A 72089-nucleotide genomic window follows, 5' to 3' on the forward strand; every position below is an offset into this window, starting at 1 on the left:
AGTGAAACTCAAATTCTATCTATCCCTTTATCCACCGTATCCATTTTTATGCATGGTAGAGAGGGGACGACCCTTCTTCTTGTCTAGGCAAGAGGGGGAATTCCGCGATCCTCCAGTGTTTCTAACACCATAGGGAGTCTACTCTTGACAAAAGCATTTAACGATTGAGGACAAAGGTACCCTAGCTTGACACATTTTGGAGGTGATTTATTGGTATCCTTCTAGGCTTAGTAGTTTAAACAAGAGAAAATTGTTGATTACAGCCTTTTATAAACCTCATTTTGAAAATTACAGCCTTATATAATTTTTTTTGAAAATTACATCCAAAATATTACTTTTCTTCTAAAATTGCACCAACTTGAGGTTTTTGATGATTTTTGATGATGTTTTTTATGATGTACCCTTTATTATTTGAGAGCCTACTTACCCAAATTTCTTACCTCTCCTTAACACAAACCAATTAATCACCCCAAACATCATAAAAACATCATAAAAATTCACCGGAAAACTCAAGTTGGTGCAATTTTAGAAGAAAAGTAATATTTTGGATGTAATTTTCAAAAAAAATTATATAAGGCTGTAATTTTCAAAATGAGGTTTATAAAAGGCTGTAATCAACAATTTTCTCTTTAAACAAATTGCATCTATGAAGGAGTATGTACCCTTGAATTGCTTCCCTTGTAGATAATTTCCGCCACTTAGATGAGGAAAGTGGCTATTTCTTTTTGTAGATGCATCCATTATGTGATTTTGTGTGCTTTAATGTTTGGATGTATCGCCATTTTGGCAAGCCCCACCTTGCCTTGCAAGAAGGCATCCTACCTCATGGTTGTCTTGTTGTGAGTTGAAGGGGCGGAGTGAGACCCACTAATTGTCTCATATCGGCTATGTTATTAGGTTAGTTTAAATAAAGGTCTAGTTTTAGTCACCTCTTTACTCGGGACGAGTAAAGGTTCGGTTTGGGGATATTTGATGTGACCATAATTAGCGCACATTTAGTCCCCTAATTGAGCCTATTTTGCATACTATTATAACATTCTATGACCATTTTATCCGTCAAAACCTTCCTATTTGCTTTTCTATCGCATTTCATGTGTTTTGTAGAAAAGGAGATAATAAGGCGGAAATTCCCGTCTTTCGTGCATATTTGGAAGCTTATTGATGACACTAGATGGACTAGTATGAAGAGGAAGCAAAGGCTAAAGACCAATCTCGCAAGAATAAAATGGAAATGAGCAAAAAGGGAAGAAAAGAAGAAGAACCACCTGTGAAGAACAATCCGAGCGGATTGTCTCAAATCCGCCCGTCTCCACTAAACAATCCGAGGCGTCCGCTCGAGAATCCGCTCGGATTCATCCACCCGAATCCGCCGGATTCTCTTGAATCCGCTCGGATTCCTTTGCGATTCCGTCCGTCCCGACCCCAATACGCACGGATTCCTTCACAGCATGATTTCGTCTTCTCCAAGCTTCAAAGAAAGACTCCCTTCCTTCAAGAAATACCGGAGTCTCCCTGCTCAAATCTAAAAAGTGTAATTACTAGTTTAGCCCTTAGTTAACCCTAATTGCATCCACCTAATTTGCACTATAAATACCCCATCTTTGTAAATAATGAGGGGTGTGTTCTTTTAGAGTAGAAAATCCTTCTTTAGATTAGATTAGGAGTAGATTAGAATAGATTACTCTTTAATCTTTCCACAAATTACACATTAATCTCTCCTTAATTATTGTTCAAGTTTATTATTCAAGTTTATTATTGGGTAATTGAAGATTATTGGGTTATTATTGGGAGATTGACAACCTTCCATCAATCAATCAAGTTTCTTCTATTATTCTTGCTTTATTATTTGGATCATCTTAAGTTGGTATAATTCCTTTACTCTTTTACTCTTTATTGTTTATTTCTTCATTCTATTATCATGTTTATACTTGTTGTGATGATTGACACCATTAATGACATGTTTCCCATGATAATGAGTGAGTAGTCTCTTTAGCTAGGATTAGTGGGTAATTAGGGGAAACCAACATGGGATTGATTCATGCTTAATCTAATATGTTCACATGATTAAATTGCTTGCTTGTTGTGATGTCAACTTTATGCACATGTTATGTTTGATGAAATGCCAAGCCTATGAATCCTTGCATTTACAACCATCTCTTATCTACTCAACTTGACTTGTAAGATATAAACCAACTCGAGTCTTGTTAGATCATGCATAGAAGTTGAATAGGAGGAAAGTAAGTCGACTTGTAGGTGTTGTACAATCTAATCGATTCGGCTCCGGGACCCAACCCTTCCTATGAACCGTAAGACATAAACCAACTCGGTTCCTCCACAACATTAATTGCTTGCAACCTTGTAAACATGTTTGTATGATCAACACCATGAATTTCCCATGACCCCATGATATCCTAGCACTTTTAATCAATTGTTTACATTTCTTAGTTCATTGTTTGCTCTACTTTGTTACTTTCATTAGTTTAGACACAACTACAAACCCAACCATATTGTGACACTAGCATAAATTGAGATAGATAGACTTAGAACCCAAAGCACACCGTCCCATGGATCGACCTCGACTTACCGCTAGCTAGTTGTATGTTGAGTATTATAAAATGTGTTTGATTGGATGAGTGACGACATCAACCGGATCAGTGGGTCGTACCATGGTGGCACCTCAAATCTGTCACTGGAGTGTCTTCTTTGGATCCCACTAGGTCCGTGCGCATTCCTGGATTGGAGTTTATGGTGTGCATCTTCCCGGAAAGACTGATGAGACAAGTTGGGCTGAAACAGACGATCCCGAGGCTTGACACCGTCCCGCAGACTGCTATGGCGCTTACTACAGAGAGCCGAAGAGAGTGGGCCATTAAATGGGCCCAAAGAAACATGTGGTTCTTGAATTTCTCTGCCAATGCCTTGTGGGTGTCGGATTCTTATCTGGGATGGAGAAAGGCTACTACTTCGGAAGAGCGCGAGAGACTGAGGAAACGCGAGCCTGTTGATTACAAGGTGCGCGAGGGAGAGAAAGAGAAAGAGAAGCACCTGACAGAGGGAGAAGAAGAAGCCGGGTTTCAAGTTGTTCATCCTTCAAAGAAACCAAAGACTACTCCTGTCGCGGAAATGGTGATTGGCAAGAATGGAAAGGCTAGGCCTCGGGAAAGACCGTTGGGGATTAGGTCTGAAGTGGCGCAAGAGCGTCCGGCTCGAGGTCGTGACAAGAAATATGATAGGAATGACAAGGGCAAGGGGAAGATGGAGGAATAGCCCGAGTCTTTATTTATTATTTGATTATTATTATTTATTGTTGTTGTAATAAAAAAGGTGGGGTTTTTAGAATCCTAGTCTATTCTATTTTTTTATTATGTAGCGTACTATTATTATCATAAAACGAATGAAATAAAAAGGTTAAATGGTTATGAAACCGTTGTGATTCTCTATTTATTATTCTTGTCGAATTTCAAATGCAATGCAAATGTCCTTCTATTTACATTTTAGATATAACGGGTTGAATCCTGTGAAGGATTGCCTACGTATTCACTTAAAAAAGTAAAATCAAACCCTTGTGCGTAGTTCGAGTAAATGTAAAAGAATAATTGTTCTAAGCAAGAGCTTGTAATGAACGTAGAAAATAAGCATGAGCTTTTGCTTACTCTGGAGGTGCGAATTTAGTTTATTTGATGATACGAGAATGACAAATTTGTCAAAATGCAAGAGCACAGTGACATTAGCTTATTTCATCTTGGCCAGGGGCCGTTATTTGGTGCCACAAGAGCGACACGTGGGGTTACGCGAGGCGCGTTTTCGCTCCTATTCTAGGCATAGTATCGTTTTAGTTGGTCAAGGTTTGTTGGGTTTGAAAACTCATTCCCGTCTAGGTCTGTGATTCTAACCGCACCCCCTGGGAGTATGGATTTGACTAGAAATGGTCCGGCCCAATTAGGTTTGAATTTTCCTCGTGGGTCAACAGGTAAAAGAGCTCTAACCGATTTGAGCACTAAGTCTCCCTCTTTGATGTTTCTTGGCCTAACCCTTTTGTTGAAAGCTCGTTTGATACGTGCTTGATATGTTTGGACATTATGTAAGGCGCGTAGCCTACGTTCATCCAGGAGGATGAGTTCTTCATATCTATCCTTCTTCCAATCGGCCTCCGGGATTTGACTTTCTAGTAAAATATGCAAGGATGGTATTTCTAGCTCGACTGGTTGTACAGCTTCCATGCCGTATGTCAAATAGAAAGGAGTGGCCCCAGTGGGCGTCCTAACAGATGTACGATACCCCCACAAAGCAAAGGGTATCTTGCTTGGCCACTCTCTATAGTTGTCAATCATTTTCTTGAGAATCGTGACAACATTCTTGTTTGCCGCCTCTACCGCGCCGTTAGTCTGTGGTCTATAGGGCGAAGAGTGGTGATGCTTAATCTTGTATTTGGCTAGCAATTGCTCGGTCTCAGCTTGGAAATGTGATCCGTTATCGCTAATGATTTCATGTGGGCAACCATATCGACAGATGATGTTGTTTTGTATGAACTTTGCCACATTTTTAGCTGTAAGACTAGTGTAGGAAGCCGCTTCTACCCATTTGGTGAAATAGTCAATTGCTACTAGAATGAAACAGTGACCTCCTGTTCCGGCTGGGGTTATCTTCCCGATTATGTCAATTCCCCATGCAGAAAATGGCCAAGGGGATGTCATCGTATAGAGTAGCGAAGGAGGGACATGTTGTACATTCCCGAAGATTTGGCAATTGTGGCAATGTCTTACGTATTTGACGCAATCGGATTCCATTGTGGTCCAATAATACCCCAGACGTGTGATTTTCTTTGCCATCATAGGCCCACTCATGTGAGGACCGCATTCTTCGTCGTGGACTTCTTCCATCACCTTTCGTGCCTGTGAATGATCAAGGCAACGTAGGACTACACCAAGAGGTGTTCTTTTGTACAATTCTCCTTGCATGAGAACGTATTGGGAAGCTAGTAGGCGTATAGCACGTTGTCCCCTCTTGTCCATATCCGGTGGATAGGTACCATTAAGCTTAAAATTCAGGATTGCTTGGAACCAGGGTTCCTGCGCGATTTCTTCTTCATCGGTGACTTGGTGGACATAAGCCGGCTCTGACCGTCGTTCGATGCACAAAGGCATTTCCATCATGTGAGCCGGCATATTAATCAGAGATGCGAGTTTTGCAAGAGCGTCTGCAAATTGATTTTCTTCCAGAGGTAGGTGTAGGTAGGTTACGTGATCAAAGAAATGAGCGACTTTGTCTATTCTAGCCTGATAAGGTGCGAGGCTTTCGCTTCAGATTTTCCAAGATCCTGTAACTTGGTTGATGATCAGTGATGAATCCCCATGTACTCGGAGGTTTTTAATGCCTAAGCTCACTGCCGCTTGTAGTCCAATGAGACAAGCTTCGTATTCTGCAGCATTGTTTGTCACCTCGAAGTCGAGTTTGTGGCAATTGGTGTATGCTCGCCTTCAGGAGAAATGAGCAACACTCCTATTCCGAATCCTCTTAAGTTCGATGCTCCATCAAAGTACAGGTCCCAGGAGTCTACATCAGTTTGGAGTATATCCTCGTCTGGAAATGACCAAGTGTCTATTGTTTGTGCGTCATTGATAGGATTTTCTGCGAAAAATTCGGCGACGGCGCGACCTTTTATAACTTTCAGTGGGACGTATTTGAGGTCGAATTCTGAGAGCATCAGGGTCCATCTTGCTAGACGTCCGTTGAGGACGGGTTTCTCGAAGAGGTATTTGACTGGATCCATTTTGGAGTATATTTTGACGGAGTAGCTAAGCATGTAATGGCGTAGCTTCTTCGTTGCCCACACAAGAGCGAGGCATGTCTTTTCGAGTTGTGAGTATTTGCACTCGTACTCCAAGAACTTCTTACTAAGATAGTAGATAGCTCTTTCTTCACTTCCTACATTTGAGCCGCATGGCACCCATCATTCGATTCTTGCCATCGTGAGATATAAACCAAGAGGTTGATCTCGTTGTGGTGGCATGAGCACTGGTGGTTTAGCCAATATCTCCTTGATTCGGTCGAATGCCTTTTGACGATTGATACGTGCATTTTATATAGTCTTTTTAGCCCAATTTATGCACGTATTTCTATGCTTTTATCGTGGTTTTATGCTACGAAATGCCCCGAATATGCTACTTTGGTGTATTTTGTCTTAATTGCAGGAATGGACCATAAAGTAGTAGATTCAAGCCTAAAACATGTCCCTACGCATGCATTTAGGAAATGAGTTGAGTCGAAGCTTGGAAAGTGCTATTTTGAGATGCGCATTGGAGTAAGGAAGTTAGGCGAGCCAAGAGAGTGCTTCAATTTTCTAGTTCCTGCTTGTAAGAGCCATATCTTGAGTTCTACAACAGTTATTAAGGTGATTCAAGTTGAAGGTGAAAGCTTATCCTCTTAGCTTTCCAACGCCACCAACCACGCCTTATTTGTCCAAGTAACGAAGGAATGGCAGCCGTTTGAAGTTCAGTGCGCGAAGCAGGAATTACGCGCTGAGAAGTGCTCGATCGAGAACTACTTCTATTCGATCGAGAGCCCATTTGCTCGATCGAGAGCCACTTATTCTCGATCGAGTGGTTTTAGGATGAATAAGTACTCGATCGACTATTTTTCCTTTCGATCGACCAGTTCCTTTTATGCTTTTGCTCGATCGAGTGATTTAGTTACTCGATCGAGTGGATTTTTGCTGACGGGCTGGGCTTTTTAGTTATTTTCCGTCATTAGGTTTAATTAAACTCCTAATTTCTTATAAATAGGAGTGAGGTCGTCAGTTTATGGAGGCTTTTTTTTTCCGGAGACACTCTGACTCTCTCTTTTCTCTTGGAACGATACACTGTTACTTTGCATTTTATTCCGGATCATTATATCAGTAATTTCTTCTCTCCTTTCTCTCTTTTTATTTAATGTTTATTATTCCCTCTCCCTCTTTATTTATTGTTCTTATTAATTCCATGTCTAGCTAATCCCCCGTAGTATGTTAGGATTAGGGAAGCCGTGGTAGCGATGTTTTAACTGACTTGAATAGGTTAGACTTGCGGTAAGAATTGTATTAGGCAATTTAATTGTTATCCGGTCGAATGAATGCATGCAGGAGACCATAAATTTAGTTAACCCCGACCTAGATCGAAAGATTGGAAGGGAAGGCTTGCTTAGTTACAATAGGGTATTGCAGTGAGGGCGAAAGTTAAGCTGTTTACGCTCTAGGGCGGTTTAAGGACCGAAAGGTGACGACCATAGCTCTTCTTATCAATAGTCTAATCGCCTAAGTTTTCCCGATAGTATAAGATCTGATAGCTGCCACGGTAGACCGACTCCTAGCATACTTCCTTTCTCTTACTGTTAATTCTCTTACTCATTTCCCTCGCCTTAATCTCTAGTTTAGTTAAATCAATCAAAACCCTCAATTGTGACATTTAGACAGATAAATAGACAAATAGATAGTACACCGCCTCCCTGTGGAGATCGACCTTACTTACCGCTGACTTCTGTTAGTTGTACTTAGGTATTTTATTTTTGGTACGAAACGACAGTACCAAATTTTGGCGCCGTTGCCGGGGAGGCAATCTATTTATTTATTTGTTTAATTTTATCTGTTTTTAGCCTCAGGGGATTTTCCCCTTGAGGCCGTTCTGATCTTTTTCCTTGAGTGCTGTTTTGATAGGCCTTACAGGTACTACCTAGACAGTTCTAGGTGAAAGACAGTCAAAGGGAAGGCTTGAGTACCTTTGACCCATCACCGATGTCCCATTATATGGAACAGCCGGTGATCTGCTGCGGGAGATGTGGTTCACGAGCACAATGCAAACGTAGTTGTGCCGCCACATCTACCTTATCAATGGCCGCCGCAACAAGATCCCCCTGATATACAAGAAGAAGACATTGCGGAGCTGAAATCCTTGATGGAGACTCTTGCATCCCAAGCACAAAAATATGCCTCGCGAGTTGATAAGCTCGAGTCTGTAGTTGCTCAGCTAGCAGCTGAGATGGAAGAAGAAGAGATCGCGGAGCTGACATATTCAATGGTAACGCTTGTATCACAAATGCAAGAGAGTAATAAAAATATGGACGCTCGATTCCACGAGCTTGAATCAGTAGTTGCTCGATAGCGGTGAGATGCAAGAAGAAGAAGTATACCTTCGAGAGCGGTTCTTCCCCGAGGATACCGTGTTACCCAATCCGAGGAAGACTTCTATGACTCGGATGACGAGTTTCTATCATATTTCACTGCCCCACACGAGGATTTCAGCACAGACAGAGGAATCACTCGATCGAGTGACAATTATTGGTCGATCGAGTGATTTTCCGGGGAAAGTGCTCGATCGAGTGAACATTCTACTCGATCGAGTGGAAATCGAGGAGGAGACCGCTCGATCGAATGAAGATTCTACTCGATCGAGTAGTTTGGCCATTGGGAGCTTTGGTTCGTCATTTGGGTTTGATTTTGATGACGATTTCGATGACGATAATGGATACGGTGAATCTTCCCTATTCAAAGCCGAATTGGATGCACTTGAGGCTGCGATTTACGGGACGAATTCCACTAAGAAGGGTGTCAAAGAGGCAGCTGAGTCGGTAATTGCTCCTAGCACGGAAGAGGTAATATCTTCCTTTGTCGATGATTCCGTCATTGAGAGTGACCGACACGAGGTAGTAAACGATAATTTATTTATTGTTTGTTTTAATAGTAAATTGCCTCGTTGACTTTTTTGTCGCGCATCCCAATGCTTTACCCCTTCCCGATGAGGTCGTATAATTTGACAATTTTTCACCGTCCTTATCATTTTAATTTCGTTAATCTGAAATGGAGCCCTACTTTATTGACAATTGCTCCCGCGCTCCTATATTTTGTGGATAAATTTAGGAGCGCCCATAGGAAATTTGTTAGACTTAAATGTTTACATATCTTTATTTCCTACTTTGCTATTCCACTTTGGTGCTACTTACTCTTCTCATGTAGCACATGCGCAGCCTATTTGACAAAGTTGCGCGCGCTTTGAATTTGTTTTGATTGTGATTAATTAGAGAGGCTCGAAGAAAAGAAGGTCGATTTAGGACTGATGAAGCTTAGCGCTACCCGGGAGGCAACCCGGCGATTTTATTTTGCATTTTTATTTACTTTCAGTTGTAATAAATGGTTTTATACCATAGACTATCTCAGTACGCTTGTCTTGTTAGTTTGCGGGCTGTTTTTCATTGCGTTTTGCAGGTACTAGCTGAGAATCACTCGATCGAGTAGCTATTTTACTCGATCGAGCACTTTTGCCGGCAATTCCCTTCGATCGAGCAGACCTTCCTCTCGATCGACCACCTACAAATAGAGAACCACTCGATCGACTGCTATTTTACTCGATCGAGCAGTTTTAGACGCCCATTCTACTCGATCAGCTACTATCCCTCTTGATCGAGTGTTATTGACTTGGATTAGCTTCCTGAGACGGTTTTCCGGGCCTTAGCAACCTCCCATGTTCATGGTCGGTTTGGGGAGGTTCCCTTATTCGCACATTTTGTGAGCTTCCCGCTTTTACTCTCTTTCTCTTTCAGTTTGCATTTCCTTTCCATGTTTTGGTACAATGGGGGCATTGTACGGTTTGGTTTGGGGAGGTTATGCATCCATATCTGTGTCTGCATGTTGTTTTTATTGCATTTCTGTTATCACGTTTAATTTATGTTTGCATTGTTGTTTATTCTTGTTAAAAATTCAAAAATTCCGTAAAAATTGAAAAAATTTCAAAAATTCAAAAAATTCACGTTTATTTTAGCATATAGGTTGAGTCGGAACGGTAGATTTCAATGATGACATTGCACTGCGATTGTCTTTTTGCTTAAGCCTTGCATTTAACTGTTATCTTTTAGCTTTGTCTTTTGCATATCTACGAGTTAATGTTAAAATTTAGCTGAACGAATAGACTTGACCTGAAATTTTGGCAACCTACTTATAATTTCTAAGGAATTAGAGCCTTATAAACTGGTGTCATTTATGACCAGTTTCATGTAGGATTGTGAGTAGTTACTCCTTGCATAACATGTTCATCAATTTGCACATATATGAAATTCAATTGCTTTTTGCCGTCATACATTCGGGTTAGTGGTTGGTGTCACATGCAGGGAGGTGCTTACATTTTCCCTTTCTTTCATTTTTACCCATAAACTCCACATTAGCCAAATTTGCCTGTTGACCCTTAACTACATCCCAAATTTAGCCTGCCTTGTCAAGCTAGTTTAGATTGTTCTGCGGTATACTGTTTATTGTATCAAATCTTGGCGTATTTTCTGTTGATTCGGAGTTGGTATTTTATGAAGGAAAGGAGGATGATGAACAAATGACGTGAAAAAGAAAAATAAAAGAAGTTGAAAAAAAAATTGAAAAAATGAAAATGAAAATGAAAAAAAGAAGAAAAAAGAAGAAGAGAAACCGAAAAAAAAAGAATAGAAAGAAAAAGAAAAAAAAAAGATGTTGTTTGGTTGACGGTTTCTGCTCCTATGTTCTATCTTACATCATTTGAGGAGTATTATCAGTTTGGTTTGGTGAGATTTATGCCAATTGAAGGGCATGTATTTATTCATAATTGAGTTGGAAATGGATATGTCTCATATGGTTTTGTTTAGGTACTAGCTTGATCACCTATACCTCCACATTCCCATAAATGTTTTGCCTTTTCCTACCCATTGCCTCACTTTACCATATCTTTGTAAGCCCTCGGCTGTGACAGGACCTTGTTTGGTTGGAATGTGTGTACGGTAGTTAGAATTGTCTATCATATTAGTTGCATGCATGTTTATGTGGGTCGTAGTCTAGGTGAGCGACTATTTTTCTTTCTCTCTTACATATATATGTTCACCCTTTGCTTCATGAGAGAAGAGTGACCCGTGAGAGTCCATTGTTAAAGGTCTTGTAAGGTCGACGGTTCAGCTTTATTATAAACATCTTATAACTCGTTTGCATTTGACTGTTTTGCTATAAGTGTTAGTTTGCTTGCATTAAATTGGCTTAAGTGGGCATTTGTAGCTAGCTCTGAGTTATCTTTTCCGTTCCTTTAGTTGCATTTTAGTTTACTCGGGGACGAGTAAAGGTTTGGTTTGGGGAGATTTGATACGTGCATTTTATATAGTCTTTTTAGCCCAATTTATGCACGTATTTCTATGCTTTTATCGTGGTTTTATGCTACGAAATGCCCCGAATATGCTACTTTGGTGTATTTTGTCTTAATTGCAGGAATGGACCATAAAGTAGTAGATTCAAGCCTAAAACATGTCCCTACGCATGCATTTAGGAGATGAGTTGAGTCGAAGCTTGGAAAGTGCTATTTTGAGATGCGCATTGGAGTAAGGAAGTTAGGCGAGCCAAGAGAGTGCTTCAATTTGCTAGTTCCTGCTTGTAAGAGCCATATCTCGAGTTCTACAACAGTTATTAAGGTGATTCCAGTTGGAGGTGAAAGCTTATCCTCTTAGCTTTCCAACGCCACCAACCACGCCTTATTTGTCCAAGTAACGAAGGAATGGCAGCCGTTTGAAGTTCAGTGCGCGAAGCAGGAATTACGCGCTGAGAAGTGCTCGATCGAGAACTACTTCTATTCGATCGAGAGCCCATTTGCTCGATCGAGAGCCACTTCTTCTCGATCGAGTGGTTTTAGGATGAATAAGTACTCGATCGACTATTTTTCTTTTCGATCGACCAGTTCCTTTTATGCTTTTGCTCGATCGAGTGATTTAGTTACTCGATCGAGTGGATTTTTGCTGACGGGCTGGGCTTTTTAGTTATTTTCCGTCATTAGGTTTAATTAAACTCCTAATTTCTTATAAATAGGAGTGAGGTCGTCAGTTTATGGAGGCTTTTTTTTTTCCGGAGACACTCTGACTCTCTCTTTTCTCTTGGAACGATACACTGTTACTTTGCATTTTATTCCGGATCATTATATCAGTAATTTCTTCTCTCCTTTCTCTCTTTTTATTTAATGTTTATTATTCCCTCTCCCTCTTTATTTATTGTTCTTATTAATTCCATCATCATCCCACATGGTGTGGTCCGTTTTCTTGAGTTTCTTGAAGATAGGCTCACAAATCATCGTAAGTTTCGATATGAATCGACTTATATATTGTACTTTTCCCAAGAATCCTCTGACTTCTTTTTCTGTTTGAGGTTGCGGCATTTCGATCAGAGCTTTGATTTTGGAAGGATCTATTTCTATACCTCGTTGGCTAACAACGTATCCTAGGAGTTTGCCAGATGTTACCCCGAATGTGCATTTCTGAGGATTGAGCCTCATGTTGTACTTTCGTAGCCTTGCGAAGAACTTGCGAAGGTTCGCAATGTGTCCCTCTCTTTCCTTGGATTTGACAATCATGTCATCTACGTATACCTCAACTTCTTTGTGCATCATGTCATGTAGGAGTGTAGTTGCGGTGCGTTGATATGTAGCTCCGGCGTTGATCAATCCAAACGGCATTACCGTATAACAATAGGTTCCCCATTGGGTGACAAAGGCGGTCTTATGCATATCTTCCATGGCTATCTTGATTTGATTATATCCCGCATACCCATCCATGAAGGATAGTAATGCATGGTCTGCAGTATTGTCCACCAATATGTCGATGTGAGGTAGAGGGAAGTCATCTTTTGGACTTGCTTTGTTTAAGTCCCTAAAATCAACACAAACACGGATTCTCCCATCCTTTTTGGGTACGGGTACTATGTTAGCTACCCAGTCAGAATACTCGGAAACTTTGATGAATCCGGCTTTGAATTGTTTGTCAACTTCTTCCTTAATCTTTAGAGCCCATTCTGTTCTCATTCGTCGAAACTTCTGTTTTACAGGTTTGAAACCTGGCTTAATCGGAATCCTATGTTCGGCGATATGCCTGTCGATCCCTGGCATGTCTTTGTAGGACCAAGCGAAAACGTCTTTGAATTCATTTAGGAGGTCTATGAAATCGGCCCTTTCGGTAGAGCTCAAGGTAGTCCCTATCCTAAGTTCTTGGGGTTCTAGTTCGGTTCCTACATTGATGGGTTCGGTGTCCTCTATTACTGGTCCCTCTTTCCCTTCCCCGTAGTATTTCTTTGGCTACGTAGGGAGGTATTTCAATTGAGTCCGGGTCTTGGTCATCCTCAGTATCATCGTAAATATAATTGCACTCAAGATAACACAAAGAGTAAGTTAACCCGATTTATTCATATTAAAATTTGAGTAAAGTTGAAACAAAGAAGCCAACTGATCCATGGTCAGTGGCGGCAAAGGGACAGTGGTTGGGGCATTTCCCGAACTACTGTGACTACTCGAGGCTAAGCTAGGAGAAACAAAGGGAGTGGGGATGACGACAGGAGTAGACTCTCTAATGACTTCTCTAGACTCCGACTCTGACTCCGACTCCGACTCGAACTCATCGTCTTCTGGTTCTCCTTTGAACATCTCTCCTTCTCCAGTGGTGAGCTTGAAGAGTCTTCCTTGATTGTTGGTCCATTTGATTGATTTTCTCCATCCTTTTCTTGTCTTGCGTTGGTTTCCGTGATTAACGCGGTGGGGTTGAAGCGATCGTCTTGAAGTATCATGGTAATGATCTCATCCTGCGCGGCCCTAACGAATCGATCTTCTCCAAACAATAGGCTAACAGCTTGTTCGTCTAAGCAAGGTGCTTGACGGGTTTTGACGGTAGGAACCGTTTCTGGAGGGATAAAGTAGCAATCGTGAAAGATCTCGATTCCGGCTAGCTTCCTCTCGAGATAATGCCAAGGTTCGGGAAATCCGTGAAAGAGTTCTAGACTTCCTTCTTGAACGAAGTACCCATTTAAAGTAGGGAGATAGGATCGCATTTGGACTCCTACATGCTTACGGTTTTGGACTTGGGCAAGAATTTCGAGAACCTCCTCTTTTGTGGGTTTGTACCCTAGTCCAAGTGGTATCCTCTTTGAGTTGCCTTCCTTGTATGGTGCGAAGGTGTTTCTTCGAGTAAGGTTTAAAGGCATTCCAGGGAAGTATCCCTGGGTTTTGAGTATGTGGTTGACCACCAAGTTGGAGTAGGGATTATAGTATAAGGGTGCCAACTCGCTTTCTATGACACTTACACTTTGGAAGCCCCCAAGTTCGTACACGGGATCCGCAAGGACTTGATTGTTTGACTGTTTTTCGATTATTGCCTTGATGGGTGACGAAGTGATCGTCACTACTTTGCCATTTAGTGGGATCTTGATCTTTTGATGAAGAGTGGATGTTACCGCTTTGGAAGCGTGAATCCACGGCCTTCCCAGAAGTATGTTGAAGGAAGCTTCGATGTCCACTATTTGGAAGTTAACCCTCCGTTCGATTGGCCCTGTGGCTATGGTTAGGTTAACAAGTCCTACCACCTTTCATCGTGTACCGTCATACGCACGCACACCTTGATTGGTAGGGGTCCAATCCGACTCTTTCATGCCTAGCTTGTATGCCGTTTTGAGGGGTATGACGTTGACTGCAGAGCCATCGTCCACCAAGGTCATTGGCACATTCTTCTTTAGACAAATGACAGTGATGTATAGAGCAAGGTTGTGACTAGCGCCAAAAGGTGGCAAATCTTCGTCCGAGAAAGTAATAGGATTACTTAGCTTCGGTGATTCTTGGAAGACCAAGTTGACTACATCTTCAGGAGTGGAGTTATGTGCTACATTTAGTTTGGCCAAAGCTTGCAGTAAGGCTTGGCGATGTGGGAATGAGCTTGCTATTAATTGCCAGATCGAAAGATCGCTTTTGTCTTCTCGTAATTGCTTGAGCAAATGATCGTGGAGTCATCTTCGTTGTCAATTGGTGTGATGACGTTGGTTGGACCATTTTGAGTAGTGCTTTGATATGGGCGACCCGAACGAGTTAGGTGGTCCACATCTTGGTCTTCACCATTTTGGACTATTTCTTTGACTAGGGAGTTTTCAGTGCGTGAGATACTCATCCTCGTCATCGTCGGCCCAAACTCCATTGATTGCAGTTAGTTCCCTCATTCTCACGATATCACCTTCTAGTCGTATGATTTGGTCAACTAGTTTATCAACCACGGTGATTACTTCTTGCATAGTAGCATTTTGAGAGAAGATTAGTGGCACATGTTCTTCGGGTCTTTGCGTTGGGATTATGTAGAGTTGTCACCATGTTTTTAATTCCCAAACTTGTCTATCCACACTCATTGCCCATGTGATGAAGTCGGAAATGGTAGGGGAGATAGTAGAGTAGAGCCCTTCATTCTCGATTGCATAAATTTCGTTTTCGCATGGAGAAATGAGGTGTGAGCAATCTAAGGTAGATTCATCACTTGTGATCACTAGAACTCCAAGAGGATTCTGAGTGTTGTTGGGCTTACCTCCCGGTGGTATTGGTAGTCGACCATTCTCAATCATGTCTTGAAGCACGTTTTTCAACTTGTAGCATTTTTTTGTGTCGTGTCCCTTGCCCATATGGTATTCACAGTACGAGTTCTCGTCCCAGAATTTGGATTTTCTTTCGGGTTCGGGAGTAGGTCCGATGGGTTGGAGTTTACCTTGCTTCATTAATCTTTTTAGAGCGTTGGAGTAAGTGTCCCCAAGATTTGTGAATTTCCTTGGTGGGGTGCTTTTCTTGGATGGCTCGAGAAGGTTAACTTCATCGGTCTTGCTAGTAGAGCCGTATGAACGACTTGTGGACCCTTGATATCCTCGACCTACCGTTTTGGACAAGAGTCCTTTACGGATGTCATCTTCAATCCTTGTCCCTAGTACGGTTAAGTCCTTGAAAGTTTTGATGTTTTGGTATCTCAAATGATTGGCATAGATGGGTTTGAGATTATCTACAAACTTTTCCACAAGGGTAGCCTCATCCGGGCGTTCAACTAGTTGGGTGCTAGTCTTCCTCCACCTACTTAGGAAGTCGGTGAATCCCTCTTTGTCATTTTAGGTAAGAACCTCTAGAGTACGCATGTTGACTTGGATCTCGGCATTATTCGCATATTGTTTAGAGAACTCGATTGCGGCGTCTTCCCAAGTAGCGACCTTATTGTGATCTAAGGAGTAGAACCATTGCTTTGGGATAGTGTCAAGAGATGAAGGAAAGATCCTTAAGAACATCTCGGGTTTGATGCCTTTGATAGACATGTAATCTTTGAAGGCACGGATGTGGTTCAAATGGTTCTCGTGTCCCTTGAACTTAGGGATATCCGTCATATTGAAGTTAGTTGGCAATTTGGAATTGACGGCCTCATACTTGCGATTGTTCTCCCTATAAATGTCATCCCCTTTAAGGTACATCAATTGCTCCTCTAAGTATTGGAGTCTTTTCTCGCCCACAAATCATCCCCATGAGAGGATTTTCATCCTTGGATTCATTGTCAGAGTCACCTATTACTTCACTTTCATGAGGGGGCAACCTTCCCTCTACGGCATAGATACGGCCTTCAATGAGTTCAATGCGGTCATAGACTTGGTCTTGGGTGACTTGCATTTGGGCTAGCGCGGCTAGGATTCGATCATTACCATCTTGAAGTTGGTGGAGATTTGTTTCGCTGGATCCAGGCATCTTGAAAAACTGGACAAGAGATCGGCGACGAATCAAAACACGATCGACCATTCTAACACACTTGCTAAAAGAAGAAATGTTTTGGCTCGTGAAGTGGGTGTGTGCCACTTGTGTTGAGTGAGCTTTGAAGAAAGACAAGGTTTTTGAAAATGTGTGTCCTAGTCAACTATAGTGTAGTTGTAGGAGTGGACTCGAAGTGAGGTTTTGAAATGGGCTTGTGGCCCGAATTTTGACACGACAAACGGACAGAGTTTTGACCGGATTTTGCGCTAATTGAAAGCCTATTTCGAAATTTTGTTTGAAAATGGGTTTTGATTTTTGAAAACTCGTCATGGTTTTGTTTAGAAGTGGTGATCACGTAAGGTACAAACATTTATACAAGCATTATAACGGGATGCTGAGTGCATTTAAAAGGGTTTTGGTTTAAAGGGTGGGTTGCCATACCGAACCATCAAACCCGAAGTCTGTGGAGAGGCTCGTGCCAAACAAGAGTAAGGCCGATTGCTAGTCCATTTTCTCAAGTAGTGAAGGCCCTTGATACAAACAAGAGTAAGCATCATGGTATGGATGACGTCAATCGCTATCCATCCTTAGGCCCAAATAAGAATTAGGACCGTTTAGACGGGACTATTGGTCGAATGGGTTGGGTTGGGCCTAGGAAGGCCGAATAAAATGGTCTAGGAAGACCGAGTTATGAAAACCGACAATTGTCTTGTACAAACTATTCCCTAACCTTGTTCAAGTTTCACCCTTGCTACACGTAAGTGTATTATCCCCAGCTGAGTCGCCAAAGCGTGGAGCGGGGGCCCACGGGGCGCTTGGGAGGAAAAGAGAAACAAGCGTTTGCATTTTTGTATGGAGTCGCCACCAATTTTTATGGGAAATTGGAACCGTTCGAATACCTCGTGTCATGTCAAGACACAAAGTAGAGACATGAACACTAAGCAATCGTTACCCTTAGCCTTCTATGTCTAGAATGACTCTCGTGGATGCCAATGAACACGGGTGTTCACAGATATCTGGAGTAAGGGGTGAGGGTACGTATTAGGAAACTCTTTTGATCGAACACCTAATCCGGCCCGCCTCGATAGCGGCCTCTACTAATGATTAGGGAAGTTATTCATACTTGATATATCGTCGGCTATATGCATGCAATGCAACATCCAAGTTTTAATCCTAGCATGTGAGAATTAATACTAAGTCGGTGAACAATCAATTTAGCAAACAATTGGGTCGAAGTTGGAATTAATGCTCAATTACATGTGAAAACATACAAATGATACAAGAAATACAATAATTATAAATACAACAAAAGAAAATTACAATAATTACATTGGATTAGGCGATTTATGTCGAAAATACCTTTAAAACGGATGTTTTGAGAAAAAAAAAGAATAAAATTACGAACAAATCAGAAGGTGATAATACGGATAATAGTTAATTATACGTAGACTAAATAAACTAGGTCAAGGCAAAAACGGAGTTTGACGGATTCAACTCGAATAAAGCGCAGCAGAGCTGCGTCCTTTCGGGAATAGCGCAGCAGACGACGTTGCGTCTGTTTCGACTGAATTCTGGCTGTGAAGCCGGAATTGCGTGTTGTTAATATCAATTGGTGAATTTAAAGATTGATTAAAATTATTTACTCGGATGAAAGTGATTAATAGGTTATTTAACATATGAATGGGTCGTGAAAAAAATAAAACATGAATAAGACTTTAATTAAACGAATTAACATAAGATGGATTAATTAAGGGAGTGAAAAATATTAACAAACTAAACAAATTAAATCAATTAATTAAGTTAAATACGATGGATTAATGATGAATATATGATAGGTATGACAAATAATGATGAAAACTATATCAAAGACGAATTTTAAAAACCCAATATTGATGAATTGAATCTCTATAACCCGGAATTGAATTTAATGACGAAAACCCGCAAATATTGGATTATAAGGGATTTAAGTCGGATTTGTGATGATTTAAAACATGTTAAAGATGAATAATAAATATACATGTGAATTATATGCTATCATGATGAAGAATTAACAGACAAACGAAACAAAATAAAGAACTTTGACGAACAACAGAGGACGAACGAAGAAGAAAGGAAGCAGGAACTGCGGTAGCCTCACGAAGAGGCGCAGCAGGAACTGCGCTCCTTCGAAGAGGCGCAGCAGTTGCTGCGTCCTTTCTCGACGGTTATCTACTGGAAATCCGTAAAAAGAGGTTTCAAAGCATGGTTTTAGAAATCGGTTTTAATGGTATTTTCGACATAAACCTTACAATTGTGATACAATAATTAAAATACAATAAATAAAAGAGAGATTACACCCTCAGACTTACATGTTGACGAAACGATAAGGACTAAGATATCGATTAGTGATGCTCGACGCGAATGCAAAGAAAGTGCCCTCGTAAGAGGAAAACGATTAGATTAATTAAGTTGATTGATGTGGAGTTGGTCAAATTGGTCGGTCATGCAAACGAGGCTGGTACTCAGAAGGATCCGAGCTTACGTGGTCGAAAGTTCAAGCACGTAGACGCCAAAAAGTAAGAACAAAGTCTAGAATGCAAAGGGAGAAGAGAAGGGCGGACACTCGCGTGAGAAATATGAGGAGCGAAGGCTCCTATTTATACTAATCACGTGGAGGAATTAGGGTTTCGGAGACTCTTTGGAAGTGAATCTCGGAAAGATATGAAAAAGATACGAGAAATACGCGAGAAAGGGCTGGGAAGAGGCGCAGCAGCCATCTGCGTCTCTTGGAAGAGGCGCAGACTCCGCCGCGCTGTTCCCAAGGGGTTTCCTCCTGCGGAAGAAAGATTTCCGTGTTTGAGTTATGGTAGGACGGAAATAATTCGGTTTTCCTTAATATCCTATGTGAATATTACGGGAAATTGTTTACCAAAAGATAAAATTTATGAAATATGGAATAGAAATATCCGGAATATTCCAGAACATTCTGACTCGGGATTTAACGGTTATCAGAAAATGAAGACGGTTTTAGGCCCGGACTCCGAATGTACTCTAATTACTGTCAAAACGACCGTATCGGGACGTAGATGACAACTAAGAGGTAGACATTAATATTTGAGCAATCACTTGACGATAATCTTACGAACTGTCACAAATCGTTCCGCGTACCAAACATGCGGCCCAGTCATCACCGGGTGGTTTGCGAGATGTGCAGAAATGAGGTATCTACAATAATGCACCACGGCTGGCGAGCCCTCCTCATATCCACAGCACGACTGGCGAGCCTTTGTCCGCAAGCAAGATACAACCCAACGACGTATCCCGAAGATGCCTCAAGTGCGACTCCTTATCACAATTGGCGAGCCTTTGCACGCGCACAAGATGCAATTGAAGGACATATCCCGAAGATGCCTCAAGTATGACTCCTTCCTATGGCTGGCGAGCCTCAAAACACACCACCTTCAACACCGGCTGGCGAGCCTTTGCGCGCAAAAGATTCAAGGACGTATCCCGAAGATGCCTAAGGTATGACTCCTTCTTATGGCTGGCGAGCCATTATACGTAGTCTAATAGACTTTAAACGACCCGGACCGGAAGTCGACAGACTCTAAACTGTTCCCGACGGAAGGTCCTTGGCTCGAATCCCCGAGTCGCCTCGACGTCGCCCTTCCCGACGGCAGGTCCTTGGCTCCAACCCTTTTGAGTCGCCTCAACGTCGCAATGGTCTTCAGGATGTAATCTTCGATTGACTGAGATCATACTTTGACTTTCGCCCGTCCAAGCCTCACCAAAGTGGGGGCTCAGAGATACCCGTATTTGCACCTTCCAAAACCACCCGATGATGATCGAACTGTAACGTGTTTTTGATATGCGTGCGTGGATTGGCTATACATGAGACGGTTTAATGCACTACTCGGATATGAAAAATGATTTCAAAAGTTTTCTAATTTCATTTGCATTAAAATAACACTATTTAGAGTTAAAACCGTCTTCGGACCCAAACCCGACTTTAAACCCGCAACTCGAGTCAACCCGAGTCAACCCAAATCTCGAATGTCAAAAATAATGCCATGAATGTCTTTATCATGTCATTTCCATTAAAATGACCCTAATTAGAGTCAAAACCGACACCGGACTAAAACCCGACTCGAAATTTAAATCCCGACTCACACGGGTCAAACCCGAGTTAAGCACACAAAACACCTACCTCAAGTAACACCAAAATCATCTTATTAGATGCCCATATTGTTACACGACATCCTATTTGATTACCACAAATCAATAATGGATGGAGAATAGGCCACGTCCAAATTGAAAGGGACAATACACCCCTTTCCATCACGAGGTAGCTCGCGCCTAAAACAGGTGTCTGCTTAGCCTCTAAGCAAACACAACCGACCTACCACCCCACATTTCTCTATAAATACCACCCTTCACACACCATAATCTTCACGCGAGCGTCCGCCCCTTCACCTCTCCCTTAAAATTTTAGACCCGACTTCCTATGTTACAAAATCGACACGTGTTTACGACCTACCGATCGTAAACACAAGCCTTACACATATTGTTTGGTACCGTCGCCGTGCATACGACCGACCCATTTGACCAACTCAATTCATCAATCAACATGTTTTAATTAACATATTTTCAACATATTTTCAAAACCAAATCCTTTTTAAGGCACTCTTTTAAACTTCTTTGATCGCGAGTAGTAACAACGAGAAAACCGTCTCTAAAGTCGTCTACCACGCAAACATCAAAATACGTAAGTTTGAGGGTGTAAATATCTCACTTTAATTCATGTCTTTACTGTTTTGATGAGTTTATAAGCATGAACAATGCATAACACGATTCAAATGTAGGTTAGACGAGCCAAAACCGAGTTTTGGCCTGAGACAGAAGCCCATTGTTATGCACGAGGCTCGCGCCTCAATGGGGTGTCCAGTCGACTCAACCGTGTTTGTTCTCATCTTTCCTCTTTAATCTATTTTCATATTTGTAATCGGTTTTTACCATTTCAAATATTTTCAAACCCTTTTTTAATTTATTTTATTTATTTTTACAAGTTTTAACCATAAATCATAATCACCCTTGGTTCTTTATACCATGACGGTTTATTCTGTGACTCGATGATATTATTGGTTAATTACATTTTAATGGGTATTTTAACACCCTTTTCTTTTATTTACCATTTTTCTCATTTGTTTACATTTGCAAATATATTAGTCATAATTCATAATCATCCTTGGTTCTTTATACCATGTCGGTTTAATCCGAGTACGATGATTAACTTGACTAATTACAAAGAAATGAATTTAACATGATTAGTTCAAATCAAACATTTTACATTGTTATTTGTAAACTATACTTCTCAAATATGCAAATCCGACAACGAATGTTACTAACACAATAGTAATTATTCCGAGTCATGCAAACAACATTTGCAAATCATTTATTCACAAATACGGTTTTAAATAACCATTTTAACAACCAGGAGGCATCTCTTGGTTCGCCCCATGGCTCGCGCCCCAAGAGGCCCTCTGCTTTCATATTTCAAAACCTTGGCAGAGCTCTTTATCTCGCCAATAGGCTCGCGCCTTAACAGGGCTGCCTGACATTGTTCTGTCCCATTTTGGCACTTGTCTAGGACGATCCCGATTACGGTTTATCCGAATACGTGACGGATCAGATTGACAAGTTTACGTTTTTTACACTTTGTCATTTGACACCCTTTTTTTCAATAAATGGATCGTGTTAAGCATCATAACCCGAACTTGGTAAATGGATGTTTAATTTCCGTTTTCACATGCAAATCAATTTAAATCCAACTTGACATCTTATGCCTGATACTTGGATTAACAAACCGACTTAGAAAGCTCACATGTTAGGTTAAAACTTTTGGATGTGCATTCATGCATTTACACCGTTTTATCAACTCTTGCACTTAAACAACCACGATCGATCAGTAGAGGCCGCTAATGCGGGCGGGATTGGGTGTCCGATTAAAGGGCTTCCCAATACGTACCGTCACCCCTTACTCAGAACCTTTGGATAGTGGATGGCCTTATACAGGGCGTACGAGAGTCATTTTAGGCATAGAATGCTAAAAGGGGAACGAGTCCTTATCTTTAGTACCTATGTCAAACACTGCTTTGTGCTTCGTTTGACCGAGGTATAAAGTGGATTTCGAACGGGTTCCAAGCATCCCACAAATGCTTGGTGGCGACTCCGAACATCTCTGTATCGTTTCGAGACCTTTGCCGAGACGAAACCGACCGATCTAAAGCAATCCGGTTGAAAGCATTTTTATGCCGCCGAGCGTGGCTTTCTAAACCGTATGTCTCCCACAGATTGGCTTGGCATGCGGGTGGCCCGTGACCGGGCAGATCGGTAGGTGGCCCAAATCCATTGATCGCCCGTGGCCCATGTCCACAACTTCTTAATATTATTGTTATTCATCTTCATTTCACTTGTTATTAGTTGTTAGAAAACAAACCAAACAAACCCCCAAGAAATTGTTACTTTAAGACGATCTAAATATTAGCAAACTGAATATTACCGCCTCCCCGTGGATTCATACATGTCTTACCACTAGCTATTTTGTTAGTACTGAGATAGATTTACTTTGATTAGGTGATACGACTTTAGCCTTATCACACCCCATGTACCTAAACCAGCAACCATAGACAACCTGAAAAAGTCTCACTGCTCACCATTTGCCGGCAATATCAAATGGATCACCGCAGAAACAGACAAACAAGACAACAACTAAAGAAACGCCACACAAGGTCAGTACCACTATACAATTATTCACAAAACAACACAAAGAACATGTAATGTACAAGATCACTCAACACTACTCCATCATCTTCAAACTCCATAGTAACCAATGGCTCTCATCGCAACGAGTAGTCGGGTTCCCATAGCAACATGTAACCCACCCCTGCCGATGTCAGACCGCAGCACTGAACATAAAATCCCCGCTCACCGCAACGAGTGATCTCCCTTGCGACGAGAGTCACATGGACGAAACATGGGGGTGAAACCATCTCGTGACATGGCTCCACAATATCCATGTCCATTCCTCCCATATCCAACAATCTCAATAACCACAATAATATATTCACAATGACGAACAATCACAACAATTCAATAAATCACAAATTGCACTAAGTAGGGAAACCCTACCTTTTCGCAATCCAAGCACATACAAGTAATCGCAATAGCAATCCTCCATGAAACTGTCACCTACAAATAATAATCACATGCAATTACTAACCACCCCCTCAATAATCAATCTAGGGGTGCCCATAATCAATTCCCCAAAATCCCCCAAAATTAGAGTTAGGTCTAGTATAAACATAAAAATAGAGATTGCTACTTACAACAACGATTGACACGACGTAAGGTGAAATCCCGAATCCAAGTGATAAATCCCTTGCTAGATGATTTAGAGAGATTATGGAGTGTTTAGAAATGTTTAGGGTTGGAAATGACAATTAGAAACTGGTTAGACGACTTATAAACTTCCCCTTTAAACATAAAAACGAATCACGAAAATAACTCTCCAGACCGACAACTCGGTCGAGTGTCACAACTCACTCTACCGAGTGAGACCTACTTGGTCGAGTGCCCCACCAGCTTGACCGAGTACACCAAAACAGTAGTGTAAACAAACTCTCAAACATCCCCCAACACCACTCGACTAACACAGCTTGTCTGAGTATGGCACGCTCGGTCGAGTGACCTACCTACTCGGCCGAGTGCCATAGAACAGAAATGCGGAGTATTACAGGGCGCTACACTCCATAATAGTACGATATTGTCCGCTTTGGGTCAAGTCCTCACAAATTTACTCTTGGTTTCTTCCCAAAAGGCCTCGTACTATAATATTTCCAGGACACTTATAAAGATGATTTTCCATCTTTATTCTACCAATGTGTTACAACCTAACATAAAATTTTATGATCCGTTAATAAGGTGAGCTTGTGAGTAGTGAGTATCAAGTTCATCAATAGCTCTTGGTATAGACGGGTGGGGCGAACAGACGGGTAAAGACCTCTAATAAAATGGGTAGGAGGGACAAGGTGGGGCACCCCCATGTGCTTCCCACTTTATGGTAAATGGGTATTTTGTGAGGGGAAATGGTATCCGTCTATACATATAGACGGATAGTGTCCGTCTATTTTGAGAATTTGTGCAAGTTCATGCAAACATTAGTGGCTTGTGAGTTGTGGACTTGTGGCTTGTGAGTTGTGGGTGACAACTGACAAGTTGATGCAGCCATATGAGAGTTGCTGAATACGATGATCACTGTCATATTTATGACACACTACCTAACTTTGTAAAACTATACACAATCCCTAACAAAATCCCCCATTACATTTCTCATTTATCACACACACACTTCTGAACCTCTCTCTAAAAACACCCTCAAATTAAGCAATGCCCACAAAATCAGTCACATTTCCTCTTCTTTTACTACTCATAATATTGCATACTCTCCTCAATTTCTCAAATGGGTCATCAAATTACAGCTTAAACTCACAGAAAACAAGTCATCTTGATCCAAATTGTGATGAAAAGGTGAAAACTTGCTCAACAATGGAAGAAATTGAGGGTAATTCTGAGGTAATTAGAAGAAAATTAAGTGTAGAAAGGAGATTTATTAGTTATGAGACATTAAAGAGAGATGTTGTGCCTTGTTCAATAGCAGGTTCTTCTTATTACACCTGTGGTGTTTCCCCTGCTAATCATTATAGGAGAGGTTGTAGTGTTATTACAGAATGTGCTAGATTTTCTTAAAGAGATTATGAAATTTGATCTTTTCCCAAAAAAAATTGTATTTTGTAGGAAATTTGTTGAAATAATAATGTTATTATGTTGTTTAATGTACAATATTTTGTTTCAGTTACCATCTCATTTTTGATATTATTGTAAAATTGGGGTAAATATGATGTCCAAATTGAATTCTGTCAAATCGGATAATTTCTCCGTCTTAGTCAACTGTTTAGTAAATAAATGATTGGGACGGAGGGAGAGGCAAATGAAGGTCAACCAATTGAGTAGTTCCATCTGATACTTGATCTTGTGTTGTGGTCTGTGGTGACTTTGATTAATGATCTTGATGATAGACGGCAACTCTGAAGTCAATCGAAGATAAAGAAATAACTGGGACGAATGGAGTATATTTGAGGTTATTTCCGGACAATATATTTGCCTAGTTTTACTTACATTGAGGTTAATTTTGATTTTAAACTGGGGTTATGAGTAACTCTCCTTAAACAATATTAGCACAAGAGCTATAACATGAATGTGGCAGATTGGACAGAGAGGCAAGTCAAATTTAGTGCTTTGGCTCTTTTCAACTCCTCCTATTCAAAAATCAATGAAAGTTGCCCCAGATTAAATAGCAAGACCGGTCAATTTGAAAGCGGACATCTTCATTTTTATAGGACATCAATGTTGAACTCAAGTCCCAAGTCTCATGAAATTAAATATCGCTTTTAGTCGTGATGGTGCTCCTAATATGCGCCCAACACAATCTCTTATGACTATCAACATTTAAAACTGTCCCAAAAACAAACTGGCCAGTGATATCTATCTAACTCTCACCAGTTGAGATCAGTTGCATGATTCCTCTTGAAAACAGAAAATAGAGACAATTTGCTGTTATTGTTAACCATTTTATTACCAATTCTACATAATTAGATTTCATTGATTCTACAAGACACATAAGAATCTTGTAGCCAACCGAAAATCTATTTCCTCATATTATATATGACATGGGCAACAACAAGACCTACTACACATACTATTTGACAGTTACTTGACATTACTCCTAACAGAGCTGTAGTTCTTTGTTGGCCTCTCAATTGGTCTCGATCGTCTTGATGAAATTCTTGATGATTCCCATCCCTTCTGGAGTGAGTACACTTTCTGGGTGAAACTGCACCCCCTGCACATCATCAATTCAATGTCAAAATGATATGGGGTCATTGTTTGAAATAGTTATCATGACGGGTTAAAAAATAAAGGGTTGTTAAAATAGATAAATGGGATAAAATTATTGAAGAGCATCAAGTTGTTGGCTACAGCAGGCGGAAAACGACTCATATTAGTACATCATAAAGCAAACCCTCAGGGACTCATGAGATGATAAACCTAACAAGAAAGACCAACAACCCATTTTGAAACTATGGATAGCGACTAAACATAAAAGGGAAGAAACTCTTCAGGAAATGATTATTTATGCTATACTCAAAAACTGCAACAATTTAGTGGGTGTAAATGTTACTCCGTATCTTGTAATTTGTAAACCTAGAATAACAGTTTTTGATACTGATTGCTGATATCCAGGTCATAATTGTAAGTACCACACTACCACCTCTTCATTACTTTACCAATGAATCTAGTTGACATCTGGGTAGGAAAAAATGTTCGGAAAAAATGTTCCAATGATACCATAAACAATGCACAGATTACACAAGAAAATAAGCTTTATCAGGTATGCACCAGTTGAGAGAGAATTTCTATAGCTCTTTTTTTTTTTTTTTTGTTAGGCTCTGGTTGGCAAAGAACCAAATAGCATAGGATTCATGTGAATATTATACCTGTAAATGTTTGTATTCTTTGTGACGAGCAGCCATGACCAGCCCATCCTCGGTCCATGCAGTGATCTCGAGTACATCAGGAAAGCCATCCCTTGAAACCACAAGGCTATGATATCTTGCAGCGGTGAAGGGGCTGAAACCATAGGGAATTAATCATTAAACTCCAGGATAGTTACAACAAAAGTAAATTTACAAGCTCACAGCCGCACAGCATTTTAACACTTATCAGTACATAGAGCATTATTTTGTTCAGTATGTACACTGAACATTAAAAAAGAGGAATTTTCAGAATGCGAGATATTACATTTCACAATCGCACTGCAAATAAAGTGGGAAATATAAGGGGAAAAAAATACTAATAATCGTCATCATTGCATATGCAAAATACTTACTTGGGTAAGCCTGAAAATAAGCCATTGCTCCCTATCTCATCATAGTACACCGAAGAGCTTTTTCCATGCATAACCCCATTTGGAGCACGCACCACATTTCCTGTAAAATGCCATCAATGTTTTACAAAATTTAGCAAAAAAGAAAAAGGTCTTAGTTACAACTGAAAATCAAACATCATTCCATGACACGGTATACAATAAACAGAAGGACACAGCAGACTTCAGCATTCACATTATTCGTTATTTCAGGTAATGGAATGTCCAATTGTCCATGTCACTCAGGACTTCAAAGCAACTTCTTTCCTTTTGTTTGTGCTCATATGCAGCACTACATCTTCAGTTTTAGGCTAAAGTTTCTAACAAGTCAGAACACTATCGCCTCGGAACACAAACAATCCACATGTGAATAACTATGCAAGAGAAGGGGTTCAATAAACACCGGCAACAAGTAGAGACATAACAAAATGGATGAAAATTACGTATCAAAACACTGAAACCGATAAACTAACTGAAGGGACTTTAGCACTTGCCTCCAAAAGCCTCTCCGATGCACTGCAGTCCCATGCAAACACCAAATATGGGGATAGTCGGGCCCAGCTCCAACACAGTAGCTAATGAGATTCCCGAGTCTTGCGGTGCACCTATTAATTTAAAGAGCGGTATATGAATTCTGACTAGTTGCTCTGAATAACTATATAAAAACAGCAGTAAAATGAACATTCATTGGATGTACGATTCAAACAATCTATGACCTAGATGATAGATTTACAGAAATTCGGAATAAGTGTGAACTACTGATACTCTGAAATAGAGATGTCATCTAAAAGACATTGTGCTACACTCTTATTTTTTCCACGCCACCCACTCCAACTACTTCTACAATCATTGTATTTTATGTGCTTTGCATATGTTTAATAATTAGAACAGGAAAATGTTAAAAGGTTGATTAAAAAATAGTCCCTCCTATTTCATATGTTGTTCCCTTTTCAATAAAATACTACTCACATATATTAGAAAAAGTGGAACAACATATGAAATAAGAGGTAGTATTCAGGATATACAGTTCTCGTCACCACAACAATAATCAATACATATTTTCAATAATTAGTTTTTAAGAGGAGAAAGAATCGGAAATTTCAATGGAAATAGTCAGGTTAAAAGAAAATCTTCACATTTTTGTTACTTTCTTGAACCATTACTAATATATTGATTACTTATTTTAATCACGCTTTCCTTCTTTTTTACTTTGTCATTGTTTAGCAACTTTGACATTAGATCATAATTCATGTTAGTTGACCCTATATTATTTCAAGATTTAAGGCTTTCTTGTTGTTGTTGTTGATGTTGTCATCGTAACTCATAATATCATCTTTGTGGTATGCTACTCTGCTATGCACGTGCACGACATAAAGTCTAATAAATGGAAGTTGCTGAAAGCTGATCTGCAAAATTCATTACCTGGACCGGGAGAAATTAGGATTCCCTTTGGGTTTTTCCTGTTGCGGCCAATTAAATTATGAAGTCAGAACACAATAGTGCCCAATTAAATGATACCAAGCATAAGTGATACTCAAATAGGCAGTAAGTCATAAAAAACGGAACAAGTGTCTATAACCAAGGTTAACGTTTGTCACCTTTTCAAATCCTCCACAGAAATCTCATCATTCCTGTACACCTCGAAGTTTGTACCTAATTCCCCCACATACTAAAACACATAACCAACATAATATTAGGATATAGTCAAATAGATTTTAAAATAGTTATCTTCTACAGTTCTACAACTACAGCAAAAAAAGAATTCAAAGATAGCAGACAGTTATATACTTTATCTATCGAAGGCACATCATGCAATGATGCAAGTGTCAAGAAACTTGAGCACATTTCTAAGACAATCTTAAATTTAAAATCTATCTTCAAACCTCAACACGGAAGGTCAAATAATCAACCGTAAGTTATTCCAATTAGAAAACATGTATACAAGTCAAAATACATGGTTGAATTCACACAATACCATTCAAAGTGAAGCTGGGAATAAATAATTTGTAGACAAGAACAATATTTTGGCAGCCTAAAGTGTGAACGTGACTGGAGATAAAGGAAATCTCGTAAACTAGAAGGGAAAATTAACTATTTACACATCACCACAACAATGCAAACTTCAGGACACAACTTCTACAAATGATGGTGAGATGGATACATATCTAAGACATTACGCAGTACCACTACGACATTTCAAGTTGACATTTGTAAAAGCAACATTACTTAATTCTAAACGATTTATAGTGGGAAGTGGGAACCAGCAAACAGCAAACAAGCCTTGATTTTATTGAGAAAAGATAAGTAATGCTAAAAAGAAGCTATTGAAACGAAAAGAGGGTGGGAATTGGGAAAGGATAAAGAGATCTTATTTGGTTCTCAGCAAGGTAAAATAATAAAAGAAAATCCTAAATTTTTGCGGTTACCAATTATTGCTGGTTTAAAAAGAGCTAAGAACATTAAATTATTTTCTCGCAGCAGCGAAATAAACGACGTGTGCTGATAAACAAGTGGAACAGCGTATCACAGAACCGATTGTAAATTTCCGAGTCTTTTGTCACAATCAGTTTATGAAGAGGATCTTTTAGCTCGAGATTGACAGTTGCACTAGGCATTCTTATGGCTCGATATTTCCTACAACTATATATTAGGAGAACCTTTAACCGTTTACAAAAATCTCTCAATAAATATAATGCAGTTAGACAAGGTTGACATGTGCATTTGGCATAGCAGTGGAATTTACAACTTTCCGAAAAACTAAATGTATCACGTAAAACTTTGTCGCTTCTAAAAGCTTTTCAGTTAAGCATACATCATCAGTCCATAACAGGTTAACTATATTCATTATTTCAATCACAAGATACATTTGACAGCTTCGGATTTTTTTGTCGCTACTCGAGTGTATTCAATCAAACACCAAAGCAGACTAACCATCATCACTCATTCCAAATTACATGCGCCACGACAAAACAAACATTAACTTCCCAAGCTCTAACCTTCAGCAATTAATTGCACAACCCATCACAAATGATTCAACAACATTTTCATTTTCCTATTTAAATCCTTCCAGAATTATTTTCTTAGGCGCGTTTTCTCATCTGTCTATCTCTTTTTCCAACCCAAACCCCAGAACATGTCAACTTATCTGTTTACAAATTCAGTCCCCAAGCAAATTAGCAGGCCGGGACAGCCTTATTTGAAATCATGTCTCCTAATCGTTGAGCTTTTTTTTTTTTTTTTTTTTTTGTTTTTGGGTGAAATGAGGCACAAGAGCCTTACAATTAGAAAACGGAGAGGGATCTGACCATGCGACTTACAGTCCGCAAAGTCTCCCTCTCTAGCAGACTACTACAACCAATTAGGCTTTCGCCCGATTCTTCATAGTAAAATGTAAACTACATCACTTTCCCAAGTTTGAATGACCAACCACAGAAGTAGCAGAATTAGTACAGCAATAAAATCGTAACCATACAATCAAAAGCTCAAATACACAAATGGTGCACACCAAAATAACCCAACAACTAATTCACATTACAGGTTCACATCAACTTAATTTTAATACAGTTCAATTGATTCTCAAAATTGGCAATTACCCATCATTAAGCACAAATTTACAACCAAAAAAACAATCCTTACAAAATCAGACATGCATTTGAAGCTATCAAAGTTATCAAATACTCGCTCCCTTCCAATCATTTGTATATCTTTGATTAAAACATCTCTCACAAAGAATAAAAAAGGTAAACAAATGACTGAGGCGAACTGAGTACCCAACAATTTGCTCTGATTCACATCAATCCTGAGAACAGCCATCATCAAGCACCAATCTTTACATAAAAAAAAAACCCAACATTTTAAACAAACAACAAAATTAATCAAAAAAGGATTACAGAAATAACCTGACAAAGATTGTAAGTGAAGCTATCATAGTTGTCAATAACAATGAAGGGTCTAGAATCAACAGTTTTAGAACTCTGCGAAACCGCCTTCAAAGCAAAACCTTTACCAAAAGACTCAATCTTTGATGGAAATTTGAGAGATGTGGGTTGTGAATGATGAATTTGTTTAGTTAGAGACGGGGTTTTGATTGAAGAAGTAGAAATGCATGAAATGCAATCTGGGTTAGCAAGGGATTGCATGATTGATGATGAAATTGTTGAGAAAAGAGGAAGAAATTTATGACAAAAGTTGAGAAGTTTGAATGAAATGGTTGAAGAGTGACAAATGTGAGTGTGTATTTAAATGGAACAAAGGAAAGAGATTGGAAGCAGCCAAGTATGGAAGTCAAGACATGAAGGCGCTGGCCAAATTAAGTGTCCTTTTACGGTTAGGATCTCCCACATTTCTGGCACAACTTCTCACTACTTTACCCCTATTCACCACCGTTATCAAGTCCTGATTCCGATCCTAAATATTCATCGCAAGTATTTTTTGTTACGTTTGATTCATTCGGTTAAATGCACTTATTTTAGTAAAACAGTAACCTAAAGTGACAATAAAAGTAACTACATCGAATAAAAAAAGTGCGTTGGTGGCGTACGGACGGATGAACACGAAGATCATCTTCATCCACTACATTGTTGAAGTGACGATCGTAGCTCGCCACATGATCGGACAAATCCTTACTCATTTTTATCATCTGAGCTTCGAAGAAATACCTGCAACAAGACATAAAAATGAGTCAAATGTCTGCGTTGGTGGTGTTGTTTGTCGCAAGTAATTGAGATGTTTCTTCACAAATTCTCATTTAAGACGGACACTATCCGTCTTAAACTTAAAGACTTACAGATTTTTCTTTATATAAGTTGATATTATGACCTACAATCCGACTCTATTTTATGTTAAAAATGATTTTTTTTTGCTTGTTGTATTAAGCAACTCATGCAAATTGTAAAACAAAAAACGTAGCACCAATGTATCCATTTTCGATAAAATGATATGAAATCGTAATTCTTTCGGTGACAAATGAGGGTAAGCCAGTACAATACAGGGGGAGAGGGATTCGAAGTCGTGACTTATTATTACGATACCTCTATCTTTAACACCGATCGAGTTAAGACCTTTTCGGTAAAAAAACACTATTCCTTATGGAAATGTAATTTTCTTCTCCGCGACCATTAAAATGTGATGCGTAATCTTTTATTTAAAAATAACTCGTTTTTTTTTTGTAGCAGTAAAGATATAATATTTTAAAAATTAACTCTTTGTTGTCTTTCAAAAAAATCAACTCTTTGTTTAAATAAAATTAAATACCTAAAGATTTGTAGTAAAATTATTTATGTTAGCCGCAATTTTTCAATAGCAATCTTTGTTGCATATTTGTATTGATTTTTGGTGGTAAAAGGAAGGCGAAATGGCGTATATGATGTTGACGGATTTCCAATTTTTGTTGTATTGTTACCGATCATGGTAACATAACCCCGTCAACTTTCTGTATGTTATTAATGATAACTCATACATCATAAATTATCATGATTGTTATAAAACTTTAGTAATCTCCTTTGTAAAATAATTAAACTTTTCGTATTTATTCCATAACTTATTACTGTATAATATATTTTAAGTAAATGATTGTGATAATATGTTAGTTAGTGATTTCCTTTATAGATCACTAAAACTTTGGAGAGACGGCCTCTTACCATGTTATTGAGGGATCATTTTTATCGTACCTATTTATGTACTTTTTAGTACCTCTTTTATCATTGATTGTGGTTCAAATTGTCTTTTTCACTTGTTACATGTTTTTATAATTATCGTACCTGTTTTATTATATGTTGTAACCATTTTTATTAGTACCTCATATTATAGTATCCGTACTGATTTTATTATTTTTTTATTAATTTGTAATTGGTATCTCTAACTCTTCGTCTTTTATTTAATATCTTACTACTCTATAACATCTTATCTTCTATGAATCCCCTATCTACTAAAAGAATATGAATTCTGCATATTTTTCCCTCCAAAAAGCATATTTTTAAATAAAGAAGGTAACTAAAGTTATGTGCATTTAATAAAAAAGAAAACTAATAGTTACATTTTTATTTCATTAAACTATTATCTTTTAATTAAAATTAATATTTTCATTAAATCATATTATTTAAACTATAATATCTTAATCAAAATATAAATAAAATTTATATAAAACGATAAATTGCTACTTTTATTAACATTATTATTTTAAAATAACTTGATACATATACTACATATAAAATAAAACTGTAAAGCACTATTATTACTTTCATGACAAAAATTGAAAGACTTAAAAAATTTAAATCATTAGCTTTGTGGATAAAAAATTGTTTTGTTTATAATACATTTCAGCACATTATCCAATTCTCTTGATTGAATGTCAACAAAGCAAAATACAATAACGAGAAATATGGAAAATTAATAAAATATCGCTATTTTATAAGTGATTTATTTATATAAAAAAAACTATATATACCGTGCATTTATTGCATGGGGTCTAATTATATCCAATTCCATAATTTCATCCATGATCTATAGTAAATTTTATATACGTTATTTCCTCCCTTTCATATTAAAAAAGAAAAATAATCAAATTTAGTATAATATCAACTTTAAAAAGTAAAACAATAATTAATTGGCATAAAATCATGCCATAAAAAGAAGAATATTTGGTGCATTTTCTTTTATTTTTAAACAATCTTATCTATTTATTTTTACATGAGATATACCATGATTTTGCTATTAAGTTAATAGGGTGCTATTTCCATAAAGAATAGAGGATTGTTATCTATCTTCTCCCTTCAACCTTCTCTTCCACCTTCTTCCTTTACCCTCGCACAATCGGTTAAATTAGATGAGATAAAATATATATATTTTAACCGATTACGAGAGGAGAATGTATAAAAAAAAGGCAGATAGCAACTCTAAAAAAAACATACTATATCATGGGTTTTATAGTATTTCATGAATGTACCTTCGGTTTTATTTTTATACTAGGTGGAATGCCCGTACGATGTACGACCGCTAGTATTGAACATGCATGTGCACAAACATGTTTATAGTGTCTTATCGTATATAATCGTCACTGTAAAATGTTAATAAATTATTTTGGTCTATCGAAAATTGCTACACCAAAGCTCCAACCGTGATGTGTCGTGAATGTGGTCTATTGGACCAATGTTTATAAGAACTTGATAACTTTTTACCCTCTATGTCCTGGTCATTTTTAGGGTGTCTCATTCATTTGTTTACCTTTCATTATCAGGAAGGTTTTAATGGGTAACTTGATCATACACTAACAATTCTCTATTAGGAATTAGTTCTTTCATCAACTTATTTGTCCAGGCATGTGCACATCGCACATGCCTATTTATAGTGTTTTATCATATAAAATGTAATCGTTGTAAATTATTAATCGACTATTCTCCTTTATCCATGTGTAAAACATGGAGTTTAATCTATTAAAAAGGAAGCAGTAATCACTTTTGTGTAAGCCAATTAGTGTATAGAATTACGTTCTTAACTCCTTCACCAATAAGCATTATAATATATTTCCTTGAAAAAAAAGCATTACTTCCTCCATTTTCATATGAATATATGATGTACCCATTTTATTAGAATATTCCTCACATATATTCAACAAATGGGTACATCATAAAAAAAATGGAGGAAGTATAATATAGAAGTTCACTCCTAAACATAGAAAACTTGTCAAATCAATAGTCTTACACAAGCTCAGTAATCATAATGGTTGCTTAATACAGAGTATTATTGGAGGGGGCGTTTAGTTCAATAGCATGGAATGAAATGGATTGGAATATGAGTCCATAATGATATTTGGGTATTTCTATGGCAAGAAAGGGCTTAGGCAAGGGGATCCATTATCTCCCCTTATCTTTACTCTCTATATGGAGTATTTGACCAGAACATTGAAGTATGCTGTAACCAAGTATGATTTTCACTTCCACCCTATGTGTAAGCAACATAGATTAGCAAGCCTCATGTTTGCTGAGGATTTTCTAATGTTCAGCAGGGGGAATGCAACATCAATGATGCTACTTCTTCAGTCATTCTCCACCTTCTCTAATGCTTCTGGTTTGAAAATTAATGCAGCCAAGTCAAATGCCTATTTTAGGGGGGTACCAAAACAAATCAAACAGGATATCTTAAAGGTGTCAGGCTTTACAGAAGGTATGTTTCCCTTCAAATATTTGGGGATGCCTATACAAATTACAAGGTTAAAAAAGCAGGATTGTGAATGCTTAGTTGAGAAAATCTGTAGTAGGATTCATAACTTTGGTGCAAGGAAATTCTTTTATGCTGGGAGACTAGTTCTTGTGAAGTCTGTCCTTAATACCCTACATTCGTATTGGGCTTCTATGTTCATTATTCATAAGGGCATTATAAAGAGTATTGAAGCCACCTGCAGGAATTTTATCTGGGATAATAGCAGAGATTAAAGAAGGGTGCCTCTTGTGTTATGGGACAAAATCTGCAGGACAAAAGAAGAGGGAAGCTTAGGGATCAAAGATCGGGAAGCTTGGAACATGGCCATGGTTGGACGTCTGGTTAATTGGGTTGCTGAGAAAAGGGATTCCATATGGGTTCACTGGGTGCAGCAGAATTACCTAAAGAGACAGGATTAGATGGAGTACAGTCCATCTGCTAATTCAAGTTGGGTCTGGAGGAGGATCTGTAAGGTAAAACAGGATATTGCTCATGGGTATGTGGATGGAAAATGGGTTATTCAGGTGACTGATTACACTTCTACAGGGTGCTATGAATGGCTTAAGGAGACCAGACCTTCAGTTCAATGGAGTAAGATGATATGGAATGCTTGAGTTATACCTAAACACCAGTTTATGGGATAGTTAGTTGCTCATGGGGCTCTGAACACCAATGATAAACTGGTGTAGTATGGTATGGAGATAGATGACATGTGCTATTTATGTGGACAGTCTGAGGAATGCTTAAATCATCTGTTTTTTTATTGTCTATACAACAAGAAGGTTATTCATTCCCTGCAGAATGAGTCCAGATGCCAGTTTCCTGTGAACAATGTGCTTGACTGGTGTATTGCCAGGAGAGGTGCCAAAGCTCAGCAGGGAGTACAGACAGCTGTGGTGTAGGGAGCAATTAATCAGGTCTGGTGTCATAAAGGAACAAATGCAAGATGGACAAGATGTTGGTAAGGCCAGAGAAGCTAGCATTGCATATCATGGCGGAGGTGAAGTTCAGGATTAGAGGACGAGATAAGCTACAAATGAACTTGGCTGATTTAGATTGGTTAAAGCATATGAATATCATGTAAGCTTAGCTTATATTTTTATATATATTATACTCACATTACACCAAAAAGAAAATGGTATGGGGTTCTAAATCCATTCCCTCATAAACTTGTTTGGTTCATCTTAAAATTTTAAAAGGGAGGAATGTAGTTTGATACCAAAGGGGGAAGCTGGGTATGAGATTCTAGGGGGTTGAAATGGAGTTAGAATCCATTGGGTATCTAACTCCATTCCAAAAGACTCCAACCAAACATGGGAATGGAGCAAATCCGTTTCAATCCATTCCAAGAGAGCCAACCAAAAACCCCCTTAGTGATAAAGGCAATTACATTCTTTGCATAGTTATTTCTATATTTTATGATATTTTATTAGGAGTAGGTCTTCTGAGAGACGATTTAAATTGATGGAATAATGGCACAAAAAGCAATACAATGAGTATGAGTACTATAAAATGAGTTACTAATAAAAATTGTTACATTATATAATAAAATAGACACGATACTTATGGAAACATGTGCAAAATAAAGGAACCATTTTGAACAACAATCAATGATAGGGGTACGAAAAAATACATGTAATACCCGTGATTTCCAGAGAATGCTCGATCAAGCATTGGGTAGTTGCTGTAACACCCCCTACTCCAAGTGCCTTACCAGGACCACTCAGGTATAAGGATGCTACCATCTCGGTTACCCGAGGCAATGATAATCAAATAGACAGTAACGAAACAACATTTAAATAGTAATACTTTAGCGAAAGGTTACAATCCAAAACCAAAACCAAAATACGAAATACGAATACAAGTTCTCAAAACCAACTGTCTACTGAGTTAACTGAAATGTTTATTAAACTACTAAGCTACAGCGGAAGACTTCTATCATCAGACGGTGGCACATCCCAGCTATCCCAGTAACTCGACTCATATCTGCTCAATAACTTCTCACCATCCCCGAATGGATCACCACAATTTTTAAAACATTAAACGGGGTCAGTACTAATCACACAATTTATATAAACCAACAATACAGTAAAACAAACAGCTCAATCATCACAGATATCCTCCGAACTCCAAACCCAACTCCACAATCCTGACTACACACTAAAGTGTGTAGCCCTGCCAGAGTGCCCATCGCAACAGGTCACTCCTCGCGCGATGGGGGACGCAGCCGTTCCCACCTAAGCCCCGCTCATCCCCATCGAGTGATAAACCCAAATCCATTAATGTGCACATCCCTTCTGTGGCGGGTTCCACATAAGGCGAATCATGAGCGTGAAGCCACTCCCGCAAGTGACTTCACTCAGCCAGGGACGCACCCCGAAGAACACAAACAGATACAATCAATCACAACTACTACTCAGCAATCAAACCCAACAACTGTCACAATACGAGTATGATAATATTCAACAATCACAACACCAAACAATACATCATGAGACTAATACTGAGTAGGGAAACCCTATCTGGAAAGCACAACACAATCAAACGATCTCACAGCTGATATCTAAACGCTTCCTCTACGAATCCTCCTCCTAACATACAAACATATAATCACTACCAATCACAAAATACAACAAAACTCCCAATTCCCAATATTAGGGTTTAACCAACTTTAACGAAATACTATAAAAACGGTATATTGATCTTACCCTCGACACAAGGATTACAACGGTATAAAGAAAGGTAAAATCCGACCTTCCAAGCTCCGGGATTTGCCAACAATGCGATTGATGCGAAGAACGTAGTTTGATTTCTCTCTTTGAAAGTAATTAGGTTTTAAAAGTGTTTAAAGAAAAGTGACGGAAGTTATTATATATTTAATCGCATTATTAACAAAACCCGACAAATCAACTCCCCGTAAGCCGACTACTCGATCAAGTAGCTGAGATACTCGATCGAGTGCCCCCTTACTCGATCGAGTATCTACGTTACTCGATCGAGTACCCAACAGGTCAGAAACTATTTTAAACTGCAACTCACCCTTACTCGACAGAGTAAGGCCTACTCGATAGAGTACCCAGAGACTCATAAATCCGTAGTATTATAGTCTTCCTTCCTTAAAAAGAACTTCGTCCCCGAAGTTCAAACCACAACAAAACAAAGACACAATACAACACTCCCGACTCAACAACGAAAACAAAACTCAACATAAAACATGTTACCAACCCAAACTCAACCCGACTGAACCACAACAAACATACCGACACAACATAAAAAGGGTATAAAAACTCTTAAAAACACTTTGCGATCATCTCCTACCCCCCTAAAAGAAACAAGGTTACGTCCCCGTAACCATACATACCTGATCAAAAAGGAAAGGGTAACGCTCTCTCATGGCCTCCTCTGCCTCCCATGTAGCTTCCTCAGTCTCGTGGTTAGACCAAAGGATCTTAAGCAAAACTGTCTCACCACTCCTAGTCTTCCTAACCTTCAGGTCAAGAATCTGCTTAGGTACCTGAAGATATGATAAGGACACATCTAGCTCTAATCTCTCTGCCTCTAACACATGTGATGGGTCACTCACATACTTCCGCAGCTGCGATACATGAAACACATTATGCACTCTCTCTAACGCAGCTAGTAAAGCCAGACGATATGCAACCTCTCCAACCCGCTCTAAGATCTCATAAAGCCCGATGAACTTCTGACTTAGCTTGCCCTTCTTCCCAAATCTCATAACCCCACGCATAAGAGACACTTTCAGAAGAACCTTGTCCCTAACCTGAAACTCTATATCCCGGCAATGTAGATCTGCATAACTCTTTTGCCTATCCTGAGCTGCTCTCATCCGTTCCCTGATCATCTTAATTTGTTCAACCATCTCATGTACCATCTCTGGTCCTAGAACTACTGCCTCTGCACTGTCGTCCCAACAAATCGGACTCCTACATCTCCTCCCATACAAAGCCTCAAAAGGTGCCATGCCAATACTAGTGTGGTAGCTGTTGTTGTAAGAAAACTCTAAAAAATCCAACCTCTGTTCCCAGCTACCACCAAAGTCCATCACACAAGCTCGTAACATATCCTCAAGATTTTTGATTGTTCTCTCAGTCTGACCGTCTGTCGCAGGATGAAATGATGTACTCATCTTCAAAGTTGTTTCCAAAGATTCCTGCAACTCTTTCCAAAACCTTGAGATAAACCTCGCATCTCTGTCAGATACTATGTCCTTAGGGACTCCATGTAACTTAAGCACATTCTTCCGATAAGCCATAGCTAATTGTGCTTTAGTCCATGTATCTTTCATTGGCACAAAGTGAGCTGACTTGGTCAGTCGATCCACTATTACCCATATCATGTTGTTACCCTGTTAACTCTTTGGCAAACCCACGATAAAATCCATAGAAATGGATTCCCACTTCCACTCAGGTACCTCTAAAGACTAAATCTTACCTTGTGGTCGTCACTGTTCCCCTTTAACTCTCTGGTATGTCAAACAACGGGCCACAAACTCAGCTGTTTCTTTCTTCATCCCAGGACACCAAAACGTGTTCTTCAAGTCCTTGTACAGTTTGTCACCACCTGGATGTACTGAATATGGTGTACAATGTGCCTCTGTCATGATAGTCTTTTTCAGCTCCTCATCATTATGGACACACCACCTACCATCGAACCTCAAACTACCATCTGTATGAATAGAGAATCGAGACATTGTCCCTTTCTCTACTCCAGCTCTCCACTCAACCATCTTAGGATCTAACGCCTGTTTACCTCGAATATCATCATAAAGATCAGGCTGTACTGTCAAATCTCCCACGGCATCCCCTCTCTGCATCATATGTATCTCAAACTTCCCCACCTCATCTCTCAACCTCATCAAGGATAGAGCTGTACACAGGGAATGTACACTCTTTCTACTCAAAGCATCTGCAATAACATTGGCTTTCCCTTCATGGTAGATAATATCCATGTCATAATCGCCAATCAGCTCCATCCACCTCCTCTGTCTCATGTTCAACTCCTTTTGAGTGAAGATGTACTTGAGACTCTTGTGATCCGAAAATATCTTAAAGGTCGCCCCATAAAGGTAATGTCTCCAAATATTGAGAGCAAACACCACTGCACCCAACTCTAGATCATGTGTAGGGTAGTTCTCCTCATACGGCTTCAATTGCCTAGAAGCATAGGCAATCACTTTACCGTTCTGCATCAACACACATCCCAACCCATTCTTTGAGGCATCTGTATAAACCTCAAAGTTCTCGATCCCTTCAGGCAATGCTAAGATAGGAGCTGTGGTCAAACGCTCCTTTAATGTTTGGAACGCTTTTTCACAACTCTCATCCCAACGAAACCTGTTCTCTTTCCTCATCAAAGCTGTCATAGGTCTAGCTATCTTGGAGAAATCTTTCACGAACCGTCTGTAGTATCCAGCTAAACCCAAGAAACTCCTGATCTCAGCAAGATTCTTTGGTGCTTCCCACTTTGTCACTGCCTCAATCTTTGCCGGATCCACAGCTACTCCCTCGTTAGAGATCACATGTCCCAGAAAAGCAACTTTCTCTAACCAGAACTCATACTTGGACAGCTTAGCATACAACTCATGCTCCCTCAAGGTCTGCAACACAATCCTCAGATGCTCCTCATGCTCCTCCTTAGTCTTAGAGTAGACTAAGATGTCATTGATAAACACCACCACAAACTTATCCAAAAACTGTCTGAAGATTCTGTTCATCAAATCCATAAACACAGCCGGTGCATTAGATAACCCAAACGGCATCACCACATACTCATAATGGCCATACCTGGACGTGAAAGTTGTCTTTGGTATGTCCACTTCTCTAATCTTCACCTGATGGTATCCCGACCTCAAATCAATCTTAGAAAAGACTGATGCACCACTCAACTGATCAAACTGGCCATCTATCCTTCGCAAAGGATACTTGTTCTTCACCGTCACTCGGTTCAGCTCCCTGTAGTCTATACACAACCTCAAACTCCCATCTTTCTTCTTCACGAAAAGAACTGGTGCTCCCCACGGCGATACACTAGGTCTAATGTATCCCTTCTCTATCAGATCATCTAACTATTTCCTGAGCTCTTCCATCTCTTTAGGACCCATCCGGTACGGTGCCTTCGAGATTGGCCCCGTCCCCGGTTTCAACTCAACTGTGGAATCTATCTCCCTCTTCAGAGGCAACCCCAGAATCTCCTCTGGAAAGACATCTGCAAACTCTCCCACCACTGGTATCTGATCAACTGTCGGACTCTCTATCCGGTCATCTCTCACATGGAATAAGATCAAAGGGCATCCCTTCCTCAGATAAGACTTCAAGGTGACAAGCTGCAATCAAGTGAATCAACTTAACTTTGGGTTTGACTAGAAACCCACGATAAGACACACTAACACCCTTAGGCCCTCTCAAAGTCACTTTCTTTTGTTGACAGTCTATCTTAGCTTTATACTTTCCCATCCAATCCATCCCGACTATCATCTCAAAACCGTCAAAAGGAAACTCTAGCAAGTCTACAGGTAGATCAACTTGCCCAACTATCATAGATACATCTCTATACAACCTCCCACATGATACAGACTCACCCGAAGGTATAAAAACTTTCTCACTTACAGACTCATATACCCTCAAACCCAACCGTTTAACATGACTCGAAGATACAAACGACTGAGACGCCCCCGAATCAAACAAAACAAAGGTATGAATACCGTTAACAAGAAAAGTACCAGTGATAACATGTGCATCACCCTCAGCTGCTTTCTTGTCCATCATGAACTTGACTTTCCTTTGGTCTTTGTCCACCTCCTCGGACAAGATCTTGGTTGATGTGGTCGGCTTAGCACCCGACCCCTGATTGTAGTTGTTGTTCGTAGCTGGTTTCTGATAAGAATTACCGCCATTGCGGTTACCTCCACCCCGATAGCTCTGACTTCCCCGGTTAGACCATGACCCAGACGGTCTATTGCTCGCATAACTCTGTGCAGGTCCCTGAGAATAGCTCCCCCGAGCCAATCCCTGAAAAGCTCCCGGTGCACTTGTGCACTCATGTCTCTTGTGGCCTACACCGCCACAGCCAAAGCAAGTCATCCCCCAACTACCACTACTACTCACACGGCCACGCCCAAAGGAAGCTCCAGCACTGAACCCTGACCCAGCAGAAAACCCTCTAGCTTGATTGTGGTTGCCTTTCTTGTGACTAGATTGGCCACCACCTCACTCTCAGCCTTTCTTTTCTCAACCCCCACTCTCTCCTGAGCCATCTCCACCAACCTCTCAGCTCTTCCAGCCCTCTCATAAGCTTCCTTAACATCAGTAAGGACTCCCACAGGTAGCTTATCCATGAAATTAGGGGTCAACCCCCTCTCAAACCTCAGCATCAGGTTCTCCTCACTCAAACCCATATCCTCAGCATACCTAGACTTCTCGTTAAACTGCTTGTAGTACTCAGCAACTGACATATCAGATGTAATCTTAAACCCATCAAACTCCTCTCTCAGCTTACTCCTCACATGTTCCGGTACGAACTCTTTCCTCATAGCCCTCCGAAACTCTTCCCAAGGTATAGTAGGTAAGCCCTGATTCGCATACATCTCCCTAGCACTCACCTTAGCCTTATCCCACCACTCGCCAGCTGCTTCCCTCAGATAGAACGCAGCTTGTTCTACTCTCATCTCATCAGGACAGTGAACCAGGTCTAGTATATTATCCATCTCACGATGCCAACTGTCAAGAAGGTTAGGTTCCCCGGTCCCCTTGTACTCTTTTGGGTTAAACCTCGCTATATAGAGGCTGATCTTAGAGTGATCAACCTCCTTATCCTTATCTTTTCCCACTTTCTTTAAGGCCTCCGTAAGAGCATCCTGATGCTCCAACATCTTAACGATATCATCTATGTTCATGGTCTCAGCTCTCGCATAAAAAGCGTTTCTCTTGGGCGGCATCTTGAAACCATATAAGAAAGGATAGACATAAACATACGCACTAAAACCTCAAAACACGAAAGCGGACTGCCCAGAACGCACTCGATCGAGTGCCTAAACATACTCGATCGAGTAGCGGCTACTCGATCGAGTGCCCACCATACTCGATCGAGTGCCCCGATATCAGACCCCAAACAGACCTTCTGACCTCTAACATACTCGACTGAGTAGCCAGGCTACTCGATCGAGTGACCCCCTACTCGATCGAGTGCCCTATGTACTCGATCGAGTACCCAAAAACCACCATTCTGGTTATAAAAACGTTAAATACCCACTCGATCGAGTCAGGCCCACTCGACCGAGTACCTCACCTACTCGATCGAGTACCCCCTTACTCGATCGAGTCATGCTGACTCGTATATACTACCCGCATGTTATCTCACATATCCCAACATACTATGCAACTTTATAAACTCGACATATAATATAGTTAAGCATGCAATTCTACCAAGATTTTCATATGATCAACAAAACAACTATATCATATTATCAAACGCCACATAGTAAACAACCAACATGCTTCTTGTTCAAACAACAGTTCTATATACTTTACCAACCTTTCATGCACAAACTCAACCTTCTACTCCAAACATCCAACAATTACAGCATACATCACTACATTCACATACAAACTAACAAACATCACATACGACCTTGACATATACCCCCCATGTGACCGGTTCAAAATTGTAGGGCGAGTTCGCGACTTTAGGACGTCTCCCAAGCCTTTGCATTAGCTCCTACAACCTTTACCCCGGGTTCATTTTAATTGACTCCCTATATTCATTAGATTCATTGGTTACAGGTTTCAGGATCGTCGCTCTGATACCATTTTGTAACACCCCCATACTCCAAGTGCCTTACCAGGACCACTCAGGTATAAGGATGCTACCATCTCGGTTACCCAAGGCAATGATAATCAAATAGATAATAACGAAACAACATTTAAATAGTAATACTTTAGCTAAAGGTTACAATCCAAAACCAAAACCAAAATAAAAAATACGAATACAAGTTCTCAAAACCAACTGTCTACTGAGTTAACTGAAATGTTTATTAAACTACTAAGTTACAGCGGAAGACTTCTATCATCAGACGGTGTCACATCCCAGCTATCCCAGTAACTCGAATCATACCTGCTCAATAACTGCTCACCATCCCCGAATGGATCACCACAGTTTTTAATACATTAAACGGGGTCAGTACTAATCACACAAATTATATAAACCAACAATACAGTAAAACAAGCAGCTCAATCATCACAGATATCCTCCGAACTCCAAACCCAACTTCACAATCCTGACTACACACTAAAGTGTGTAGCCCTGCCAGAGTGCCCATCGCAACAGGTCACTCCTCGCAGCCAGTAGGGGACCGCAGCCGTTCCCACCTAAGCCTCGCTCATCCCCATCGAGCGATAAACCCAAATCCATTAATGTGCACATCCCTTCTGTGGCGGGTTCCACAGAAGGCGAATCATGGGCGTGAAGCCACTCCCGCAAGTGACTCCACTCAGCCAAGGATGCACCCCGAAGAACACAGAAAGATACAATCAATCACAACTACTACTCAGCAATCAAACCCAACAACTGTCACAATACAAGTATAATAATATTCAACAATCACAACACCAAACAACACATCATGGGACTAATACTGAGTAGGGAAACCCTACCTGGAAAGCACAACACAATCAGACGATCTCACAGCTGATATCAAAACGCTTCCTCTACGAATCCTCCTCCTAACATACAAACATATAATCACTACCAATCACAAAATACAACAAAACCCCCAATTCCCAATATTAGGGTTTAACCAACTTTAACGAAATACTATAAAAACGGTATATAGATCTTACTCTCGACGCAAGGATTACAACGGTATAAAGAAAGGTAAAATCCGACCTTCCAAGCTCCGGGATTTGCCAATAATGCGATTGATGCGAAGAACGTAGTTTGATTTCTCTCTTTGAAAGTAATTAGGTTTAAAAGTGTTTAAAGAAAAGTGACGGAAGTTATTATATACTTAATCGCATTATTAACAAAACTCGACAAATCAACTCCCCGTAAACCGGCTACTCGATCGAGTAGCTGAGGTACTCGATCGAGTGCCCCCTTACTCGATCGAGTATCTACGTTACTCGATCGAGTACCCAACAGGTCAGAAACTATTTTAAACTGCAACTCACCTACTCGATAGAGTACCCAGAGACTTATAAATCCGTAGTATTACAGTTGCTAGGTCGAGCAACCCCACAAGTCGAGTCAAAAGTTGATTAGAAAGTTAGAAAAATCCCTAATGTGTTTTCAATGCTTAACTCGACTGAGTAGTGAAAAACTCGATGAGCAGAGATATACTCGATCGAGCAGGGGAGTTGCTAGATCAAGCAACCCAAGATTCAACACCACATGTTTTCCACTTTTTCCCAATTTTGTATTATTATTACTATTATATTATTATATTTTAATCTTTTCCTAAGCCGACTTAACTCACCCTAAACTCTGTATATACCTTCTAAACTCCAGTTTTAAAAATCTTTTGATTATTTTACAAGTTGATCTCACATAAAATCTCATAAATTATAAGTAAGAAGAGAGAAATAAAAGAGATCTTGAACAATCAATTTGGGATTTTCTCAATTTCACAATTAAGATCGAGCCTTTGTCATCGTAAGTTGTTAGATCTATCTTCTTATCGTTAATTAACATTAAACTCGCTTTAACTATTGACCTAGGGTGAATAAGACTAAACCCTAAACTTGAATTGGGGGAAATTAGATAATTCAATTGAATTATGTGAATTGGTTGGTGATTGTATGAAATTATATGTTGTAGACATCGTTTGTATAGAGGAATGATTCTAATCCTCATGTTAGGTGTGATTAGCGTGAATAATTTCTAAAAGGTAGGAATCTACCCTACTCACCTAATAAAATGTCTCGTTTTATATAGTTGCATGGCCAGGTTTAAACAACTGGAAATCGGAAGGCCTGTTTAGGCGTGAGTCGGAAGAAACCCCTTGGGGTGTCTCCTGGTTGTTGAAAGTGTTTGTAAAATTGTTTGTAAAAGGGTGTTAAAACCCACTTTTGTTGAAAAGGTCGTTAAGACCGCTTTTGTGCTAATGTGAAGAACGGGACTCGGAATAATTATCATTGTCTTGATAATATTCGATGTCGGGTTCGATTTTGCAAGCTTGGCATGAATAGTTTTGTAAGAAAAGATGCAAATCTTTGATATGAACTAGGTATATTAAGTTCATTGCTTTGTAATTAAAGTGTAAAAAGTGCTTGATATGAACTAATTATATTAAGTTCATTACTTTGTAATTAGCCAAAGTTTATCATCGTACTCGGGTTAAACCGACATGGTATGTAGAACCAAGAATGATTATGCATGTATGACTAATATGGTTCTTTTATAAATGTAAACAAATGAAAATAGGACATTGAAATACCCTTTAAAAATGTAATTAACCAAATATTATCACCGAGTCACGGATTAAACTGTCATGGTATAAGGAACCAAGGGTGAATATAATTCATGGTTAAAAATGCTTGTTGTAAAAAAATGATTTGAAGTATTTGAAATGGTAAAAACCGATTGCAAATAAGAAATGAAAATAGAGGAAAGACGAACTCAAACACATTTGAATCCTGACCTGGGGTGCCAGAAGAGGCGTGTGCCATCTAGTTGTTACTAGGAGCATCTGCCTCAGGTCAAAACCCGGTTTTGGCTCGATCAATCCGTATTTTGGATCATGTTTTATCATGTTAAAGTCATAAAAACAGATAAAAAGAACATGAAAGAAGAGGATTAATTGCACCCTCATACTTACATGCTAAGTTGCTTGACGAGAAATCGACAAAGTATAAAACTCTTGAGTCGGAAAACTCAATTTAAAACCGTTTTTATAAAGTATGGAGTGTTGCTTTTCTTTAGTGTTGGTGTAGTTGGTCGAAGTGGTAAGTCAAGTGATTTAATGCACGATGATGGTACCAAACAATGTGTAAGGCTCGTATTTTCAATCGATAGGTCGAAAATATATGTCGTTTGTTGACTCGGAAAGTCGAGGTCTAGAATTTTAAGGGAGAAAAGAGGGGGCGAACTCTCGCGTACCTTCAAATGGTGGCATTTGAGGGGTATTTATAGAGGATTGTGTGGTGGTGTGCGTTTTGGGCGACGTGGCCACATGGGCTGCTTGAAGAGGCGCGAGCATGTCCGCGGGTCTTCGAGTTGTCTTGTCACTATCACGCATTTGGATTTGTGGTTTGTTCGATCCTAGGTTTTGTAGGACATGATTGTTGTACTTGACCATCAATTATCGTGTATACTTAGCATGGAAGCATTGTGTTTTTTTTTTGTGTTTGACTCGGTTTGACCTGTTGCTAGAGTCGGTATTTAAATTTTGAGTCGGTTTTTGGTCCGGTGTCGATTTTAACTCTAGTTAGTGTCATTGCGACCCCGTCGTCGTGCATTAAACACTCCAGGTACTTTTGAAATGTTTTGAAAATGTTCTCGTTTTCAAAATCCTTTTTGATTTTTCCGACGCATTATTATATAAACTGTCGATCAAACGTAGAGATTCCTAAGCATGTGTAGTCCAATAATCATCGGGTGTTTGTTGGGGATTCAACAGATATTGAGTATCTACAACTTATAATCCGTATACAGTCGTTGATGGGCATAATTGGTCGAGGAATAGAAATGATAAGGTACCTTGGAGATTTGTATGTTGGAAAACTTTGAATGTGCCAAAGACTGCCTTCATTTACTAGGCACGGACGCATATAAGGCTACTCACAAAGGATAGAGTCATTCGAATGGGGATGCAGGTGGATATGATATGCGATGTGTGCAGGAATGCTGATGAAAGTCACTCTCATCTACTTACTGATTGCGGCTTCAGTAAACAATGTCTGAGGCTTTTACAAGATAACTTGCATGTCAGGTTCCAGCTTGAGCATCTGGTGCAATGGTATGACAGTGGCAGGGGTAAAACGAAGCTGCAAAGGAAGTATATAGGGGCTTGTCACATTGCTCTTGTATATGCTATTTAGAAGAACAGGAATGAGGCTCGTATAAAGAGACAGTCACTCGTCCTCAGGTAATAGTGAAACATATTTTGAGTGATATTCATGCCAGATTATAGAAGATGAACAAGACTACTATGACTATGAAGGACACTAGATGGCTTGAGATGATCAGGTCATGACATTTTTGGCATTTATAATCTGAGTTTGATTTTGTTTAGCTTGTAGTTAAAATTGTAAAAAGGGGATAGGATTGTTTTTTGTAGGCAAGAACTATGATGTACTCGATTTTTTATTTTATTTTAATATACTTACCTTACCCCCAAAAAAATGTTTAAACTTATTTATAGTAAATGTCCTTTTAAATAGTCATTTGGTGCTCGCTACCTCGGAAACCGAGATGGTAACCCCTCCATTTGCTAGGAAGACTTTGCTAAAGGCTTCCTAATGAATGAGGGTGTTACTACATCAACCAGTAAAAACCAGAACCGGTAACATGCATTTTGTGAGGACTAGAGACCGATCCTAATTTATTAAGGTTAGCCCTGAACTGGACCTGATTTCCCGATCCGGTCCGGGTTTTAAACCGAAAGACCGAAATTTACTAAGTTTTATATTAACATAGTAATTTAATGGAATCTTTTGCATACGCAGTAACACAAGACAAGAATACTAATTACTAACACAACTACATAAGTATGCAACATAGCATTAGAAATTTATTACAAAACACTGCCACTCTTGCAAATTATTATAGATTTAGAGTCCATATCCAACTTAAAATATACTTCAAATAAGTGAACAAAGCAACAAATAATTAATGATCCCTTGAGCTCAAGGAGTTAAGTGAGGTAAGAGATCAGTTTTTAGCCCAAAAATCTAAGCAAGCTTGGATTCAGGTTGGTGACTCCAACACTGCTTTTTTTCATGGGATGCTTAAGAAGAGAAGAGCTGGCAATAAGGTTATAATGGTCGAAGATATGAATGGTAACCTATGTGATAGGCCTGCAAAAATTCAATCTGCTTTTCTTGAGTACTATCACCAGCTGCTTGGGACGAGTCAGGAAACTAGCAAGGTTCATAAGAGAATAATTGACCAGGGACCTAAATGCACTGATGAGATGATTGGCAGTCTGCTGGTGCCTGTCACTGCAAAGGAGATTAGGGATGCTGTGTTCAGTATCCCTGACATTAAATCTCCTGGCCCTGATGGGTATACAAGTAGATTTTTCAAAGATGCATGGAATGAGATTGGTGGGGAAGTGGTGACTGCTGTCAAGGACTTTTTCATTAACAAGAAAATGCTGAGACAGGTGAATGCCACTAATTTAACTTTGATCCCAAAGTGTGAGAGACCCAAGAGTGTTTCACAGTTTCGTCCTATAGCCTACTGCAATGTGATATACAAGGTGATTTCTAAGATTTTATGTGCAAGACTAGCCACTGTGTTGCCCCAGCTAGTTGATCAGAATCAAGGAGCTTTTATTCAAAACAGAAGCATACAGGAAAATATTCTCATATGTCAAGATCTTATAAGACTGTATGAAAGGCCAAATACTTCTCCTAGATGCCTGTTCAAAATAGACTTGCAAAAAGCCTATGACTCTGTGGAATGGAAGTTCGTGGATCAGATGTTGGTAATGCTTCATTTTCCTTCTGAGTTTAGAACAATGATTATGGAATGCATTACTACTGCTTCTTTCTCAATTTCCATCAATGGTGAAATGTTTGGCTATTTTAAGGGTCAAAGGAGACTGAGACAAGGAGATCCTCTTTCTCCTCTCATATTTACCCTATGTATGGAGTACTTGACTAGGACTCTAAAGTATGCTGCTGATAAGAATGCTTTCAAGTATCACCCTATGTGCAAAGAATTGAAGCTAGCTAGTTTGATGTTTGCTGATGATGTGCTGTTGTTTAGCAAAGGGGAGGCTAAGTCTATGATGCTGTTACTTCAGTCTTTTACCACCTTCTCAAAAGCCAGTGGTCTGAAAATAAGTGCTTCAATAACAAATGCCTACTTTAGGGGAGTATCAGAGGAGCTAAAGAAGGACATACTAAAAGTTTCTGGTTTTTCAGAAGGGTCCTTGCCATTCAAGTATCTTGGGATGCCTATTCAAACGACTAGATTGAAGAAGCAGGACTGTGAGTGTTTAGTGGAGAAGATTTGTGCAAAAATTCATAACTATGGTGCCAGGAAATTTTCATATGTAGGGAGACTAGTACTAGTTAAAGCAGTACTAACTTCTCTACACTCTTACTGGGCCTCTATTTTTGTCCTTCCTAAGGGCATAATAGCTAAGATTGAGGCAGTGTGTAGAAATTTCCTCTGGGATAATAATACTGAATATAGAAGAGTGCCCTTGGTGGCTTGGCATACTGTATGTAAGCCAAAAGAGGAAGGAGGGCTTGGGATTAAAGATCAGGAGAAGTGTAACCAAGCTATGGTAGGGAGACTGGCTAATTGGGTTGCTGAGAAGAGGGACTCTATCTGGGTTAGGTGGGTGACTGCCAACTACCTCAAGGGGCAGGACTGGATGGAGTATCAACCTAGTAATAACTCAAGTTGGGTGTGGAGAAAGATATGTAGGGTGAAGTAGACTATTGCAGCAGGGTATGTTGATGGAGTATGGGATGTTCAGGCTTCTGGCTATACCCCTGCTGGATGCTACGACTGGCTTAAGGGGGCAGGAGCTACTGTGCAGTGGTTCAGGGTGGTTTGGAATGATTGGGTTGTTCCAAAGCACCAATTTCTGGGCTGGTTGTTTGCTCATGGGGCATTGAGAACAAATGATAAGCTGCTGTTATATGGACTAGATATTGATGATACATGCTACCTTTGTGGACAGGATGCAGAAAGCACGAATCATGTGTTCTTTGGGTGTAGTTACAGCAAGCAGGTCATTAAATGGTTGAATAAGATATCTGCTTTCACTCTTCCTGAGCAGCACATGCTGGAGTGGTGCGTGGATAGACAGGGGACTAAGGTGCAGAAGGGGGTACAAGTTGCAGTAGGGATGGGAGCTATATACCATGTGTGGCATCAAAGAAACTGCAGCAAGAATGAGTGTGTGCTGATGGTACCAAAAAGGGTAGCTGAACTGATCATTGCAGAGGTCAAAATGAGAATTCGAAGAAGAGATGAGAAAGATCTAAGCATTGGTGATAAAGATTGGCTCAAAACTATGAATCTTTTGTAAAAGTTATAAGGATCCTCATGTAATTATCTTTTATTTTTTATATTTAAAATATAATCACATTCCATCAAAAAAAAAGAACAACCTCCAAAATATGACAGTAATAATAAAACTTTAAAAGTAATGTTTAAGCAACCCTTCAAAAAAAAAATATAGTCAAACTTCAGAAAACCTATCCTTCCAGAGTTCCAGGTATTATCTAGAAGCAACGTATCAAAGTTCACAGCTTCATCATTCATCTATCCACATAAACGACTTCATCATCCAATGAAGCTTCATCAAACTTTAAAACGGAAGAGGAAACTGGTTCATATTTTACAAATATAAAACTGATAATTTAAGAGCAGCTCTAATCAAAACAAACATGGGCCACAATGTTTACCTTTTTGTAGTTCATGCACATATTCTTTCATTACCATAGGCAATGTCGATCCTCTTGCTCGAAGCCAATCTTCACAACACACTAAGGCTTGTACCATCCTTCATATCACAAAAAGCATAAATTTACACTTACATTAGAACATATTCACACAAACCATAACGTAAAATCACACAAACCATGAATCTGAAATAATTACGTTAGGGGTTAAAGAACTTCTAAATGGATCAAGATGTCGACCTCCTGCACTAAAAGCTGTTTCCGATGCAACAGTAGATAATGGGACAACTAAAATATCACGTGCCATACGTGAAACTATAGGATACCGATGTCCATTAAGTCACCACCAAGATAATGCATTAAGCCCTTCTTCATCCTCTCCTAGTATCTCATTGAAATACCTGTCAAACTCGCTTCTCGCATTCCAACTTGTCATTTTGAGTCTCTTAGCTCTATCTTTAGGGCTTCTAACATAGCTCATAGGTCCTCTTGAAACCCCCTCATCTTGTTGATTATTAGATGCCAAGTCACTCATTGGTTCACTTTCAGGAGCCATAGCAGAGAAAAAAGCCCTATACTCATCAAACAAAGAATAAACTAAATCTTTAACTTTGTTAAACAATTCCATTCCCTACATCCCCATATGTATCCTTAAGTGTAATTTCAATAACCAACAACTTTGAGTGAGGATCGAGAACCACATCCATATATATCATCATGTTCATTTTGTCCACATCTCCCCTTTATCATATTTCTTTTTCATTGAAATGGTCATACCTCGAAAATATGGCTCAGCATTCTTCTCTCATTTATTCAACATATCAAGAGCAGAAGCAATATGAACGATGATACGTTTCAGTGTTTGATAAAGCTTCATTGGATGATGAAGACGTTTATGTGGATGGATAAATGAAGAAGCTGTGAACTTTGATACGTTGCTGCTAGATAATACCTGGAATTCTGGAAGGATAGAATTGCTGAAATTTGACTATATTTATATTTTTGATAGGTTGTTTAAACATTACTTTTTAAAGTTTTATTGTTACTAGGATAAATTACATATAACTACCATGTATTTACGTATTTTTACAAATTACCACCTTGTATTTGCATTTTTACAAATAACCCCTATCTTTCATTGTATATTCCCCAATCACCACCGTATATTTGCCTCGAGCATCGCTTTTCTTATTTTCTGACTCGTTAAGCTTAAACTTAGTCCTAGTGCCCAAATTACCCTTTCCTCTTACATTACAATTTACCCCAAAATTTTTCAATTTATTTCTACACTCTAATTCCCCCAATTCATATAGAAATTCCCCCAATTCATAATCTTATTTTATTCCTCAATTCATAATCTGCTCTCATTCATAATCATCGCTCTTTTTTTTTTTGTATGCTAAACAAAACTACTACTGCTATCATCATGTAAACACAAATAACATCAAAATTTTGCTACTGTTCGTATCAACCCAAAAAAGCTATAACCCAGATTCAAATTCTTAACCTTTTCAACTAATTTTACTCCGTAGCTAATTAGGATAGACTATTTTCCCCTGAATTCTTCTTTTGACTTCACTGATAATTTTCTAAAATCTCTCTCTCTCTCTCTCTCTCTCTCTCTCTCTCTCTCTCTCTCTCTCTCTCTCTCTCTCTCTCTCTCTCTCTCTCTCTTTTCCAGATATTTGTCTCCCAATTCATATCATAAATTCATCTAATGCATCCAAACTTTTATTTGACATGAATTCCTAGATCAGTATTCCTATGTAGTTACATAGGTCTCGACAAATCCAATAAATTGGCAAAATTAACAAATAAATGCACAAGATTAACAAAGCTTGAAATTAATCGAATGATTTGTGGAAATTGATCTAATGATTGAGCTCTAGGATGGTTTTGGGTGGTTGTTGATTGTGAGAAATTGATCCAATGATTTGGGGATTTAGGGATTGGGAGAAATTAGGGGTTTGGTAACAGAAAGGGAAGTGTTATTTGAGAGTAATCAGTTAGGTAAGAAAGGGTAATTTGGGTATTTTGCTTTAATCGTCGCTCAACGAGTCGGAAAATAAGAAAAATGATGCTCGGGGTAAACATACGGTGGTGATTTGGGAATATACAATGAAGAATGGGGGTTATTTGTAAAAACGCAAATACGAGGCGGTAAATTGTAAAAATACGTAAATACATGGTGGTTATTTGTAATTTATCCTTGTTACTATCATATTTTGGAGGTTGTCTGCCTCTTCCTAGTTGCTTGTTAGTAGTCAATGACTCAAGGGATCGTTAATTCATTATTTCTTTGTTCACTTATTTGAAGTATATTTTAAGTTGGATATGGATTCTAAATTTATAATAATTTGTACAAGTGGCAGTGTTTTGTGATGTTAAATTTCTAATGCTATGTTGCATACTTGTGTATTTGTGTTAGTAATTAGTATTCTTGTCATGTGTTACTGCGTATGCAAAAGATTACAGTAAATTAGTAAGAAAATATACAGCCTAGTAAATTCCGGTCTTTTGGTTTAAAACCCGAAAAGGACAGGGAAAATCAGGCCCTGTTCAGAGCTGACATGAATAAATTAGAGTCGGTCTCCGACCCTCACAAAATGCATGTTACCGGTTCAGGTCCGGTTCGGTTCTCGACCACTACACAGTCCCAGTTACTAGTAGGTATCATTTAGCTCGTACGCCTATCTATTTTCTATTTTATCAGCGGCAGATTGTGAATTTCTTATGAAAGAAAGTCTCTATGCTTTTGTTAAAAATAGAGATGATTCAAACAGGAGAGTTTCTCGTGACACACTCGCGTATATTTACATAATCGTAGAATGTTTGGTGCGTTTTCTCCGAAATTCTTTTGAGACCCCGGAAGAAATTTTTGTACCTATGGATATTAGGACTGTGTTCTATGTAGTTAAAGCTCAGTGTAAACATGTTCCAGATTTGCCGCCGATACCGCTATTGCTATGATTCAGATTTAATTAATTCATTGCGTTTTTTATTTTAATGTATGAGGTACTCTCTTGGAGTCATGAGCGAAAACTCAAAATCGTTAGTTTTTTAGCAATGTCATCGTAACTCGATAGGGTTTCAATTCGTTTTTTTTTGTAGAGGGAGACATTAGTTTATGTTCTAATCCGCAAAATGTATATAATTACAACCTTGTATATGTGAAACCTATCCTGATAAACCCCCAAAGTTCATATTAGTTGTGGAGAAGAAAACTATTTTGTAGCAATTACTTACCGCTAAATTCCATTGTAGATATCCATGTGTTGTGATAACATGCCCTGGCTATCCTACGTGCGAATGTAGACAATTTGTCAACATTATGCAAGAACATTTGGAATTGGGGGTATTTATGTTTGTAGATTATAATCCCAATGGATTTGATATTTGTCATGCCTACAAATATGGTTCTGAGAAACTTTGTTTCATGAGCCGTAACTTAGTCACCCCATCAAAGAAGTTAATAAGATTATTAATGTCCAATTTTAAATTGGGGTTTAGGGACGGGATGACGACATTTAACCAAACGGATTTGCGCAAATATGAGTCACTTGCATCACAAGCTTGGTTGAGTTGTGAAAGTTATTTAAAAAAATGTTTCACATTCTTTATGTCGAATTTGTTAGAATCAGATATCGAACATTTCGTACATCATTATCAAGAACTTTTATATGTCATTAATAATTGAAAATATTACAAAAAAAGGAAGAATACAAAAAAAATAAGAAAAACAAAATGACAAAAAAAAAACCAAAATAATAAAAATAATCGTGGCAAAATTCTAAGAAATTGTGGTAAATGAGAATGTATTGTGGCAATATACATATATAATATAAAAATAACGTAAGGTTTAAAATTTGCTTTTTAAAACCTTTATTAAAGAATCATAGCATAATTCTACAATTGTATGATTCAATTTTATTATAATAATAAAGTTATTTTATCTTATTATAACTATATAATTTGTATTATTTTTACATTTATTAGAAATTTTTATATGTTTAATGTTTATCATATTTTTTTCAAAACTAAACCAGGCTTAGTTTTTTAATGGTATGTGTTTAACGTCGCCACTCATCTCGATTCTAATTTTATAGAACAATTTCAATTAAAAAAATATATTTTACGAATACAAATAATGAATATTTTTGACAGTATTATTTTATCCTCGATGTCCATTGCTACTTGCGACACTAGGTCAAATTCAGCATTGTCGTTTATGTATCAGATTTAGGCTAAGTTGTGTTGAACGATGATACTCGTTAGGATTTATCAACATTTGATAATTCACGAGTGACACTGTCATTGGTAGAATTCATTCTAGATCGTCGCTCCATCACTGGACATGGGCATTGTGGGTTTCAATCTATTGCTTTTTATATGCATGGTAAACAAAAAAATTGGCCACGAGTGAGACGTGATATGTTAGAGACATTGGAAAAGTGTTCGAATTATCATGATATGCTACGTAGTAAATATGACGAACAACATAAAAAAATTGAATTATTTGGAGATTGATGATTTAGGTTTCGTCGTCCTCACGACATACCAGAGGGTGGTTGTTTTTTTTGAGCATAACACAAAGTGTGACTTTCTTACTGTTGCGTTTAACCGAACCTGATTTATCCGCAATTATAAATACACCCAAGATTGTCATATTGCATGACATAGACCATTTCTCCATTTCTAAAACTACATGACGGAGCCCCTTTGCTACCACTTTACCCTTATTAGAATGAATACAAAAATGATCAAGTTAAACATTTGGAAATGCATTATAAGAAGTATTTTCAAAAGTTTATACCACCATAGCAGAAATTATTGATCCGAATCATCCACCAAATTGAGATAGTAGATGAGTCCCCTGCTTTTTAGGTGTTATTTTTTTATATATAGCCTTCTTTGAGCTAGTGCTTTTGAGGGTGTTAGTTTAGAATTTTTATAAAAATGATAATATAGCTTCATCTAACCTTTTTAAACTTGGCTATTACGTGATTTGATGTCACATTTGAAGGAAATGTTCATAAACTCAAGAATGTTTCGGTATGCATCGTATTTTCCTTTCTTATATTGAACTGACTTCTATATTCCTCCAATGAACATGTTTTACGTTCAAATAAACAGTTAATCTAAACTCTATTATTAATCATTCGTTTGATGTTATGAAACTGAAACCAATGTCCTTTACTTCCGGTATAACCTTACATAAACTAATTACATAGCTTCATGGTTTCAATTGTGGAACCTCAAAAGGTAAAGTTTTGGTATTTGTATGACGATTAGCTATTTTGTCTGTCCACGTACCGAGTACCGATCCTTGTGCATCTCAATCATGGTGTTTGTACTATGAGGTTGGCTTTGAACCACGTTTTTCTTTCATGTTTCAAAATATGTGAATTGTACATTCATTTTTGGCATGCATGTGGTGTAAATGTGTGATTTAAAATGATCCTCGCTTGAGTAATGGGTACTGCTACTGTGCTAGTGAGTAGTATTGTTTTTCTGCTATTAGTAATCTCAACCATTTCGCTTAGTTTGTGAAATTCTTATGTAAATGATTAAGGGAATCCGACGTTGAATTATATATACATGTTTAAAGGAATGTACGTAGTCACTTGCATTATCATTCATATGAACAAAGTATTTATACAAGTACAGCTCAAAGGTAATTTATCGACTTTAGGAAACCTAACAGAATAATTACAAGATATACACAATATATCCTAAACCGAATATTTACATATTCTATTCTATTATACCCTCGCAGTCGAAATGGAAGGAGGTCGGATATTGAGACTGGATCTAAAGTCATCGAAGAGTATGCGCGGCAAGCACTTCGTAACAATGTATGCGTATTGATAGCGGGAAAGAACATGTAAAACCTGAATGTGACCAAGAGCAACCTTTTCACGAATAAAATGAATATCCATTTCAATGTGTTCATGTGTTGATGATTAACGGGGTTGCCGGCAAGGTAGATTTGTTAGGTTTCTATAAATCCATTACTATACATATTCATTAATCTCATTAATTTATTTAGTCATAAAATAAATTGTTGATCTTATGCATGCAAACTAAATAACAAGAGATGAGAAAATCGTTTTCTCACCATCAAAAATTCGGCCAAATGGGCACAAATGAAGGTCTCTTACCTTCATTTGTTCTTGAGCTAGAAAATACATTAGGATGATCATCAATGACTTCAAATAGAAGCCCTCCAATAAGTAGCACCCAAGACTATCCCAAAATCCCACAAAATAATATGTACTAGATATTTGTAATGTGGTTTACCTTAAAATCGATTACTAATACTCATATACTATTACTAGTATTATTAGTGATTGATTTGTACAAATTTGATTCATAAAAATTAATTTTTATGACGAACAAGAGAGAGAGTGATGTGTTTTTCATAAAACATGAGAGAATGAAAAATTGAGAAAAATCTCTCAATTGTTGCTTGTAAAAACCGGTGGGTAGGGCGGGTTTTAGGACCTTTTTGTTTTTCCCTTTTGTCTTCACAAGACTAATTAGTGTAAGCCTTTGTCATAGTCAAGTCACTATCAAATGTCATAGACAAATGAATAAGACAAAATTTCTAAAATTGCCCACCAATTTTCGGTTATCATGTGTAATATGAAGTCCATTTTATTTTTGTCAATTGTACAATTGTATGTCATGTGACACGTGACATGTCTTATGTCATGTTTTAATTTAAAATGCATATTTAACAAATTAAATATCATTTACAAATTAAATAAATCACATTTAACAAATTGACTAGTAATTCAAAATTACTTTCACATAAAATGGTCATTTAAATACTAGTTAGTATAATTCACAACATCTTGTAATTATAACTAACTTATCATTCTCATCTCGCGTGTTTCGTAAACACCGATTAATTTTAGTAATATAACTTCTTAAATTACTAAATAAAATCTTATTTAATCACATTATAATAAGATATCATTTTCTCTCTTATGATAATAATTTGTTCAATTTTAAGGAATTAATTAATCTGTATCGACATACACATAATTAACCTTTTTCAATTAAGGGAATCGTCCTTTAGGTGTGACCTCAAGTGATCAATTGATCACCACAGTCGCACGACAGTAATGTCAAACTCTAGCCAACCAATCATTACCGATATGTGTGGACCAGTTGACTATATATTTAATGTATCATCCCTTTCGTATTCTTGTTATGAGATTTAAATATGTGATCAATATGATCGACAATTGTGATCGCATTATTGTCGGGGACACTTACTCCAACAATCTCCCACTTGTCCTCGAGAAGTGTGCGCCACCAATTCTCTTGTCCTATTACTATCTCCCACTCAATGCAAGGTGTCTTTCGGGTCGTACTTGCAAGTGATCATATCGAGAGTGGTTTCCTCCCGGAGAATAAGCGATTGACCGAAATTTTCTACCATAGAAACCTTCCGAGCGTGGCCACGCATTTCCAGTTCATTACTCCTCGAGTGGCCCTGAGATATTGTTTTAACCCTGACAAAGGGGTGGACAATTCCTATCGCACTATTACATTCGACTAGCCACGGCCATCATAACCCAAAATATGCCCATTTGACCCCATTTACGAAGGTCGTAGTAACATAAATCAAAGCTAATCTGAAACTGTGCCATCTTAGGCGAACAGTCTTTAGTCAAAAGAATCGACTCATTAGAATACTATAGTAGCTCTCGCCATGACCAGGCTATATAATTTTGCCAGAACTCTATAAGCGGTCACTGCCCGACAAAGTGTTCTTAACAGTCTGCCTATGTGATCGACTAGTCATCTCACATGATTGTATGGCACAGAACTTGCCATCAATCGCATCACACTCTAGTCACTTCGAGACGTCACCTCATACAAGTGACTATGGGCGAATACTATGTTAATCCAGGTTCACTTTAACGGGGTTCAATATCATCATAGAACCCGTTTGGATGTAACAATGTATAATAAAAGAGTTTTAAAGTAAAACTCGAACGACAAATGCGATTATTACATATGAATAGTCAATGCCTGATTATTATTTCATATTCTATAATCTAATTTGATCTTGTATGTAGTTGTTCATCTCAATCCAATTGAAATGACATGACTCATCATGTTAAGCCTATGAATAGGCATTGTAAGTAGGTCTTAATAACTCCCTACTGAACCTTGCTACATACTTGTTTTCCTTTCGTAATTTATACATTTGCATTACAAAACTTTATGAGTACGTGTCTAGATCCAATCTAGACATAGGCTTTCTTGCCTTAAAATAGCTCCCGCTGTTTTCACAGTGTGCGGAACTCATCCCTCTTGCACATCTCATGATTGCAAGTGTACTCAATTTCCGTTGTAAATATTTCTCATTGTTCTTTATTGCCTAGAACGATTCTAGAAAATCTATTTCTTAAATAACATAGCCACAATGGTATCTTAACTATCCTAATGTGTTTTGATTATGGTTTTGTCAGAAACCATGCGCTATCTCAATTGTCAATTGTCATTTGTGTAACACCCTTACACAAAATTGCATCAAAAATACTTTGCTTTATATCCTTAATGCTTCTGCAAGCACTTAAGGGTAATCTTTATGGCTTACTTGGTAACTATTACTTAAATTCGATTTGAAACAATTCATCATACTCAAAGTATATGAAGTGTTATACATCATTTCCTATTTAATTGATTCGGCAGCGGAAGCAAATGGAATCAATCAAATATGTTCAACTCGATTGAACTAGTCATGAATCTTATCAACATAAGACTCCTTATTTGACATTAATATCATGTAGATTTATCTCCATAAATCCGGATATTAAAGATGTACTATATTTCTCCAAAGCCTTAAATCATTCGCAATGATCAATATGTCATCCACATATAAGACTACTAAAATTTCCGTAACTCCCACTAAACTTCATGTATACACACAACTTCTCGACTTATCGGGAAAAATTTTATACCATGATCAAATCATTGATTCCAACTCATTGATGTCCTACTCAAGACCATCTCTTAAGTTGCACATTATCTTAGGATTGCAAAAAACTCATAACATGTATCGAATACATTTCTTCTTTGAAGAAGTGGGTTTTTGGATTCACTCGCTATATATCTCATCATGATGAAATACAATCCTTAGACTTAAGCTTCTCAACTAGTGCAAAACCCTTTGCTACCAATCAAGCTTTGAAATCTCTCTTTATTAGTGCAAAACCCTTTGTCACTAATCAAGCCTTTTATTTCGGATTTTCATGGCTCTAAGCCTTGTATTGAGTTGTGACTTAAACACTTTCATGTAAGTCATATGTTTATTACTTTCCAGAAGTAATTAACTTGAATCAAACAATTTCTTTGTAAGTTGTAAGCTCTTTACTTTCTAAAAATAACACTAATTCATCATCTTCAACAAGTGATGAGTTTAACCTCCTAGGTTTTGAAGAAACAACGTCTTACACAAAATGTCTTATGTAGCCAAGAAAGACCAGTTTCTTGCGACATACAATTCTTTTGTGGCTCTTGAATATTCCACTTTCTTGCGACATACAATTCTTTTGTGGCTCTTGAATATTTTCTCCCACTCTGTCTTCTAGAAATAACCTTGTTTTCTAGTAAGACAGTTTCACGAGCCACAAACCCGTTGTACTCGTGATTATTGTAAAAGGAGCGCTTGTTTCTTGTGAAAAACTTACGAGCATGGTACACTACCATTCCATATCTCATATGAATAGTTTAGATTTAGTGGAAAAACACCTTAGACAAAATGATAATATCCCCAAAATAAGATCAAGTAACTCAAAGTAAATTGATCAATGTCCAAACCATATCGAATAGAGTTTGTCAAACCTTATCCCATAATGCGTGTTAAGAGAGATTAATTTGTGATACTATATCACACTTCCTTTGGCTTATATCAAAGTTATCATTTAGATATTCCCATTACGATCAAATCGTGCGTCTTTGAACTCTTTGTACTTCTTCATAGACTTCTCTTTGCACCTTATCAAGTGAACACTATCAACTTAATCGTCGGTAAAAGAAAATGATCAACATTTCTGGATTAATGATTTACATCCTCAATCTCCTTTTCTACCAAAAGGCACGAGAAATCTTGCTTTGAATACAAGATACGCATATACCATAAGATTAACAATCTAATGGTTCCAAGAGTACTCGGTAACTCTTTGCGTTTATCATTCCAGAATTTAGATTAAATCTGGGTTACCAATTTGAGTCTAGCATCATCTACATGATATATCATTCTAGCTTGGTTTAGAATATAATCACCTTGATTTTGGGCTAGCCATAAGTCAAATTGCGGTTTATTGGGTCACAAAAAGTGAAACCTCTTTTGTATCTTAACAAAATTATATTCTTATTTAGGGTCCATGTACTTAATATTCCTAATTAAGGTACAACTTTAAACCCAAAACTAGATTGAGTACACAATGACTCTATCTCTCGACATTATTTGATGCTAGTCGTCATATTCTAATCATCCTATGTATCGCATACAATGATGAAAACCACTATCGGTTTCTAATATTGATGAAATGGTACTAGCAAAACTTATGTCAATCAAATAAATAAAGAACTAAGTCTTATTAGATGTCCCATAACTAACTTGCTTATTCTTTAACAACTTGGGGTATTTTCCTTTCTAGTGTCTAACACTTCCAAAATGGGAATTTTTATCGGTCGAAATTGATAGGTTTAATAATGTTATTCCCAATAACTTTACTTTTGCCTTTATCTTGTCAATTCCTTTCCAATCTTTACTTCCTGAACCTCGTCGTTTCTTAACGATTAAGAGAATGCTCCAACTCATTTCAATGAATCTTTGCTTAGAGAAGCAAAAATTTAATTTCATGAAGACTACTCTTCAATTTATTCGTTTAGTCTTAAAACTTTCATTGAAGTGGTTGCGTTATTTTGGTCAATTACGATTTCTTACAAATCTACTTATTAAAATAATTTAACGTTTCAAAGTACTTAATTCAATTAAGTATATGAATAACTATCCATTGTAATTAGACATGTTAGTCAATAATCAAAAGCCTTTTTGATAATGAATAACTTCTATCTGCACTTTTCACAAAAAGATCTTTAGCAATTGTTCATATGAGGTTTTAGAAGCAAATTCATATTTGTCTTTAGTTACGATGTTTTAATGGAGATTTGAATCAAAATCGAAATGATATCGTATATAAATTGTGGTAAAGAAATAGAACAATATGATAACGGAATAGTGGAAAATTTAACATTTATCGTTTTATTAATACTTGTAAATAGCAATTAAAGCATTTACATGATAAATGATTCCAAGATCCAAATTCATATTAACTTGGGCATCGGTAAAGCCGAATACAACCCTCATCAATATAACTCGATGGATTAACTCTTTAATCGATTCTACTTTTAGAACTCTTGGTCGATAAAATTACATTAATATTTATCTTTAGCCCAAAACACATCCGGCAACCGTCGAGAATACTTTCGTTGAGTTCAACCCAAATTTCGAATAAATGTGTCCATGATCCAAATTTACATCAACTTGGGCATTGGTAAAGCCTAATACAACCCTTATCTTTATAAATTCGGTGGGTAGACATTTATCACCCACTTCCCCTACGTAGCAAGGTTTGTACCCCGGTAACGCCGAGCGCACTCCCTCACGAAATAGGTTTTCATGCTTTCTAATTTTTGGTAAGGCTAAGTCTCAATTGTTTATTTAGTGAGAGGTCATGCCAATTTATTATCTATCACGTTTTAAGTGAACTAAAGTGGTGAACTACGATAATTATAATTGACACGGTCGATTTACTCGATTTAATAAAATGCATGTTTTAGTTATGGCGATTTAGCAATGCATGCAACATATAAATAAAATGCAAAGCATAAATAAAATCCTAGTATGGCCTTCCTAAAATAGTAAATCTAATAAACTATTACAAATTCGGAAACCAACTCCTTTGGTCCCTTGAACATCGGTCTTGGCACGCATTTCAAGGCAACACTTTCTTTGATGGATCGCCTTCTCGAGTGGCACCGTCTTCAAGGTACTCCGGAATAAATAAATTACAAAATAAATTACATAATTTTCTATTATACATTTGTAATTAAAATAAAAAATAAATCTATTAAATTACAAAACGGTGATACAAGATCACAAAATTACAACTGAATCGATATTCCCATACGTTTCGGGTAATATCAATTAAAACTAAGGCCATACTAAGTAAAATTACATAATTCAAAAATTACATAAAATTAAAATATGACAATCATAAATAAAATATAGCATTATAATATGTATGAGCATGCCAAATTTTATGCTAAATTGCCTTTAAGAGCCAATATCGTATATTAATCGGTTTTTACGGATTTGCGTGATTTAACCTTTTAAAATCACAATAATTACATAAATTCATATTTATGTACAAGTTAATTACCCTAACCATCTTAGGACTCAAAATTAGTCTCTACTAACATTTTGACAATAATTAAACTTGATTTCTTAATATTGTTCACAAATGGACCTAAAAATACAAAAAATATGCTATAAACTTCAAATTAAATGATAAAAATTTCAAATACATTCGAAATTTGAAATTTAAACTCAGGAGCATTCTGTAAAAATACCATGACACTCATAATATTCAAAACTTAGGTTAAAAATTTCGAAAATTTATCGAGAAAAACAATGTTGCGGTTTATCGATTTTAACAATTATGACCATAAAAATATGAGAAAAATTATTTTCATCAACTTTTCACTTTTAGATCTTAAATATATCATAAAATGCAACATGTGACGTTTTTTCTTTAGTCATGAAGTATGTTTTAGCATTATTACTAATTATAGTCACTATTTATGTGATTTTCATCAAAAATTCATAAATCATGCATAAAGACTTCATTATAGCCAAATATTTTACACACATCTTTTAAAATTTCATGTGACAACATACTAAATTTATATGACCAGATTCGAAATATAACTCATATTAACCTATTTACCCATTTAAATACGATTTTAACTTAAAAAATCCATATTTCGCGCAAAACAACTCATTTTATCATGAAAATTTACAGGCCATCAGTAGATAATATATGTGAAAAAATATCCAAAAACCACTGAAAAATTCGAAGTGTAGCTATTTTTCGTCCAAAAATGACATTTTATCATAAAAATCACATTTTAATGCCAATATTATATAACATGAACAATAAAATCCATAAATAAACCAAAATGTCCTAAAAATCACTTAGGACCAGAAACTTTTAACATGCAAGGTTATTTTTAGGTTTATCTTCATAAAATCAAATTAATTAGTTTTGTATGTTAATTATATAACTCGGAAAAACTATAAACCGATTTGCATGCAAACAACCTAAGGCTCTTGATACCACTTGTTAGGTTTATATAAATCCATTACTATACATATTCATTAATCTCATTAATTTATTTAGTCATAAAATAAATTGTTGATTTTATGCATGCAAACTAAATAACAAGAGATGAGAAAATCGTTTTCTCACCATCAAAAATTCGGCCAAATGGGCACAAATGAAGGTCTCCTACCTTCATTTGTTCTTGAGCTAAAAAATACATTAGGATGATCATCCATGACTTCAAATAGAAGCCCTCCAATAAGTAGCACTCAAGACTATCCCAAAATCCCACAAAATAATATGTACTAGATATTTGTAATGTGGTTTACCTTAAAATCGATTACTAATACTCATATACTACTACTAGTATTATTAGTGATTGATTTGTACAGATTTGATTCATAAAAATTAATTTTTATGAAGAACAAGAGAGAGAGTGATGTGTTTTTCATAAAACATGAGAGAATGAAAAATTGAGAAAAATTTCTCATTTGTTGCTTGTAAAAACCGGTGGGTAGGGTGGGTTTTAGGACCTTTTCCTTTTTCCTTTTTGTCTTCACAAGACTAATTAGTGTAAGCCTTTGTCATAGTCAAGTCACTATCAAATGTCATAGACAAATGAATAAGACAAAACTTCTAAAATTGCCCACCAATTTTCTGTTATCATGTGTAATATGGAGTTCATTTTATTTTTGTCAATTGTACAATTGTATGTCATGTGACGTGTGACATGTCTTATGTCATGTTTTAATTTAAAATGCATATTTAACAAATTAAATATCATTTACAAATTAAATAAATCACATTTAACAAATTGACTAGTAATGCAAAATTACTTTCACATAAAATGGTCATTTAAATACTAGTTAGTATAATTCACAACATCTTGTAATTATAACTAACTTATCATTCTCATCTCGCGTGTTTCGCAAACACCGATTAATTTTAGTAATATAACTTCTTAAATTACTAAATAAAATCTTATTTAATCACATTATAATAAGATGTCATTTTCTCTCTTATGATAATAATTTGTTCAATTTTAAGGAATTAATTAATCTGTATCAACATACAATTAATTAACCTGTATCGACTTCAACTAGAAGCCCTCGATGCCCATTGCTACTTGCGACACTAGGTCAAATTCAGCATTGTCGTTTATGTTTCAGATTCAGGCTAAGTTGTGTTAAACGATGATACTCGTTAGGATTTATCAACATTTGATAATTCACGAGTGGCACTGTTAATGGTAGAATTCATTCTAGATCGTCGCTCCATCACAGGACATGGGCATTGTGGGTTTCAATCTATTGCTTTTTATATGCATGGTAAACAAAAAAATTGGCCACGAGTGAGACGTGATATGTTAGAGACATTGGAAAAGTGTTCGAATTACCATGATATGCTAAGTAGTAAATATGATGAACAACATAAAAAAATTGAATTATTTGGAGATTGATGATTTAGGTTTCGTCGTCCTCACGACATACCAGAGGGTGGTTGTTTTTCTTGAGCATAACACAAAGTGTGACTTTCTTACTGTTGCGTTTAACCGAACCTGATTTATCTGCAATTATAAATACACCCAAGATTGTCATATTGCATGACATAGACCATTTCTCCATTTCTAAAACCGCATGATGGAGCCCCTTTGCCACCACTTCACCCTTATTAGAATGAATACAAATATGATCAAGTTAAACATTTGGAAATGCATAATAAGAAGTATTTTCAAAAGTTTATACCACCATAGCAGAAATTATTAATCCGAATCATCCACCAAATTGAGATAGTAGATGAGTCCTCTGCTTTTTAGGTGTTATTTTTTTTATATATAGCCTTCTTTGAACTAGTGCTTTTGAGGGTGTTAGTTTAGAATTTTTATAAAAATGATAATATAGCTTCATCTAACCTTTTTAAACTTGGCTATTACGTGATTTGATGTCACATTTGAAGGAAATGTTCATAAACTCAAGAATGTTTCGGTATGCATCGTCTTTTCCTTTATTATATTGAACTGACTTCTATATTCCTCCAATGACCATGTTTTACGTTCAAATAAACAGCTAATCTAAACTCTATTATTAATCATTCGTTTGATGTTATGAAACTGAAACCAATGTCCTTTACTTCCGGTATAACCTTACATAAACTAATTACATAGCTTCATGGTTTCAATTGTGGAAACTCAAAAGGTAAAGTTTTGGTATTTGTATGACGATTAGCTATTTTGTCTGTCCACGTACCGAGTACCGATCCTTGTGCATCTCAATCATGGTGTTTGTACTATGAGGTTGGCTTTGAACCACGTTTTTCTTTCATGTTTCAAAATATGTGAATTGTACATTCATTTTTGGCATGCATGTGGTGTAAATGTGTGATTTAAAATGATCCTCGCTTGAGTAATGGGTACTGCTACTGTGCTAGTGAGTAGTATTGTTTTTCTGCTATTAGTAATCTCAACCATTTCGCTTAGTTTGTGAAATTCTTATGTAAATGATTAAGGGAATCCGACGTTGAATATATATACATGTTTAAAGGAATGTACGTAGTCGCTTGCATTATCATTTATATGAACAAAGTATTTATACAAGTACAGCTCAAAGGTAATTTACCGACTTTTGGAAACCTAACAGAATAATTACAAGATATACACAATATATCCTAAACCGAATATTTACATATTCTATTCTATTATACCCTCGCAGTCGAAATGGAAGGAGGTCGGATATTGAGACTGGATCTAAAGTCATCGAAGAGTATGTGCGGCAAGCACTTCGTAACAATGTCTGCGTATTGATAGCGGGAAGGAACATGTAAAACCTGAATGTGACCTAGAGCAACCTTTTCACGAACAAAATGAATATCCATTTCAATGTGTTCATGTGTTGATGATTAACGGGGTTGCCGGCAAGGTAGATTTGTTAGGTTTCTATAAATCCATTACTATACATATTCATTAATCTCATTAATTTATTTAGTCATAAAATAAATTGTTGATCTTATGCATGCAAACTAAATAACAAGAGATGAGAAAATCGTTTTCTCACCATCAAAAATTCGGCCAAATGGGCACAAATGAAGGTCTCCTACCTTCATTTGTTCTTGAGCTAGAAAATACATTAGGATGATCATCAATGACTTCAAATAGAAGCCCTCCAATAAGTAGCACCCAAGACTATCCCAAAATCTCACAAAATAATATGTACTAGATATTTGTAATGTGGTTTACCTTAAAATTGATCACTAATACTCATATACTACTACTAGTATTATTAGTGATTGATTTGTACAAATTTGATTCATAAAAATTATTTTTTATGAAGAACAAGAGAGAGAGAGTGATGTGTTTTTCATAAAACATGAGAGATTGAAAAATTGAGAAAAATCTCTCAATTGTTGCTTGTAAAAACCGGTGGGTAGGGTGGGTTTTAAGACCTTATTCTTTTTCCTTTTTGTCTTCACAAGACTAATTAGTGTAAGCCTTTGTCATAGTCAAGTCACTATCAAATGTCATAGACAAATGAATAAGACAAAATTTCTAAAATTGCCCACCAATTTTCGGTTATCATGTGTAATATGGAGTCCATTTTATTTTTGTCAATTGTACAATTGTATGTCATGTGACATGTGACATGTCTTATGTCATGTTTTAATTTAAAATGCATATTTAACAAATTAAATATCATTTACAAATTAAATAAATCACATTTAACAAATTGACTAGTAATTCAAAATTACTTTCACATAAAATGGTCATTTAAATACTAGTTAGTATAATTCACAACATCTTGTAATTATAACTAACATATCATTCTCATCTCGCGTGTTTCGCAAACACCGATTAATTTCAGTAATATAACTTCTTAAATTACTAAATAAAATCTTATTTAATCACATTATATTAAGATATCATTTTCTCTCTTATGATAATAATTTGGTCAATTTTAAGGAATTAATTAATCTGTATCGACATACACTTAATTAACCTTTTTCAATTAAGGGAATCGTCCTTTAGGTGTGACCTCAAGTGATCAACTGATCACCACCGTCGCACGACAGTAGTGTCAAACTCTAGCCAGCCAATCATTACCGATATGTGTGGACCAGTTGACTATATATTTAATGTATCATCCCTTTCGTATTCTTGTTATGAGATTTAAATATGTGATCAATATGATCGACAATTGTGATCGCATTATTGTCGGGAACACTTACTCCAACAAGATTGCACTACAATTGTAGCTTTGTGCAATGGATAAAGTAGTTCGAGTAATTGATTCCGAAGCAATCAAGCTTCAGCCACAACATTACCAACACCTCTATATTCCGCCTCAGCACTGGAATGAGACATAGTAGGTTGGCGTTTAGAGGACCAAGAAATGAGATTATCACCCAAAAAGACACAATAGCCGGAAGTAGAGCGACGAGTATCCGGGCGGCCACCCAATCCGCATTGGTGTGGGCACTTAAAGCGTAAGACTTGCTCGAAGACAAGTGTAAACCGAGAGAGAGAGAGAGAGAGAGAGAGAGAGAGAGAGAGAGAGAGAGAGAGAGAGAGAGAGAGAGAGAGAGAGAGAGAGAGAGAGAGAGAGAGAGAGTCCCCTTGACGTATCGTAAGAAACGTTTTAGAGCCAAGAAATGGACCTCCCGAGGATCATGCATTTAAAGACAAACCTGTTGTACGGAGAAGACGCACTGAGCTTGGCCTTCGTGTCAACCGGAGTTTGAGCGGGCTTATACTAACCCATGTGCGCGCGCTCCAATATTGCAGCAGCGAACTTAGCTTGAGAAAGAAAAAGACCCACTAAAAAAATGGAACAAAGAGACCAAGAAAGTAACTGAGTGTACCCAACTCGGTCATAGCAAAATCGCTGCACAATTAGGAGATGATGGAGTGTCGAAGCTAATCTGTAAACATAATCAACACAATGTCATCGACATATAATAATAGAAAGGCTGTGACGGTACAATAATGGAGAAGGAAATACTAATGGTCACATGAGCTATGTGAGAAGCCAAGACGGGACACATAAGATAAGAATCGAGGGTACCAAGCGCGAGGGGTTTCTTTAATCCCGTATAAGGACTTCCAGAGCAGGCACACATGATTGGGACATGAGTGAACCTTATAGCTTGGGGGTTGGTACATATAAACGGTCTCGGCTAAATGCCCATGTGTGGAAATAGGCCACCTACCGGTCTGTGAACACGGGCCACCTACCAGTCTGTAGACACGGGCCACCTGCACGCCAATCCAATCTGTGGACATGCAACGGTCTTTTGAAAGCCATGCTCGGCGGCGTAAGAAATGCTTTCGACCGGATCGTTTTATATCGGTCGGTTTCGTCTTGGCAAAGGTCTCGAAACTATGCAGAGATGTTCGGAGTTGCCACCAAGCAATTATGGGATGCTTGGAAACTGTTCGAAATCCACTTTATACCTCGGTCAATCAAGGCAAAAAGCGGTGCTTGACATAGGTACTAAAGATAAGGACTCATCACCCTTTAGCATCCTATCGCTAGAATGACTCTCGTACGCCCTGGATAAAGCCATCCATTATCCAAAGGTTCCGCGTAAGAGGTGAGGGTACGTATTGGAAAGCTCTTTAATCGAACACCCAATCCCGCCCGCGTTAGCGGCCTCTACTGATCGATCGTGGTTGTTTAAGTGCAAGAGTTGATAAAACGGTAAATGCATGAATGCACATCCAAAAGTTTAACCTAACATGTGAAAGTTTGCAAAGTCGGTTTGTTTATCTACATATCATGAAATTGATGTCGAGTTGGATTTAGTGTTGATTTGCATATAAAACGGAAATTAAACATCCACTTACCAAATTCGGGTTATGGTGCTTAACATGATTCATTTATTTAAAAAAGTGTGTTTAAAGGATAAAGTATAAAATGCAAACTCGTCAATCTGATCCGTCACGTATTCGGGTTATCCGTAATTGGGATCGTCCTAGACAAGTACCAAAATGAGACAGAACAGTGCCAGGCTGCCCCATTGGGGCGCGAGCCATTAGGCGAGGGAACAGAGCCTGTCCAGGTTTTGAAATATGAAAACAGACGGCCTCTTGGGGCGCGAGTCAGACGACGACCCAATGGGCGTCTCCTAGTTGTTAAAAAGGTTGTTTAAAACCGTATTTGTGATTAAATGATTTTCAAGTATTGTTTGCATGACTCGGAATAATTACTATTATCTTAGTAATATTCGTTGTTGGATTTGAAAGTTTGAAAAGTAGGGTTTACAAATAAAAATGTAAAATGTGTGTGCTTAACCGTTTTATCACCGTACTCGAACTAAATCGACATGGTATTTATTT

The 72089-nt window shown here is 37.9% G+C and overlaps 1 protein-coding gene across 1 annotated transcript; it reads right to left on the minus strand.

The window, feature by feature from the left end:
* Positions 1–26168: 26168 nt before the first annotated feature.
* LOC141638671 (anthranilate synthase beta subunit 1, chloroplastic-like) lies at positions 26169–31939 on the minus strand. Its single transcript, XM_074448018.1, has 7 exons — positions 31452–31939; positions 29151–29221; positions 28975–29012; positions 28047–28157; positions 27517–27616; positions 27125–27257; positions 26169–26469 (listed from the first exon to the last, which is right to left on the minus strand). The coding sequence occupies exons 1-7, from the start codon at positions 31689–31691 to the stop codon at positions 26383–26385; spliced, it is 780 nt and encodes a 259-aa protein (XP_074304119.1). The 5' UTR covers positions 31692–31939; the 3' UTR covers positions 26169–26382.
* Between the last annotated feature and the right edge of the window lie 40150 nt (positions 31940–72089).

The sequence above is a fragment of the Silene latifolia genome, unplaced genomic scaffold, assembly GCF_048544455.1.
Source record: "Silene latifolia isolate original U9 population unplaced genomic scaffold, ASM4854445v1 scaffold_213, whole genome shotgun sequence".
NCBI classification, from domain to species: Eukaryota; Viridiplantae; Streptophyta; class Magnoliopsida; order Caryophyllales; family Caryophyllaceae; genus Silene; species Silene latifolia.

What these genes read in the sequence shown, in the direction of transcription:
- LOC141638671 (XM_074448018.1), bottom strand. Translation starts at nt 31,691, where the DNA reads ATGCAATCCCTTGCTAACCCAGATTGCATTTCATGCATTTCTACTTCT. An exon ending in TCACTTACAATCTTTGTCAG is followed by an intron (nt 29,222 to 31,451) that starts GTTATTTCTGTA and finishes TATGTGTTTTAG; the next exon opens with TATGTGGGGGAATTAGGTAC. An exon ending in TCTGTGGAGGATTTGAAAAG is followed by an intron (nt 29,013 to 29,150) that starts GTGACAAACGTT and finishes TGGCCGCAACAG; the next exon opens with GAAAAACCCAAAGGGAATCC.